This window comes from Porites lutea, chromosome 12 (assembly GCF_958299795.1).
Source record: "Porites lutea chromosome 12, jaPorLute2.1, whole genome shotgun sequence".
NCBI classification, from domain to species: Eukaryota; Metazoa; Cnidaria; class Anthozoa; order Scleractinia; family Poritidae; genus Porites; species Porites lutea.
In genome coordinates this window covers 5,384,017-5,456,105 of record NC_133212.1, presented here as the reverse complement: position 1 = coordinate 5,456,105, position 72,089 = coordinate 5,384,017, and the positions used below count along the sequence as shown (strand labels likewise).

Below are 72,089 nucleotides of genomic sequence, written 5' to 3'. Positions count from 1 at the left end.
AATCCTTATTTCTCGAAAAGATGATTTTGAAAAATTTAATTCTCGATAATTAGGACCAAAAGTATCTTCCCGTCACCAGTCAAACACTGTGCTTTTATCACCGATTTGCCAATCCTTCCGATAATTCGAAACAATTTGCTTTTCCCAAGGTGGTTCAAAAATTGGGATTTCATAGTGTCGGTCTACGGTTTCCGGCCTTTGAAGAGTCGTCGAGTTAAACCCCCAATTTTACTTGCTTCTTTCTTTCTTCCTTTTATTCTTTTACTCAGAGCCAAATGCTCCTCCATTTAATGTCCAAGGACACAACACAAGTTCAACTAGTATTTTGGTTCAGTGGGGTGATGTTCCCTCAGCTGCTCAAAATGGCATTATACTGCGCTACACAGTTACCTACACATCACTTCCTGGTGGTAGTACACGGACCAAGGTGGTGAATTCTCCAACAACTAAAGCAATTCTTACAGGACTCGATAAATACACCAACTACAGCATAACAGTGTTTGCTTCAACTTCAAAAGGAGATGGAAATGTTAGTGAGCCAATCGTTGTCGTCACGGACGAGAGCAGTAAGTTTATTTTCGTTCGTAAATACAGTGTATACCATATTTTCAACAGTTACTTGTCAGATGCTCGTAAGCAGCTTATATAAAAAATGAGGCCTACCAAAGGGGTAGAAGAGACAGACAGCATGGCCCCGAAAACTGGCTACAATCCTCTCGGAAAGCACCGAAAATCGACAAAAAAAAGGGGGACAATTGTGTTTCATAGCGACAATCCATTTTAAAATAGTGAAAACGAAATCAGTTTAAGAACAATAACAACTTATATACATAGAAAAATTTTCAAGTAATAAATTAAAGTAAACTGAAAAGGGAAAAGGAAGTATTTCACATAACCCGCAGTTAGCTTGAGCTAATCGAGGCGGGAGGGACTAGAAGAAAAAAAAAGATAAGACTGCAAAACTAGCCATAATAATATTACAAAGAGGACAAAATTTGACACACTGCACGGCTTAATTATTAACTAATAATTGTTAAACTTAATTAAATATCTTACATCTATTTTGAAAAGCCTGGACCATGTCTACGATTAAGAGAACAGCACCAATTAAGTTCACAAAAATCATACATTTTGGTACAAATCTCCTTAATCTATTTTTGGTCAAGATTAAATATAACACAATTTTACTTAGCCATTCAGCAACTTCGCGCAGTCCAGTTTATGAGAGAAGAGTAGTATCATCAGCAAAGAGAAAAAATTGTAGTTTATAGGAGGATTTATGAATATCATAATGTTCATCAAAAATAAAAGAGGTCCCAGTACAAATCTAATATAATACCCTTGATTCCATAGTGATTTAGCTTGCATAATACGATTGCATGATCAACTGTGTCAAATGCCTTTTTTGATCGATAAAAATGCCGCACTAAAACATTCCTTTGTCATTATTGTTTTGAATCCTATTTACTTTGTCAAATATTTAACGCTATGTAGAGGGTTTCTCTCTAAAGCCGTACTGTAACTTATAAAAAAGAGGGGGGGCATAGGACGATAATTGTTAGGGTCGGAATCATCACCACTTTTAAAAATAGTAACCACCTTTGTCAGCTTCAATTTTTCAGGGTAGGCATAGAAGCATTCATTATCTCCATAAGTGGTCTACTTATTAAACGTTTTGTCGGGCAAGAGTAAGCCCCATGTGACTTCCCGGTAGGCAAAATCAATATTTCGGATTCCATTTCGGCAGAAGTAACAGGAGTAAGGTAAAAGGATTTTTGACAAATATGATCAAAATTCCGAAAATGACGTTCAGAGTGAGGTAGCTTGGCAGCTAAAATAGCTCCACGTGACGCGAAATGTTTGTTCGCGACGGTTGGTAATTTCTGCGAATCGTGTATTAATGGACCATTATTTTCATCCTTTGAATTTCACTTTGCATTTTGGCTGCGTCAGCAGCGAAAGCAAACTCTCTTCCTTCTTTGGAGCGCAGTTTATTATTATGGTATTCGTGTTCTCCTTCCAAGAGAAAGGTTTCTTTACAACAGTTATACAAAGTTCTTTCCAAGCGCTATTTTGCCGTGAATTTCAAATTGATTATCGCAAAAATTTATGCTGAACCGACAGCGTCATTTTTCCTAACTTGCCAAGGGTCTTGCAGTCTCACAAGAGACCAACGACGCACGTTCCAAGCGTGATGCAAATATCGACAACATTACAAACCTCGGTTACACGATCCTACAATATAAATACATTGTCCAGCAAAAAGGGGAGATAAGAATAGGCAAATGTATCTGCCAGATAATGTTATCTTGATGAAACCTCAAATTCTCTAAACTTATTTACCGGAAAATGTAGAGCGGCCAGTAAGGAGAGCCAGAAAGGAGAATAACTTATCAGATCTACTGTTACAATAATCCTTTGTTGCAGGACCTTCCGTCGCTCCTTCACTGAGCAGTGTGACTGTATTGAATAGCACCAGTGTACTGGTGAGATGGGAACGCGTTCCTAAGGAATATAGAAATGGCATCATTACTAAGTACACCATATACTATAGGGACGAACTGAAGAAGGCAAAAGGGACAAGGGTCGTCATACCACCTAATAAAACGGTAATCATCAATGGACTGAGACAAAAGGCTGAGTATTTATTTTGGATTTTGGCTGCAACTTCGAAAGGGAATGGCCCACCCAGCAACACGGTAAAGGCAACAACGGATGGTAAGGAGTTTTCAAAATGCTACACTTCCATACTTAATCATAAACAATTGGTTTTCATGTTTTCTTCTCTTAGATTGCCAGTTTTAAAGAACTGTATATCGGATACGATGGAATCATCTTAATGGCGAACGACAAACGCCAATTTGTACCAAATGATTAACGTATCGTTCAGTTCATTATATCTGCACGGAAAAGTATATATTAAGTATCTCCATGCCCTTTTCATCCATAAGGATTACTTTGGATAGCTTTTCTGAATCTCAAGTTTTCTCTTATTCTTTCCACTTACTAGATACATTTATGGGTTATGCCTATTCTGGGGCCTGTAGAAATTTTAAAGTAAGCTCATGCTTGTTTACTATTCACAAAACGTTTCCGGAATATCCTGTTGGAAAGTAAATGTAACACGATCTTTTGGGTCGTTCCAGCGGAAAATTTCCGGCAGCAACGGAAGACCTGAAAAGGTAGTCCTGTTTTCCGGACGTAATATTCCACACGGAAATCTTTGTTCCATTTGCTCAAAGCCATGTTTGATACCAGTTTCAGGCTTTGGTGACCGTTTTTTCGGTAAATGGAAATGATTTGTACAAATGGTAAATGCGACTTCCGCGATTAAATTTACCCATTCTGAATTTTGCCCGCCATTTGCCCAAACCGTGAACCGTCCGCTTTGCCCACGTAAATGGTAAACAAACCTTATTCCTACCAAAGGCGCTAGAGTGAAATCAGTAAAAATCGTTTCTTTCAGCCGTGCCCACGATTTTGCCACCTGTTGAAGAAGCCATTGGTGAAATTCAAGCGTCCGTCAAATTTGTCAACAAGCACTCCTTGAGTACTGGAAGTCCTGTGAAGTATGTACATGTCTCTGTGATGTGCTTTTAAAGTTGCTGTTTATTTCTTTCCCTTTTTTTATTATCCTACAGCTTTAAGAAATGGTTAGTAAGTATTATTTATATTAGGTGCCAAATTCTCAAAAGAAAAGTACGAGTAAAACCTTAGCCTGAGTGGACTTAGGCCTGTCTCAATTAAGTTCGTCTGAATGAGTTTGGGTCGTCCCATACGTTCTATCCGTCGGCTTTAGATGGATAGAACGTCTGAAGATAGTCCCCGGGACAAACGTCGATTTTCACATGCGACGAACTAAACTAACAAATTAAAACCTTGCGTGAGTACATTATTATTTTAGCATCGTTGGGGAGAAAATTTATTAAAACTGCTTATGGTCTGATTCAGTTGATTGGTTTGGTGCGTCCTAAGTTAGACGTCTTACCCCAAGCAGACGATTTTGACTCAACTCAGGTGGACCCAAATTAGAGTTTGGTTCGTATCATGAAATGATATAGGTTTGGCCTAGGCCTTAGAGTTCCTTTTGACAAAGTTATCGGGAAAAAAGAGTTTTCTTTATGTAATTGAATAATTTTGTCATGTCGCTATCAGATATTTCCGAATGATTGTTATCACGCTACCGAAAGGAGCAGAGCCAGGAAATCCAGCAGACGAGAAGTACCAAAACGTTACTCGCGTGTATGATGACCAGTTGGATGGCAAGCCTTACATCACTGCTGAGTTTGAAAGAGAGGAATCAAGAACGACATTTATTGTTGGGGATGGGAAGTATTACTCACGGAGTGGTATAACTGACGCTAAGAGAAAACGTAGAACTACCTCAAGTAAGTTGGCAATAAGTACACGAATACGGGTAACTCTTCTTCTAAGCTTCTTACAACTGTTCCGAAACACCACTGACCGAAATCACAAAACAAAAAACATGAAACAACAATATTAAAACCAACAATAAGACAATATTACATGGTTTGCAGTGTAGTAGAAATCATATTAATTTCCCAATTATGATTTCCCTTCAAATCCCGTTGACAACTGTGAGGATCATTCTTCATTTGAAGGGAGTTAATGTTATACTTAAAGGAGTTTTTCATCAGATATACAACGTCGTCAATGTCGTCAGTGTTTGTACTAATTTATTGTTGAATCATTAATGCCCTTTGCCTAATTATATCTTTAAAATATATGAGCATTCGAAAATTATTCATCGACTGATAATAATGGTTTTTAGATAATACTAAGTACCTGAATGGAAAGCTAAAGGAGAAGACAGAGTACGTGGTCTTTCAGATGGCAAGATGAAAACGAGGGATTCATTCAATTTGCCACGAAAAGTAAGTTATGTTGGTTGGTTTGTTTGCTCCAGACATCGTATTCTTGCATGAGTTTCCTTTAACATACTATGAGCAAATTACTGTCTTTCGAATTCACTTCGAAAACCTCGTGTTAACCCTCGAAGGCGGACGCAAATTTAAACCCAATGGCCCCAACCTCCGTTTTTGCTGTGTTACAAGGGAGACTGAGAATTGACGTTTGCGGCAAACGGCAAACATCATATTCAACTTCACGGTTTTTAAATATATGGAAATACTGAAGCAGATTAAAATAGCCGAAAGTAAAAAACAATAATCATGGAAGAATCAATTGGCACGAAACAGCTTCTTTTTCTGGAGATATTGGTAGTAGTAAACGGCAATTGAAATGAACATTTGATCATGTTGGTCAAATTCAAGTTTTCTGTTTAATTCTACAGCTATCGTGGTCGACAGCCCGCAATGAGCTCTACGCAAAGATGTAAAAATTATATCATGCGCAGCTGATCGGGAGTTGTAACATTAGTCAATAAATAAGGCTGAAAAAGGATTTCTATAAAGACTTAAAATTATGCAGAAAAAGTTAGGCAATAAGCAGTTTATTTATGCTCAAGCTAAAATATATATAGCTCTCCGCGCGCTTCTCCACTTTTCGTACTTTCTACGCCTGAGAGACGCATTTTGCAATATCAAGATATAGTCGAAAAATAAATATCCCAATAGAGAGGAGAAGTCATTACGTCGCGTTGCCATGGTACCAAAATATCTGGATCTCAACAAATCTTGATCCTACAAATATGGCAGCAAAAAGAAAAATGTTGACTGTTCAATGCATGATTCACTCAGGAACAAAACGGTAACCCATACTACTCTTCCATCGTTCGATACTGCAAATGGCCGTCTTGGCGAAGAAAGGTTGTTGAGATCCAGAATACCATGATAATATGACGTCACACTTCTCCTCTCTAAGGCACCCAAAAAATAGTGAGGTCGACTGAAAAAAAGAAATATCCTACCAAAGAAAAAGACGTGGGAATACGAGCTTGCAAGGATACGATGTATGACCAAGTGGAGCGGACATAATTACTTCTGATCATCTTTCCCGTCATGGGAGCCTTTCAAGAGATTACTATATTTTACTATACTAGAGGAGTAACGTTTTGGTTTTAATGTACCCTTTGACGGTGGTTGCATACTGTAGCTGTCAATATGTTTGCCCAGCCGTTCTTTAGTTTTCCACCTACATCATATTAATGAGCATCGTCGTGCATTCTAGGCAACCCATAAGGGTTGAAGAGCTTTCAAGGAGTGCATGATTACGCGTAACATGACACATCTACGAACTTTGTTGAACTGGAAGTAAATGTCCCTAGAACAATAGGCATTCTGCACGATGCTTTCTCTTTTCTATCTTATTACTTTGTCCTCTTTTAGTTAGCTGTTACTTGTTTTAAATATTGGTCTGCTTGTTTGTGAATTTCAGAAGAGAATGATTCTGAATCGTCGTCCAAGCCTTCAACAGTTATCATAGTGTCCGTAGTGATAGTCTTGGTGATTCTTCTGTTAGTGGGTGTTGCCATTATTGTTTGGCGTTATCGAAGATCCTATATTGGTATGTTTGATTTAATTTTCCTGACATTTCTCTATATAAGCTGTCATATTCATGTGGGTGATATTCAAAATATACTCCGATGTAATGATGATGATGATAACAAGTTTTAAATTTCAGTGTCAAATGTATAATGGTTAGTTGTTGACACCTTGCTCAGACTTACCAGTTCCTTTTTTATGTTACGACAGAAAGTACATGTTGTCCTAAGAGAACAAAAGATAAATTAAGTCAAGAAAACATAGAAATGTCCAACAACAGCCAGCTATCGACGTCAGGAGGCTACTACAACTCTATTCAGCTACATGACGAGCTACGCTCTGGTAAAAGACCAGCAAAAACATGCCAGGACACCTATGAAGACGTACTTTCTGACGAGCCTACTTACTATACTGACGTTAATCCAGATCAAGAGCGAATTTATCAAGAAATTAAGAATGAGAATCATTATCAGCCGTTAGATTTGAATAGACCAGCAGTTTATGAAAAGAGTCAAGGGTCAAGTAAGATTTTCATGTAAAGAATTTCATACAACAAGCGTTACAAAGGAGAGGCTACGTAGGTGATGCTCTGAGATATAATTGTACATAAAACATAAGAAAGAGTGTTTCAAACGATATGCAAAAGATATAGTAATTTGGGCTCTACATATATACATCTATATACTTGTACCAGAAGTACAATGCTTTACCAACTAGAGGTTTAACTAGGCATTTTATTCCTCGCGAAGTGAGGGCCTTAAAGTTCTCGCGTAGAGAATTAAAAGGAAGCTTAAGCAACAACGACAGCGACGGCTACAAAAACGACACTTAAAAAGTGAACTCACACTGCTTCAAATTTTATCGCGTTAAATTTGACACATGTTGGCAAATTCAGCTGGAGTAGAATTCTAAAGGGCTTTGTCGAAGTTCGGGAAAAGAAAAGGAAGATCGTTGTCTTACATCCACGTCATCCCCAAAAGGTGAAAATATACACGCAGTTTCATGTCGAAGTCGTGTAACTTCGGCAAAGAAATGTACAAAGACAAATAAATTTGCATGTGCAAAGTTGTTGCAAACTTATTGCTCGTTTGACGTTCTCGTTGCCGTCGCCGTCGGCGTCTTTGCTTCAGCTTCCTAGTAATTTTATCGAAATTTGTATCGTGCGTGACTCCTGCGAGGATTGCTAAGCGAAGTTTGGTCTTGCTTTGGTCATATATATTCTATTGGTTCGGTATCCATAGTAGTCAGCCTAACAGCAAAGCAGGCCGGGGAGAAACCAAACAACAGCCACAAACCTGGCCGGCTTGTTATACCGGCCGTTTTAGACATCGATGAATTTCGAAAGCAGAAGTATCTTTAGGCAGAGTTTTTTTTTTTTTTCGCTTCCTACGACAGTGGCCCGGGAGGGGGTGGGGGCTTGGGGCCCCTCCTCTATTACCTCAAAACCGTTCATTCTACGGCCACCAAAAGTGCACACAATAATGTACTCATCATTTCTCATCATTCTCATACTGCTGAATTTATTGACAGAAACCACATTTCCCTCAAGTAGACATAAAGCGAAAAAATACGTAAGTTGCAAGGACTCTGATAAAATCAAGGAAGTTGGCTAACACATAACACAATAACAGTGATAAGTTTTTGGAAAACATGGCTGTCAAAACTCGGTTGCCATGGTAGCATCAATGTTGACGTACACTTTACGACGACGTCAAAATGTTTCCAGATAAATTTTAGAAAAATCCGCTTGAACAGCTTTGAAGTTAGTCAACTTTAGAGCAAGGAGGACCTCAAAAGCTTCCCCCCGATCCTGAAAGGCTTAAGAGAAAATGGAAGCGATTTGGACCGTTAGCTTTAAAATATGAGCAAAAATCAAGGTACGAAAACACATGTTTTCTGTCCCACTTCGTAAGACGTGTTACTGTGTCGGCTTTGTTGGGCATATGTTAATTTAAAAGGTAAAGGCTTGAAATAAAATATTAATGACAAATTTTAACCTCTCGTAGCGTATTTCTCGTATTTGTCTTGTTTTTTACTTTTTTTTGTTTTTGAGCTTTGCTTCAATTGGCTTCTTTCCCTTTATCCCAGTTTTTACCGTTAGCCCAACTAGTGCTTCTCAAGGCTCTGCAACTCACCTATTTCTAGTTTACTCCAATTAATTTACAGTTTCGTACTACACAACTGGTGCAGCACTCTTCAGATAAATAACAAGATAGTCTGCAAACAGACCTTCCGGTTGGGGTCAGTGGAGCGAGATTTGCCTCCACAACTGTCAAACATATGAGCCTTTTTATAATGTCGTTTTCTTTATTGTGTGATTTCACTGACCATTACTGGAAATACGGATAGGCCCTAAATCTCACAGATATTGGCAGGAGTAGTTGAAATATCACGAAAGAAGGGTTAGAATTACCAGGATTCATATACATAATTAATATACATGCAAGTTTGACAGGTATAATAAGATTTTTACAGTGCGACTTGCGGTAAAACCGTAGAAATAGCCGAGGTGCACACGTAAGTATACATGTTCTCTGAGACCTACATACGTATAAAGCACCAGAAAGAGAATGGCAAACGATAAGCCAACCCTTCGAAGTGGTTTGTAAAAGAGGCGCAGTAATTTTTCTTAAAGCCTATTTCAAGGTTTTTGCAGGTGTATGGTACAGTCTACTCGCATATATAAACAATAGACACCCGTATTAGGCTAACACGACGCCCTAGTCAATAGTATTTTTACAACTTATAACCCTGCTTTTAAGCTTGAATTTTACTTTGACATATTGGATGTATTTTTATTAGTACCCGCTTCTGATGATAATAAAACTTCGGTTTGTTACGTTATCGACTACTTCCGAAATGTATGAACGCTATTCCGAACCTTATTCAGACCAGTCTTGTTTGTTTTTTAGACTGAAAAGGGCAAACGCAGCTGCGAAAGCAAGATAGAACAGTGCTACCAGAGTTTCTTCTTAGCAGACATGGTCATCACTGCAAGAGCGGAGACCACTAATTGATCTTTTACTTTTTTATATTATTTTAAAGTATAATTTAGTCGCTTTGCACCTTCCTGATGAGTTATATCTCCTGTACCAGGAAGTTACCTTTACCCGCTTGTGTTATTGATGCCTACAAGTCCTCTTTTTTTGCCCCATACACACCTGTGTGGAACAGTATATTCCATCTACTGCTTTTATAGCTCGGTCTTTGTCAGTATTAAGTCTACAGCCAAAACTTATCTGTCATCACCTACTGCATAGCTTATTATGTCACCCATTACCACATTAGGCCTACCTTATTACATGAAATTTTCGCTACACTTTAATTCAGCGAATTTAGCGATTTTTCTAAAAGTCGCTGCATTAAAATGCAGCAAAATTAAGTGTCACTAAATTTAAATCGTCGATAAATTAAAGTGAGCTCAACATGAAATTCCCCATCTGGTCAGTTTCACACTTACGCCATTTGACGTATCATTAATTAACAGGTAATGAATGAGGTTGAGTATCTTATGAAGAATTATGGAGATCGAGGAGGGTGTCTCGGCCTCAACGGATAACACCTTCCGAGAATTCAATAACTGTTTTATTAATTATTCAAAATAATTCTTAGTTTAAAAACATAGCTAAAACATGCTTACCTCCATCGATCCATCGATGTTCAGTTCATCTTCGATAGTGTATGGTTAGGTTTGTCCAGCTCCGCAAATATTCTCCAAATAGCAGATGTCGCCCTCCAAGTTGTCTTCTTACTGTTTTTGCTATGTTTTTAACTATTACTTCACTTAGTTCCAGCTGTAGTTCTTACTCTTGAAACGAGCGAAGTGTCGGCCATTTTTGTTTTCACAACCAAAACAACTTAACCTCGACACCAGGTCTTCTCGGTTAAAGGTTCATTAACCTGTGGAAGGCTGCATTTTTGGCGTCATTTCCTCGTTAAACACAAAATTCTTCCAAATTTGGTCATCAGTAACTGGTTATGGTAAATTAAACGAGTGCTTTTAGCCAATCAGAATCGGGGAAATATTTTGAATGAATAATAACCTAAAGTAATCTCTTCCAATTTTCTGTAAGGGTTTGGTATCCTGTTCGATATTTTTCGTTCTAGAATTGTAATGGTATTGCACACTAATTTTTAGGGAGTTATTATAACTCCAAAAATGGCGTAAAAATTTTAGGTACAGGATAACCCCTTTTATGGGGTTACTATTTAAAATTTACTCCTAATTTAACGCTAAATTTGGGGTCATGTTTATTCCTGAAAAAGAGTTCTTTTAACTCCCAGTCTGCAGTTAAAATAACTCCGAAAATGGGGTTGTTTTTCCCCTTTTTGGAATTACCTTAACTCTGCAAGGGGAGTAAAAATTTTAGGTTCAGAATAATTCCTTTTGGGGGGTTATTTTAACTCTTCAATATCTGGGGTGACTTTTACTCCTGAAAAAGAGTTCTTTAAACTCCTTTTTGGAGTTAAAATAACTCCCCCCAAAAATAACTCCAATGCAAGGAGTTAAATTAACCCCACTAGAGGATTTATTATAACTCCTTGAAAATTACTGTGTGATGGGGCCTGGGGGTTGCCGAACATACCTTTAGCACGTGCTAATTTAGGGAAATTTGCAACGTCACTCGAGGCGTTAATTCATAATTGCATCCATAAACCACTACAACTCATGCTATTACCTAAAATAATGCCTTGGCACATTTCTTTGATTGCTATTTTTTATTACCTATAACACTGTCTGGTAAAAATGGTCTCTATCATTGCTACGTTAGAAAGTAAATTACCAGAAGCATTACTCCGATAGGCTTTTTTCCATGTTATTTGACATCATTCCAACCTGTTGTAATTGTATAAACGGGGAGCCTAAAATAACGCACACTTGTTTAATAGACAATCAGTACCGCGTCAGTGCACATGTTTGCACTCTTTTCATACCCATGCAATGACATTTTCAGCCATATCGTGCTCGATGTTCCCCCCAACATTTTACAAAATACCTGACAATTACAGCTTTTTGATGTTTCATACAGTTAATACGTAACTTGTAAAAGTGTTTCTTGCTCACGTATTACGCTGGCTTTACGCCGTTTAGAATCACGTTTTTGGCACTGGCAAACGTCATATTTAAGCTCGCGTTTATTCTCGTTTTTTTTTAGAAAATAAGCAGATAAAACTGTCCAAAATAAATATTATGGATAAAATACGGAACTGCTCGTTTTTTTGAAGTACCAACATGACCAAAAGCAGCTTTTCATGTTTGAGGTCTAAAATATAGATATATAGCTCTACGTGTACATCTCCAGTCTTTGCCTTACTACTTTTGAACTTTATATGTACAAAAAAGGAGCTTAAAAAAAGCTTGACCTAGCATTACTTACAAAGAAGCGAAGAGAAGAGTCTCTAGTTTAAAATCGCTTTTAAAACTTTTATACACCTGAGAGGTGAGCTTGCAATGTTGGTATAAAGCGGAACTAATGAAAGTCATTATGACAGCCAATGGATAGTAGAGTAGACAGAAAAAAAACAAAACAAAACAAAATTTCCCATCAAAGGAAGAGACTAGTGAAAAAGAGTTGCACGGACATGCCGTATGAGCAAGCCATAGTACGGGCATTTCGTTTATCTTCAGTTGTCTTGGCGAGTCTATAAAGACATCATTAAAAACTTAACTATGCTAGAGGAGTAACCTGGTTTGGTTTTAATGTACCTAAGAGGAAATACTTTGGTTGACAATTTATTTCCTCAACCGTGCTCCACTGACCTTTTTCCCACATCTTTCTGGCTTTTTTCCTGTTTTAGTTCAGTGTGTTCGTTTTCACTGTGTTTTGTTTGGCTTTTTTTTCTTTATTCCAGAGGAAAACGATCCTGAATCACCTTCCAAGTCCTCAACAGCTACCATAGTTGCGGTCGTGGTAGTCCTTGTAATTCTGCTGATAGTGGTTGTTTGAATTATTGTTTGGCGCCTTCGATCTCCTCGTAATAGTATGTTTTGGTTTATTCTTCATGGAGTATTTTCTAAGTGGCGTTAGCACAATTATGCATGTGACGTAAGTATATCCACACATAAATTTAACTACCTTGCAAGTAGAGGTTGCTGCTTTTTTCTCCATAAAGTCCGTCGTGCAAAATAACCGTTTTTTAGCATTCTCTTGACCAGTTTGCAAGTTGTGTCAGCTTAAAGGACGTTTTAGCCACCCTGCACGAGACCGACGCCAGCAAGAACGATATTCAAATTCACTTAATTAGAAATGGCGTCATCTTTGGCGTTGACGTCATAGTTGAAGGAGTTCGTTATTTCCAGGAGGAGGTGAAGATTCGCTGACGAACCGTATTCACCAATGAATCGTAACAGCGTGCAAGCACGATAGATGTCGTCATCAAAGGCATTATTTCGTACACTAATATACGTGCATATTTTCGAACAGTCCTTGCACGGTGCAAGAAAAAAAAAACGGCAATGGCCTTCAGCCAACAATGACAATAACAGACAAGTACGGAATCCGACAACGAACTAGGGTTTAAACCACAAACATTACGTTTTGAATCTTTGAAATTTAATAGTTTGACTTTTTGAACGTGTGAGAGGCCACTTTTACTTCAAATTCTAATACGTGAGCTTTCACACTGACCAGGTACGTTGTATTCACTATGACTACGTTCAGCTGAAATTTTTAAGAAACTGTTTCCCATACGATCGCACAACAAAATCGGTATAGGGCTGATAGACACAACACGATAATGCTAAACAACCACTACAAGATGGAATGCAATATGTACTTCGAAGAAATGATGACGATGATGATGACGATGATGATGATGATGATGATGATGATGATGATGATGATGATGGTGGTGGTGGTGGTGGTGGTGATGGTGGTGGTGGTGGTGATGGTGGTGGTGGTGATTAGATTATAATTTCAGTGTCAAAAGTATTTATCCTAACAAGTAAAAAGCTGGTTGGTAACACTTCTGTCTTTAATATGAAACACCTTGCTCAGACTAACCAGCACTTTTTTTTATATTCCGACAGACATTATACACTTAATGTCAGATCCCAAGGGAAACAGTTAGTTTTGTTTTCCCGAGAGTCCTGATGTTTCCCGAGACGAAGTCGAGGGAAACATCAGGACTCGAGGGAAAACAAAAGTAACTGGTTTCCCGAGGGACCTGACATTAAGTGTTTTGTTATATTTCTAGACTTTCACTTCAACAGTAACAAAAGAATAACCGAAGCGAACCAAAACAGTCGACTCGGTACTTATAACAACACAAATTTAATTCTCAAAACCACTGAATGAATTATTTACAAAAAAAAGTACTTTCCTCATATTATCTGCATCTTTTTCCTCCACTAGCTGCTGTTTTTCTTCTGGGAACTTCTGGGATAACTTGTAAATCGTTGCTTTTTAGCTTGAGGCTTCGTTTTTGTGTTGTTGTGTTCATTCACGAAATAGAAAACTGGCTGGACCTGGCGGTGTTTTTCCCGCCTTCTGTCACACCACTTTCCACCATGCTTTGATCACGTGCTGCAATGTATCCCGAGCGGGATACATTGTTTAATGTATCACGATCGGGATACATCTGATTTTAGTCAAGGCAACGTGACCAAGAATCAACCAATGGCAGTCCCTGTTTAGTTGAGTGAACGTCTAGGAATATAACAATGCATGTTGTTAAAGGAGGAAAAGAACAGTTTAAGGCAAGAAAACAAAGAAATGTCCGGCAACAGCCATCCATCAACGTCAGGAAGCTATAGCTATTACAACTCCATTCAGCTTCTTGACGAACTACACTCTGGTAAAAGACTTACAACCAGAGGCCAGGACACTTATGATGACGTACTTTTAGACGAGGCAACTTACTATAATGACGTTAATCCAACGCAAGAGAGTACTTATCAAGAAATCAAGAATGAAACTTGTTACCAACCATTAGATTTGAATCGACAAGTAGATTACGAAAATTTAGGTCAGTTTCCGTGGCAGGAGGAAGATCACTATCAACCTTCAAACACCACAGAGAAACGTATCTATGGGGCCCCGTCTGCTTCAATGCCAAAAATAAGGAAATCACTACATCTAGTCAAACTGGACGGGAAGAGATCTTTTTCATAACGTTTTCAAAAATGCATCTAGTTGATTATGCTAAACCAGTTGGTTAGAGGCCATTAATGACCCGAAACGGTGTTTGCTGATCCAGAATTGCACGTTTTGAAAGAGTGGCAGATTTCTTTGGAAACAAACAGCCGAATTATTGATCACGCACCCATCGAAACTTGCAGCCATTTTGGCAGTAACGTTTCCAAAAATCTTGCTAGATTGTAAAATAACTTATGGGGAGTAAAATAATTCTATTTCCCTACGGGCTCGTGCAATTTTTTCAGCCTTTGAAAAAATTTCCTTGTGCTTAATTACTCCAAGTTGCACTCGAAATCATGTGATAACCTGTACTAAACAATCAGTGTCGCTTCAGGACTCTTCAGTGTACATGGTTGCACTGAATCTTTCAGTTTTCCCATGCGATGAAATTCTCAGCCACATTGCGCTCCGTGTTCTCCCCAAATTTGCCAAAATGCTTGAAATTATAGCTTTTTGATGTTTTTATACATACAATAAATACTTACTTTGTAAAAGTGCTCGTGTTCACGTATTACGCTTGATTTGCGCTTCAGACCTTTTCTTTAGCATCATTTCAGCATGCCTACGAATGCTGTCATTATTCGAATTTGCATAGCTGCGTGCGATCGATCAATTGCCAGAAAAAGATTATCGAAGTTGACCTTAAGACATTCGGATGAGACAAGAAAGATGTGTACTCGTCTAGCGATGGCTGTTAAAATTGTGCTGCTGTTGGCTGCCATACCCTTCACTTGGACGCAAGGAGCCGGTTAGTCGATTGTGCTTTGATTATGCTCTCGTTGTGGCAAAGTAGAAATGAACGCGGTATTTCTATTTTATTCTTTTCTCGATGACCCACGCCCGGACCAGCCACAACCAAGTTCACCATTGATAGGAACTTGCATTTTTCACTGAAATTAGTAAATAAGTATTATATGTAAGTTACTGATTGCTGGTGTGTTGCATATTCTGCCTTCTCTCGCTATTTTCAAGTCGTTTCAAACGAGAATGGTCTAAGTAGCTCATTCTCTCTTGGTCGTTTTCAAGACGCTTCCGGGACAGTCATGGAACCTCAGTTTATTTCATGCATCATCATTAAAAAATGATAACACTTAGCTGGGTTCAACAAAGAGAGCCAAAAAACAACAGCAAATTAAATAAATGTGTTAACTACATCTCCCTCGTCAGCATAGTCTTCCTATGATTTCAGCTGGCTGTTTCTGATCACCATTACCATCCACGAGCGCACAAGGAAGTATTTATTTAATTCAGTGTGCTTCAATAACCTTAGAGTCGCTAATTTGTTAATGCATTATTTCTACTGCCTCGGCAATTACTTTTTCATGTCTCAAGCAACATACCTTGTCCTTAACGATAGCGGAATTTGGTTTCATCGAAATTTGAGACAGATCAGCACTTGTATTTCGTTTATAAACGCTACAATATATGTAGATTTGTTTTACAAGCTTCTCACTGTCTCAATTTGCATGTAATTATTTTTTCAAAAAACTTCCTGGTGAGTGATTCGTTCAAATAAACATATAAATGCCACGACTAACGCGGCTTCACTGTCGTGCAGATCCTTTCATTTAAGGCTTTGTATATATGTAAAAGCAGTGCATGGTCTCGAGTTCGACTTAAGAAAAATTTAGACGTCACGAAAATAATGAATAACTCGTTCAGATAGGATTACTGCCGCGTTTAGGAACACAACATTTCTCGCCAGTTCCCAGCGATGGTAGGTATTTTAGGAAATATACACTCGTCGCACGCGTGCACCCTTATCAAGACATTTATTCCCGGGATAAGTTTTTGCAGTGCTATCGTCAAAATTCTGTTATGCCGTTACTACAACAGACGAGCCTCTCTATGGGTACCTGTGGATGTCGCTTTCGTCCCACGTTTTCCATCAAATCGTCAGTTTTTTCAACGAATCTTCGCATGTGAACAATTGTTCGCTGAGCACCGCTGTAAGCGTGCTAGAAAAACCACTGAGGGGCACCCAGCACTATGAAACTGAGATTTGTGAAAATCCCATGAAAATCACTTGAAAATACCATGAACATCATTTCATGGTCAATGAATCTTGCAAAATAATTTTTCATGACCTCATCTGTGGCCATGAAATTTTCGTGGAAAAAAAGTTAAAGGTGTTTCATGGCCCATGAATTAAACTGGACTACTTTCATGGGTCATGAATTTCCAATGAAACACCAAATTATGGAAACATACCAAGAAAGTTCAATGATGGAGCCATGAAAAACGTTTAATGGGCCATGAAATAAATACTGAATTTGATTTGTGAGTCATGAAAAATGTATGAATGATTTCATGGCTCATTAATTTCCCATGAAAATGCTGATGAGGAAAGCAGTGCCACTGTGAATTAATGCCTTGAATAAATATTTAACAACTTCCAAATGCAGCAAGAACACTGCATTCCATAATATTTACAAAATGTACATGTATTGATCAATAAATGAAATAGTACGTTTTGGGTTGTACTAGAATTAGCTATACCCTAACGAAACTAGTTTTTTGGGCTGCACTATTAACAGTCAACTTTCAACAAGACAGATCCACTCTGAGACCAGCTAGCACAACATCTAAGTTTTTGTCTATTGTATCAATAGTTAGAGAAAAAGACAGACACATGTATGAACAGGCTCCAAGTACCTGTTAAAAGAAAGTTGACTGTACTGTACATGTATGTGCTACTCAACATGAATTAAACATGCAATGTACAATGCCATTCAGATGTGTATACTTATCATACACATCTGAATACACTGTACATAAAAAAATACCAGCAAAATTCTATCCATGCATGCAGAGGTATACACTATCTACTGCATGGTTCGATTATAAAATGTTTTCATCTGCTAAAGAGAAAAAAAAGGAGTTAAATATTACAACTTGGAATGAACCAACCTTTACTTCCTGTGGAGAATGCTTTTTCAAATGTTCTACTGAAGTGCCCTTAATGAGGCAGAGTGTGGTCATGTATCAAAACAGGAATTTCCCATAAAATAGTCTTGAATCGAGATACGATCACGGGGTCAGATCATCTACTTTCTATTTGTTAAACTGAATCACCAGTATAAAAACTAAATTCTTCTGATAAATCTTTAACACTCTGCAAATTATGTGACGTAATCAATTCTTGTTGAAAATGATTTGGATGATTTAAGTGTAACTTACTTGATTAAAAATACAGTGTTCAGGCCGTTTTATGTATTACACACAGCACAAAATGTAAACAATATTTTTCCTGGCTTTCATGATAATGTTAAAGCTATCAAGTCAAGAGGCAAGAGCTGGCCTGGGTTGAAAAGTGCATTCTACATTTCTAAAGTACAGAAATACAGTTACAAATAATGTTTCAATAAAGAGGCATCTTCAAAGGCCAACAATGCTATTTTATTGAAAAAAGGTAACCAAAATTTAGCAACAACTGTGACTATTGTACATTTTGAACATTATTAATAGTTTATGGTAGTACCCTGAATTTTCAATCCATTTTAACATGACCTTTTGTAGAAATACAGTCATGTACTTGTTGTAAACACACACTTAGGAGGCTAGCAAGACATTTATGAAAAAAAAAGTATATATACAATGCAGTGTTGAAAGTTTAAGTAAATCCAGTTTACATGCTAAAATGTGTAAATTCTTAGCTGCATTTGTTGCCTCCCACAGCACTGCTTAAACCTTGGTAGTAAATTTTCCTTCTGTTTGAAAACTGAACCTGTCACAGAATGATTAATATCACAATTAGCAACTGAAAATTTGCTCTAAATTAGAGGTTCTGCAAATAAGACGTAAGTTCCCTCTTTCAGTAAGACTGAGTGGAGTCCAATTTAGTCTGCAATCATACATGTACAAGTGTTTAACAAAATCAGACAACTGTGTAGCAGGAGTTCAATTTGTTTAATCACGAGTACAGCTGTACAACACTGTATGAATACTGACTGAATTAGAGGACATGAAAGTCTGTTAGACTAATGATTAGTAATAAAAAATTATTAATCCTAACTTTTGCAAAAGAAAAGGGAAAAGGTCAACACATGGACAGTTGTATATATGAGCCAGTGCTTTTGTATAAATTGTGACTAAATAAACTCGTTGCTTGTTGATATATAATAATAAAAATAATAATCAAGAAAATGCATATTGTGGTTATCTCTGTACAAAACAGTCAAGTAAATAAAAAAAATTGGAGAGTTAAATTTTGATATCAATAATACATTGCAACGGACTAATGTCATGTTGAAATGTTGTGATCAATGTCTCTTTTACATGTAGTACTGGCACGTATTAAACCAGTGCACTCATCTTCATTACCACGAGCCAAACCATTTTATAAGCCACTCTCAAATGAAGCTGTATATTTATCAACCAGAACAGAACTAAATCATAGGAATTACATTGTATACAGTGTGTAAAATGGACATGCAAGTGCAGTTTTGGCGATGCAAGCATAAGCATAAGAGATTATATGAACGTTGGTGAGTATGGCCTTAACAGAACACAAGAATAAAACGTAGGCTTACGTTTCTTCAGGTTTCTTGGATCACAAGAAAATTAAAACCGTACCTTGTGGAGAATTGTTTTTAGCTTTGCCGCTGAAGGGTCCAGTTCGATAAATTATCAAATCCTAAATCCTAATTATTAGGATTTCCGTACGGCCCCACTCATACATTATGCTTGCAGGAGCCATTTTCATACTATTTTACACAAACAGTTGATGTGAAGGGAATCGAAACATAAGACTTAAGCTTACATGTAAGCTTAAATGCGTAAAATATGATCTGAATATTGCTGTACGGAAATATTACATGTGCAGTGCGTGTATGAGTATCTTGTTAGCTTTAATCTGTTACAATGCTTCGCTACATATCGTACCTCACTGTACACTGTAAAGACTGGTCCATCTTCCGCTTTGATGTAGCTGACGATCTTTTTCCTTGTAAAACTATTACAGCACTGTAAATTCCCCAAAAACTCGCCTTGAAGTTGAAAATGATGGCTGTTGATTACTTGATCAAAGTTTTTTAGCGCTCACGCTGTAAAAATGGTCAGCAGTGATGCTCGAATTACAGGCGCGGTCGCAAGGCAAACCGGTTTGAGGGCGGTTCAAATTGAAACTAACTGCCTAGTGTTGGGTTTTGTTCGCTCTGATTGTAATTTTAGGAAGAATCTTCGGATTCAAAACATGTTTTAACCTTTAGCGCAAAAGTTAAAGAAACGTTACTTGTTGCGCGACTATGAGGAACCATAATCGATCGCTTTTTTGTGTAACATGTAACGAAAACTTCGCACCGCTGATATCAGATCATCGGCTGGATTCGGTAAACGATTGTAGGTGAGTTTTGTTTTTAATCATTCTTAAGTAGTGCTTGTTTATTGTAGATTACTTGCTACTAAAGCGAAATAATCATAGTTTTGTCGTTGTGTGCTGGGGCACAGTCAGACAGAGCCGCGATTACAGTTCAAGTTGATCATGATGTAAGAAATATAAGCTTCGTGGAACACAATGTGACAGAGGGTGTGCATGGTCTTTGTTAAGTTTGTTTTTACCGAAATGATGTTTCATGGGCATGGCGATCCTTTTTTCAAGGGACAAGTCAGTTTCTTCGACGAACGGATTCACTCGGGGAAAGCCATACAAGGGTCATGACCTTGATCAGAACAGAAATGAAAGGAGTAAATTGTTTAGACACCGGATGTGCATGTGACCAAAATGAAAGTCTTGCTTGACACAAAAAGTCTCTCTATTCTAACCTTGAAATTGTTATGTATGAGTCAATTCCAGCTGCGCCCAGAGTTATAATTTATGTTATGAATACTTTTATAAATATGAAAGGATGCTTTTCAAATAATATCAACAGAAATTTGATTCAATGACCAAAAACGCTGATTCACTTTGATAGCTCCAGATTTTGCTATGTAATTCTGGCTTGATAAGCAATGAAGAAATGCATGCATAAAATCAAGAACATGCCTTTACTTGGCCTTTGAGCCAATCTGTTTTCTTTCCCAGTAAAATCCTTTGTGTAGTTATATTCTGATAGGAAACAACGTGTGTGTCAAAAGCTCGGGATAATGGCCGAGGGGTTGGCAAATGCCCGGCCCCCAAGCAACACAAAATTTGCAAATGCCCCAGCCCTGGGACTGACAAGGCGGGCAAATGCCCTGCAGTAGCCTGGGGGGGGGGGGGGGGGCGCTGGGTGCAGCTGGAATTGACTGATCCATTACTCCGTTGTTCTGATCATTAAGCACTAGAGCATATTATTTTCCTTCAAAGTAGGGGATTCTTTTTTTAATAGGGGAAGAAGTTTCAATCTTTGTCTACACTATTGTAGCTGGCTTAGCTAGGGTAGAAAAGTTGAACTACAGTGTGCTATATATGGTTGGCTCTGCTGATGGAACTGTTCAAAATTCATTCCAACAAACCTGACAACAGTAAATTACATTTATGTATTAAAGCAGATTGTTTACAATCATGCCAGGGTAAGCAGGGATGTAGCCTGTGTACAAGCGCCCCCTCTCCTCAGTAAGAATCGGAGAAGGGGCGTCTGTGATTCACCATTAGTAATCGTGTATGGAGGCCACGTGATTTTTCCTGGAATATGTGGAAAATGATTTGATTGGCTGTTATTTGTAGATCATTACAGTGTGTACATCATGAAATTGAGGGATTTTGATTGGCTTTAGGGCCTGTCATCAAAACTCAAGCAAAACAATAATGCTAAGGTCACGTTTCACACTATCATGAGCTCATGAGTCATGTCTGACTTGTCAACGCTTTATTTCAAACTAATGACTTCCCGTATCCAGTGGGAATTAGGCTTGCATAAGAACATGGATCTTTTCCTTCAATATGGGCTTGTAAGAACATTTTTCTTGCTTGGTATAGAGTAATCCTATTTCAGAAATGTCTCACTCTCTCAGTTACTCGATGGAAATAACATGCATGCACCGACATTTTGAGAACTGGAATGACATGAAACATGAGCCATGGAAATTTTGGTCAGCGGAAACAATTTTTTTAATTTATGCAAAGTTATTCCCATTCACGATCAGCGACAGTGAATCACAGACGCCCCTTCTCTGATTTTTACTAAGGGGAGGGGGTGGTCTGTACACAGGCTAACAGGGATGTCGTTAAGAGCTGGCTGCCAGCTAGTTCAACCAGCTGAATTTGCAAACCAAACCAAAGACATAGGGGAATTTTAGAGATGCTGTAGAGCAAAAAAGCCGTCTTGACCTTTAACAAAGCCTGCTTATCCATATATTTCATTAATGAATCGATTATTTTAAAAATAATGATATCCTTTTGTGTGGTTTGCATCATCAAAACCATTGTTTTATTATTTAAGGATGGATCAAATATTCTACGAATCTTGACATGATTCTGCTGTTAATTTTGTTTAGATGTTGCTGCATTTCAATATTTATTGTATCACTGTACTTACAAGATGGATCTGATGGTTGAGGCAACAACAGTGACCAAAGATAAGATTTACATTTTTTTGTTATTGTAACACAACAACTTTAGTTTTCAGTTAAATGATTTGTCTTGTACAGCTGTTCATTTGCTATTAGCTAAAATAAACATCTGTATTGGCCTTGGAAATGAGCTTTTTTATTTCATTGAAATTTGTCCAAACTAAATAAGATGGAACCCTTGAAATTTGTTGTTCATTTTCAATCGTGAAATTTGGTACGTCATGATTGTAGCCTGGAGAGGAGATACAGTACATGTATTCCAGATGAATTTTGTATTGCAATGACACTGTTTTTGTCATTAATGGCGTTATTTACACTGTAGTACACAATACTAAAGTGCAGTCATGTTGAAATGCAGATTGCAGACTGTGCAGACTGAAGATTTTTTTTAAATAAGCCCTGAGAATAGTAATTAGGGTTAAGCACTGACTTGAAAAACGGTTAGCTTTTATTTAGGGTTAGGGTTGTTGCTACATGTATATAGCTTCAATTTAACCAGCCAACAAATCCTCAGTGATGTATTTGATTTAACAGTCAAGAGTAGTTTAAGACTAAATTTTCATGGTAGCCATGTCTTTGTCTTTCTCATGAAAAATAAGAGAGGGCCATAATTCATGGGTAATGAAAATGTCATCAAAAGCCATTTCATTTTTTCATGATCCATTAATATTCGACCGTTCACGGAAAAATCATGGTTTTTTTATGGGGCATGAATTTAACAACCCCATGAAAAACCCATAAATTCCGACACCATGAAAAAGGAGCTTTTTAATTCATGGCTTTTTCATTATCATTAAAAAGCCATGAAAAAAAATAAGTGGGCTTCATTCTATTTCATGGCATTTTCATGGGATTTTTGTTTGTTAAAGTTTTTTCATGGGCCATGAAGCGTTGAATTTTAAGGGGTTTTTTCACGCGTTTTTCATGAGATTTTCATGGCATGTTCCCCATGAAAAACCAATGAAAATTCCCCATCAAAATCTCCTGAAAAACCTGTGAAAAACATGTGAAATTACCATGAAAAATTTCACTGGATTTTCATGGGTTTTAATTTCATAGTGCAGAGAGGGTTTCCTCCCGAATTCGCTGAAAACCCTTTTTAGGCTATTCAGAGTATTTTTAGACCTCTAGAAATGTATTCTAAGCAGCGCTATAAAATTTGTATGCGTTCGATCATTCTAAGGGAAATGATTCTTTTCGAAATTACAAGGGTTTGAGTATTATTTTCCCCAAAACTTTAGACGCAATTTAGCGCCTTACAAAAAGAAAATTCATTTGATTCCTATATCCATCACATTTTTGAATCCGAAAATTTTAGGTTTCCTTTTTCCTAGGAAAAATAGTCTAATGTGGGGTGTGAAATACTTCAAAAAATCGCAGGGAATTAATATTAGATAAGCTTCGAAAATTGTACTGAATGAAACGGTCATCTAGAAGTTTTTAGCGATCCTCAAGTAATAGAAAATTCTACGCAATATTTGCTTCTCCGAACAGCCGATATTTTACAGAAAAAAGTGGTTGTTTGGTCGGACAACCACGACGACGAAGAAGAAAACGATAAACTTTAAAAGAGTCAGAGTAACAGGTTTAATAAGCAAAACAAAACCTCTGAACGTGCAGCACATAATTTGGCAGATTCTTTTCCCATCATCGCTCTACCAATGTTGTCAAACTTGAGCGGAAAGGCAATGTGATCGTCCCTTAATCAATAACAATCGTCGCGTCTCCGATTTTGTCTGAAAGAGTTTGACTAATAGTCGCGGGTCGCGGGTCGCGGGTCCAAAGTCGCGGTCGCGGGTCCAATGTCGCGGTCGCGGGTCCATTGTCGCGGTCGCGGGTCCAATGTCGCGGTAGGGGAAAATGATTTGGGGTTCGAGGTAACAGCTGAGTGAAAACGACTGATATGAATACAATATATAGGGAAAAAATCTTTTTTATGCACGATACTCTATGGTAGCCAATTTACCGGTTACGGATGTCAGAGTCAACTAAATAATGTCTTAAGAAAAGACCTAAAAGAAAAAGCTGGCCGACTTCTGTGTTCACCGCAAGTTTATTTTGTTTTTCTTTCTATCGGGCCCAGTTATGTGTAAATTAAGCTTTGAATATACTTATGCATAACAGTATCTGATAAAAAAAGTTACCATAAGTTACCATTGCTTTCTTCTTGTCGATGAATTGCTCTCAAATGCTTAGGGGTTCATTTACTGAAAAATATGTGATAAACACAGATTTAAAAACGTTACAACAGCTTAAAACCTTTTTTAAAAAAAAGCGAACTCGGGCTCAAAAAGCTCCGAGTCTGTCGGTAGAAGAAACGAGAACTCTTATATTTAACAAATGTTTTCGGCAAGACTGAAAGAAAACGTAAATAGGCGCATGAAACTTCATTCAAACGGTATTCAAGGCATGAATTTAATATGGAACAAGTAATAATCCACAGAAAGGAGTCTGTTCTTGGAAGCAAGATTTTCGCTTAATGCTTTTATTTTTACAACTGAGACGGCAACCCAGAGTGTTCAATATAACTTCTTGTTCTCTTCACCTAAATGACAACCAGGACAACCTGACAATAGGAAGCCATTCAAAGTGCGTCTCAGTCAAATCTTGAAAACATGCATCGTAAATAACTAAGTGAGTAAGTAGGTAAGGAAATAATAAAAACGGTAAGTTATCAACTCCACCAGAGCTAAGAAAAGACAATAAATTAGGTATGTAATTCCAGATTCCAGGTACTGGATTCAAGTCTTTGTCAGTAGAACCAAGAGACTATGGGCGCGATCCATTCAACCAAAATTTCAACCGGTCCTACCGGGAAAAGTGGTCCACCTCAAAAGGTGGACCCGTTTTTCGAAAATTTTCCGGTTGGACCGAACTGATCCATTGAGTTTTGGACCGAAATTTCCGGAAATTTTGGTTGAATGGATCGAGCCCTGTGATCTATTCTCTCTTGGTAGAACTTGGATTCCGTATTTCAATCGTTAGTGGGAACAAACTCCTATCTGTGGACAAGAGAGGATAAAGCTCGAGCTTTATTCCCTCTTTCTGTGGATTATTACTTGTTTCTATATTAAATTCATGCCTTGAATACCCACTTGAATGTACTTTACTGGCACTTCAAGCCCAACGTCTCTCCTCCTCTTTCCAGTTACCTGTGCAAAGAGTTTATTTTGGGAGTTTGCGACCAGGAAGTTTTTCAAGAAGCGTTTTCTTTATTTTTGACGAAAATATTTGTTAAAATTGAAACAGTTCTCGTTTCTTCTACCGACAGACTAGTAGCTTTTCGAGCCCGAGTTAGCCTTTTTTAAAAAAGGTTTTAAGTTGTTGTAACATTTATAATTTATAGTCTATGAAGTGTATCGCACATTTTTCAGTGAATGCACCCCTAAGAATTTGTGAGCAATTCATAGACAAGAAGAAAACAATGGTAACTCATGGTAACATTTTTATCAGATACTGTTATGCATAAGTACATTCAAAGCTGATTTTATACATAACTGGGCCCGATAGAAAGAAAACAAAATAACCTTGCAGTGAACACAAAAGTCGGCCAGCTTTTTCTTTTAGGTCTTTTCTTGAGACATTATTTTGTTGACTCTAACATCCTTAACCTGTAAATTGGCTACCGTAGAGTATCATGTATAAAGACGATTTTTTTGCCTTTTATATTTTTTTCATATCACTCGTTTTCACTCAAGTACCTCGAACTCCAAATCATTTTCCCCTGCCGCGACATTGGACCCGCGACCGCGACTTTGGGCCCGCGACCGCGACTTTGGACCCGCGACCGCGACATTGGACCCGCGACCGCGACTTTGGACCCGCGACCCGCGACTATTAGCCAAACTCTGTCTGAAATACCGATAGAAAGTGGAGCAATTCCATAATGAGTCTTGTACGTAGTGTCTAGTATGTTCTGAACACGAGGAGATTCAAGATTAACAGACCCTACCATTTTAAGTAAAGTTTCATAGTCAAGATTACTTTTCAGAACCACCCTTAAAGCCTGCTTAATGAGTTGTTCCAATTTGTCTTCACTACCCTTGCTACAAAAAATGCCAAACGTCACTACAGTAATTAAAAGCAGGTACATAAAGGCATTATATATAACCTCCGCTTGGTATGATTGCCGATATTACTAATCCTCCCGTGGACAGGATTCTAGTCCATCACTGGGTTCCCCCCAGCATTTCGTTAGGTTAATGTAGTACAAAGAAACTATGGGTATTACTTTTCACCCGTGGATAGGATGCTCGTCCGGCAAAGAGTTTCCCCATTTTGTTTGGCTCCTGTAGCCCAAAGCAACTTAGTCTGTGAACAAGCTCGCTGTCACACGCTATTCAGGACTTATTTTGCGATTCATCCTGTTTTATTTTCCCACTGGTTGAAATACCAAGAAAACAGGTGAAACAAAATGTTGTCTTTTGTCTTTTCTAAGTTATCACGATTGTGGAGTTCTTTTTAGCGTCTGACATCTGCGGTTGATTGCTTGAAATGGGACGTTCCCGCCACTTTGCATGCTTCCTGGAACTGCCATTTCTTTCCTTCAAAAAAAATTATGCCGAATAAAGATGAAAGTCCTGTTGTTAAGTTAATAGTTTCTTTTCTGATTACAGATGTACCTCAGATGGCAACCAGCCTCGCTCATGATACAAATGCAACTGACCCAGCAAATGACCTTTTTGCAAGAAAAGAGAGTTGATTTTTGTAGAAAGTACTCCATACAACCATTTTCATTCTCTTATATCTCTAGTTTCTTCACGTTGTGTTTTTTAATAGTTTGTTTTCTGATTATACATGTAGTTGCGCTTCAGATCACGACTCAACCTCATGGTGGACTAGTAACTGAAGGCGACAATGTGACTTTATCTTGTAATGCTAGTGGAGTTCCTGCACCGTCAATAACATGGACTAAAGATGGATCAGTACTAACTAGCAGCTTTCCTAGGATTAGTTTTGGAGCAGAAAGTAGTGAGTTGACGATAACAAGTGTAAACAGAACAGACAGTGGAGAATACCGATGTGTAGCAAACAACAGTGTTGCCAATGCTACTTCCGATGCTGCAACACTAGATGTTCAATGTGAGTGTACGTCTTAAATGTGGCTATTTGGGGCAAAACGTCAGACTGGATGAGGCTTATTCAAGGCGCTGATGCATTTGAATTTTCCGCTTAGGAGGTCATGAATAACCAATGATGTCCACTCAGTCGGCGCGACGTATATGTACTAACAGTGTGAGCAGTTCAGTTTACATGTAACACCGCTACACTGGATGTTAATTATGATGTCCGAAATACCGTTTTTGCCTTTTTATTAGCCAGACCTGCATATATTATGTTCTATTTGGCCCAAATTTTCAGAGGGAAAGGGAAATGAATGTATTGAGAAAAAAAACTTTCCCAGTGTACACCCATGCTTGGGTGCGACCTCAGCGCTTATAAATAATTTTTACATGATGTGAAGCAAGATTAGGACGTCTCGAGGCCAAATATATACCTCTTATTAGCCGAGTTTTCGGTCCGCACTGGAAATTACGGACAGAGTTTTTTTCCATCGATTTATGCGCGCTTGGGCCGCGGGCCATAAATCGATGGAAAAAAACGAGGATCCGTAATTTACAGTACGGAACAAAAAAACGAGGCTAATAAGATGTTTATTATATGGCTTCTTCCTGTTTGGGAGATCGGAAACAAGTGCAGGACGCACGGTTTGACAGTCATTTGACAGGCGTCAAAAAATGAAGTTTTTATTGGCGAACGAAAACAATAGCACATAACAAAGGCTTTCCGAGAAAGTAAAAACTAATTCGCCATGTTGAAAACGTTTATTCGGTCAAAACTAAGAGCACTGTAAGTTCTAGCTCTTTAATGTAACGCTGGAGTATTTTGGAAACCGGACTCTGAGTCTGTCTAGAAGTCGCTTCCATCTTTCCTCCGTTTGTCCTTGTAAAAAAGACACTGCAAAAGGCAAAGAAGCTTTTCACGGTAAGTTTGTTGTCATTGTCGAAGGATTCGCTCGTTATTGCTTTTGGGAAAACCTCTCTTTCTGCCAGTTTATGCTCGTCAGGCTTCAATTGTGATCTGCGTTAAAATTTTCAAAAACTGACTAAAATTCTCTTCCTCGGTAAGGTTAAGATTCAGTTTCTATATCAGCTTCGCTCACATTAAAAAAAGCTCGGTTAAAATTTAGAAAGGCAAAGTCAACATCCCAGTCCTCTGGGTTTACAGACATAATTTAAAGTTTATTCGGTCAAAACTAAGAGCACTGTAAGTATTCACTCATTAGTGTGACGCTGGAGTCTTTTGAAAACTGGACATGTCTGGCTCGAACTCGCTTCTATCTTTCTTTCGTTGGTCTTTGAAAAAACACTGCAAATGGCAAAGAAGCTTGTTACGATGATCGCGTGCAGGTATGTTTGTTATCATCTCTGCCAGTCGATTTTCGTCTTCTTAACTGTGTACTGCGATAAAGTTTTCAAACACTGACTAGAATCCTCTTCGATAAGATTACAAGTTAGTTTCTTCATCACCTTCGTTCACAAATAAACACAGTTTAAAATGTTGAAGGCCAAAGTCAACATCCAAGTCCTCAAGGATGACAGGCGTCTTATAACTTAATTTAAACCTTTTTTCCGCGGTAGAGAGATTTAGAGCTCCGAAATGAGCATTTTCTTTAAAAATTTTGGTCCGTATAGCAAGTTCCGGACGGCAAATTGACCAATCGCATGGCGAAAACAGACTCAGCCATATAATAAATATAGACATATATTGGTGGGGTATTTTGACGTGAATTTGTTCGACTATTGAAGAGTGATGATCGAGAAAAGGTTATTTATGTATCGTTGGTATTAGTAAGTTTGTTTCTTTTTATTTTTTTCTTCCAAACCAACTAATCAGACCAAGGATACCATTACTCACTTACGTAAGCAGAACTGTGCAGTGCCTCTTCGCGCCGGGTGCGGCAATAACGCGTTCCTCTTTTCTCCTTTCCCCGTCCGCCGACTTTCGTGCTTCCCCGAAAAATAAGGCCTGGTCACATGCAGGTTATGCAATATGCTCGATGCAAATATAATATTATTTACGTGGTACATACTACATGTTCTGACCTGTGTTACGTTACCTAGAGCACACATCGAGAATTCTAGTCCCTACTGTTACTTACAAGTGTTAACATACACTTACTGTTCATTAGTAAGGTATAAGGATACACAATATTATCCACTTACTTATCCTTGCTACATGAACTACGTTATGCTTCGAAGATCACTCAGCGACTAATTCTCATGCTTTGCTAACAAGAGTTATTTAAACGTATACTAACTCTTCAGTGTATGGATATTAATTTTACTGCGGCGCCCAAAAGTCATGACTACAAGATTCAGTGTAGTGTGCACTCTTTTCTCTTTACTTCGTTTCCTTTTGGCCAAGCGAGAGAAGCGCTTGAGGCGCGAGTGGTGAGCAAAAAAGTAACAGCGTGGAAAGGGGCGGGAAAATGGGGATGGGTGGAAGATTTACCCAAACCATTGTAGTTTGTCAACCCAAACCTCGAGTTGTTGCTTTTTTTTCCCACAGGAATGCGGCAATGAAAGGTTTATCATCAAACCCCGAAACAAAAATTGTGAAGATGTTTAGTGGTTCAGCTCAGAAGCGTACAACCACCCTCAAGGGATTTTGCATTAAAAGCCGACTTTCTTCACAGATTAGAAAAGGATAAAAATTGTTCAGTAACTGTTCGAAAAGTTTTTGTACCCTGGGACACTTAGCAACCTCAAAAAGAACTGCCCAAAGCTCTGTACAAAGTAACAACAACTAATCTCACTCTCACAGAATTGCTATATATCAGAAAGTAGTTCTGAACAATCTTCTTTTTAATCTCGTCCTGATTAGTAGTCTTCAACCTTTCCCCTTTCAGATGCGCCTGGGTTCACCAAACACCCTGACAATACCGTGAAAATTGAGGGAGAGACCGCCATCTTTAACTGCACAGTAGGTGGAAACCCTGAACCCAGCATTGACTGGACAAAAGATAACGTGACTCTTGACATCACAGCAGATCCAGATCTAAGCCAATCAAACTCAGGACAAGATCACTTTTTAACAATACAGAATGTTCATCGGTCAGATGAAGGGCAATACAGATGTGTGGCTAACAACAGTATTGGTTCTGCAACTTCGAAGGGGGGAACGCTCTTAGCGCATTGTAATTATTACTTTTTATTTGAAGCTCTGCAGATGTATTAAGGAGACTAGCCTGTCAGAAGCAGGAGCTAAAAAGTAATGAGGACGCAAAAAACAACGGGCACGCGAGGGTCAGACACGACCCTTTCTCGGTCCTATATTACTTTTAAGCGCCCGCTACGCAGGTTAATAGGCCGGGACGTGTTGCATCGACAAGCTACAGGGACAAAACTCCTTTAATGTTATGATGGTATGTCTGTCAGATCATGTTAGGTCTAATCGGAAAAAAGACGCTTTTCTATGCTTTATTTATTGCGCACGAGGGTTCGGTATCACCCCCAAATGTAATACTGAGGTTATAAATGCTACTGATAAATGTAATACTGAGGCTATTTATAAACGCTACCGAGTACTAAGTACTAGCCAGCTATAGATGTAATAACGTTTAAATCTAAATGTAAAACGAATATGTAACAAAAGTAAAAGTGATTTCAAATTTGGCGACGGAGATTTATAATTCCAGAAAAAATAAGCCGAATGAAAAGCAACAAGGAAATGTTAAGCAACAGTAAGGAAGGGTTTCCGGTTCATCTCTCTAGGCCAAACGTATAGTCAGTGGAAGATCACAGAAGCCGTTTGGTCCTTACGCAGGCTGTTCAATACTAAAAGAAGTAAATTATAATTTCAAAACAATGAATGATTGTAAAAACAGGCTTTGCCTTCACAACTGGAAACTGAACGGAGGGGAAAAAATTCTAGAACCTTCTCTATGAAAAGGCCCTTATCCTCGAAAGGGGTGGGGAGTTGGCAGTCGCTGTTAGCGGGAAGGTCGGGATCTATTACGCCTGTTGAATACCCTTTTGCTTCCTGCGACCGGATGGGGGCTTCTGGAGCTACCCCTAAAAAGTTTCTTAAACCGCTCATGATACGGCCACCAAAATCACACAGAAGAAAGCACTCATCATTTCCAACAACTAGGCATAACTTAATTGGCACAATGACGTAATTTGACGTCATTACAGTGACATCTTATTGTTGAATTTGTTGACAAAATCCTAATTCCACCAATTTTTCCAAAATACTTAAATAGTAAGGTGTCTGACAACATCAAGAAATTAGTTAACACATAAGAAATCCTTAGCAATAGCGGTAATGTCATGATGACGTCATGTATTATTGACCAGGGATCTGCAACTATCCGCCATTTTAAATTATTTAGATTTATTTAATTTTCGTATAAATCTAAGTAATCGTGAAGGAAAAATTGATATGTGTGTAAAAAAATGCTCGGGAAGCAAAATAATCCGCAAGTTTTGAAATTCCGAGAGAAATAAACACTGTTTAAAACTGAAACCAACATCTGCCATTTGGTCATTTTAAATTCATGCTTTTTCTCAAATCAATCACTAAAAAGCCCGGATTACACTAGGTTTTAAATTTGATAAAATTTTGCTAAATTTAGTGTAACGCTTTAATTAATTGTTCTTTCACTGACGCGTTTGTACGTCTCTCCCTCCGAGAGATTCCCAGTAATCTTCTATAACCCTTAAATTCAAACGCATAGATCTTCTTTACAGTCTTTTCATTGTATGTCCAGGACATACACTTTTCATTGTATGTCCAGACTCTGCAATTCCTGGGGCGGATCCAGGTTTTTATCATAAGGGCTTTGATGAAAGGGGGCCGCCAAAGGCGGCGATCCTGTTTGATTTTCCCACTAGTTGAAATACCAAGAAAACAGGTGAGACAAAATGTTACATTTTGTCTTTCTAAGTTATCACAGCTATGGAGTTTATTTTAGCTTTTTACATCTGCGGTTAATTCCTTGAAATGGGACGTTCCCGCCACTTTGCATGCTTCCTGGAACTGCCATTTCTTTTCTTCAAAAAAAATTATGCCGAATAACGATAAAAGTCCTGTTGTTAAGTTAACAGTTTCTTTTCTGATTACAGATGCACCTCAGATGGTAACCAGCCTCATGATACAAATGCAACTGACCCAGTAAATGACCCTTTTGCCAAAGAAAAGAGAGTTGATTTTTGTAGAAAGTACTCCACACAACCATTTCGTTCTCCTATATGTACAGTTTCTTCACGTTGTGTTATTTAATAGTTTGTTTTCTGATTATACATGTAGTTGCGCCTCAGATCATTACTCAACCTCAGGGTGGACCAGTAACTGAAGGCGACAATGTGACTTTATCTTGTAATGTTATTGGATTTCCTGCTCCGTCAATAACATGGACTAAAGATGGATCAGTATTAACTAGTTTTGGAGGATTGACGATAACAAGTGTAAACAGAACAGACAGTGGAGAATACCGATGTGTAGCAATCAACAGTGTTGCCAATGCTACTTCCGATGCTGCAACGCTAGATGTTCAATGTGAGTATACGTCTTAAATGTGGCTATTTGGGGCAAAACGTCAGCGTGGACGAGGCTTATTCAAGGCGTTGATGCATTTGATTTGCCGCTTCGGCGGTCATGAATAACTAATGATGTCCACTCATTCGGCGCGATGTATATGTACTAACAGTGTGAGCAGTTCAGTTAACATGTAACATCGCTACACTGGATGTTAATTATAATGTGCGAAATACTTTTTTTGCCTTTTTGTTAGCTGGACCTGCATATATTATGTTCTATTTGGCCCAAAATTTTCAGAGGGAAAGTAAAATTAATGGATTTTTGTTTTGTGGAGAAAAAAAATTCTCTCAGTGTTCACCCGTGCTTGGGTGCGCCCTCAGCGCTTATAATTTTTAGATGATGTGAAAAAAGATTAGGAGGTGTTGACGCCAAATATTTATAGATATATATTGGTGGGATATTTTGACGTGAATTTGTTCGACTATTGAATAGTGCTGATCGAAAAAAGGTTGTTTATGGATCGTTGGTATTAGTAAGTTTGTTTCTTATTATTATTATTTGTCTTAACCAACTAATCAGACCAAGGATACCATTACTCACTTACGTAAGCAGAACAGTTCAGTGCCTCTTCGCGCCGGGTGCGGCAATAACAAGCTCCTCTTTTCCTCTTTCTTCGTCCGCCGACTTTCGTGCTTTCCCGAAAATAAGGCCTGGCCACATGCAGGTTATGTAATATGCTCGATGCAAATATAATATTACTTACGAGTACGGTAACACAAGTCAGCACATGTATTATGTACCACGTTACCCAGAACATACATCGAGAATTCTAGTGCTTACTGTTACTTATAAGAGTTAACATACACCTACTGTGCAGTACTAAGGTATAAGGATACGCAATATTATCCAATTACTTATCCTTGCTACATGAACTACGTTATTTTGCGACGATCACTCAGCGACTAATTCTCATGCTTTGCTAACAAGAGTTATTAAGTGTGTGGATAATTTTACTGCGGCGCCCAAAAGTCATGACTACAAGATTCACTGTAGTGTGCACTCTTTTCTCTTTACTTCGTTCCCTTTTGCCCAAGAGAGGGAAGCGCTTGAGGCGCGATTCGTGAGCAAAAAAGTAACAGCGTGGAAAGGGGGGGGGGGGGGGAAATGGGGATGGGTGGAAGATTTTACACAAACCACTGTAGTTTGTCAACCCAAACCTCGAGTTGGTGTTCTTTTTCACAGGAATGCGGTAAATTAAAGCTTTATCATCAAACCCCGAAACAAAAATTGTGATGATGTTTAGTGGTTCAGCCCAGAAGCGTACAAACACCTTCAAGGAATTTTGGATTTTCTTCACAGTTTGGAACAAAAAAAAAATTCAGTAATGGTTCGTAACTGTTTTTGTACCCTGATACTCTTGGCAACCCCAAAAAGAACTGCCCAAGGCTCTGGACAAAGTAACAACAGCTAATCTCACTCTCACAGAATTGGTATCAGGTGCGGATCTAGAATAAATACTGACCGATTTCCTACTTCTAGAGAGGTCTTGGGGCATGCTCCCCCGGGAAATTTTTGAGATTTTAACTCCCCAAAGTCCCCTTTCCTAGGTTTCTGAGTCATTCAGATGGGATATTTACTGACTGTCCGAACCATTTTCCAGATATCAACTTTGAAAGTTAAAAGTTTTTTACTAAAAATATATTTATTATGAAGAATCTGACCGATTTCCGTAAAACGGTGGAAACCGGTATGGATCCGCGCCTGGGTATATATCAAAAAGTAGTTCCGAACATTCTACTTTTTAATCTCGTCCTGATTAGTAGTCATCAACTTTTCCCCTTTCAGATGCGCCTGAGTTCACCAAACACCCTGACAATACCGTGAAAATTGAGGGAGAGACCGCCATCTTTAACTGCATAGTAGATGGAAACCCTGAACCCAGCATTGACTGGACAAAAGATAACGTGACTCTTGACATCACAGCAGATCCAGATCTAAGCCAATCAAACTCAGGACAAGATCACTTTTTAACAATACAGAATGTTCATCGGTCAGATGAAGGGCAATACAGATGTGTAGTAAACAACAGCATCGGTTCTGCAACTTCGGAGGCGGGGACGCTCTTAGTGCATTGTAATTATTACTTTTTATTTGAAGCTGTGCCGATCTATTAAGGGGACTAGCCTCTAAAGCAGGAGCTAAAAAGTAATGAGGACGCAAGAAACAACGGGGCACGCGAGGGTCAGACACGCCCCTTTCTTTCTCGGGCCCATATTACTTTTAAACGCCTGCTACGCAGGCTAATAAGCGGGACGTGTTGGATCGACAAGCTGCAGGGACAAAACTCCTTTTATGTTATGATAGTATGACTGTCAGATCATGTTAGGTCTAATCGAAAAAAAGTACGCCTTTCTATGCTTTATATATTGCGCACGAGGGTTATGTATCACCGCCAAATGTAATACTGAGTTATAAATGCTACTGATAAATGTAATACTGAGGCTAATTATAAACGCTACCGAGTACTGAGTACTGGCCAGCTTTAGATGTGATAACGTTCAAATCTTAATGTAAAACGAATATGTAACAAAAGCAAAACTGATTTAAAATTGGGCGACTGAGATTTATAATTCTAGAAAAAGAATAAGCAGAATGAAAAGCAACAAGGAAATGTTAAGCAGGAGTAAGGGGGGGGCTTCCGGTTCATCCCTCTTGGCCAAACGTGTAGTCAGTGGAAGATCACAGAAACCGTTTTGATCCTTACGCAGGCTGTTCAATACCAAAAGAAGTAAATTATATTTTCCAAAAAAATTAATGATTTTGAAAACAGGCTTTGCCTTCACAACTGGAAACTGAACGAGGGGAAAAAAATTATAGAACCTTCTCTATGGAAAGGCCCTTATCCTCGAGGGGGAGGGGGGGGGGGGACACTCGCTGTCTGCGGGAAAGTCGGGATCTATTACGCCTGTTGAATACCCTTTTGCTTCCTGCGACCGGATGGGGGCGTCTAGAGCTCCCCTAAAACTTTTTTTAAACCGCTCATGATACGGCCACCAAAATTACACAGAAGAAAGCGCTCATCATTTCCAACAACTAGGCATAACTTGATTGGCACAATGACGCAATTTGACGTCATTATGATATCATATTGTTGAATTTGCTGACAAAATCCTAATTCCACCAATTTTTCCAAAATACTTAAATAGTAAGGTGTCTGACAACATCAAGAAATTAGTTAACACATAAGAAATCCTTAGCAATAGCGGTAATGTCATGATGACGTCATGTATTATTGACCAGGGATCTGCAACTATCCGCCATTTTAAATTATTTAGATTTATTTAATTTTCGTATAAATCTAAGTAATCGTGAGGGAAAAATTGATATGTGTGTAAAAGAATACTCGGGAAGCAAAATAATCCGCAAGTTTTGAAATTCCGAGAGAAATAAACACTGTTTAAAACTGAAACCAACATCTGCCATTTGGTCATTTTAAATTCATGCTTTTTCTCAAATCAATAACTAAAAAGCCCGGATTACACTAGGTTTTAAATTTGATAAAATACTGCTAAATTTAGTGTAAACCTTTAATTTAGTAAGTAAAAATAGAAATAAATCTTTTTATAGGAAAAAATCAAATTTTGTAAAACTGGCTGTCGAAACTCGGTTCCCATAGCAACGAAAGTGCTGCCTTAAACGTTACGACGACTTTAAAATGTTCTCAGTCATTTTTTTTGGAAATGTTTGGTGGTCATAACTTAAAAGGTTTTGAACTACAACTACATCCCCCCCCCCTCCCTCCCCCGACCCCTACGGTCTGAATAGGGTTGCAATTGCACAGTACAATAATTCATCGCTGTAGAAGGGATAATGGTTTTAGAGTTATACAAATAATATATCTAGTTTATATTTTTAACAATAAAATATATTTTACATCTTTATTACAGTTGCCCCAGAAGTAACAATTGATGGTGCGGCTCAACAGTTCGTTGTGATAGGAAAAGAAATACAACTGACTTGTCATTATAACTCATCACCACCAGTATCAGAAGTGAGTTGGGAAAAAGATAGAATTGTGATATCCAGGAATGGTTCTGTAGAGAATGGATCAAGAGGGGACATTACCCATTTCAATAGCAGCACAGTAGAGTTAACAATTGTCCCAAGTATATCAAGTGATACGGGGATTTATACCTGTGTTGTTATAAACAGAATTTATAACTCATCCGCTACTGCATCAGTTATAATACAAGGTTAGTTAGAATAATTTATTTACTAATTTTCAAAGAGGTTTTTGTCTGTTCTGACAATAGTAAACAAATTCCAAAACATGCGCACATTTTGAAACGTATTGTTTAAATCGCTGGAACTTCATCAGCGATGTTATGTAATTAAGGTTTCGTAGCCCTATTTGTTAAATATTCTGAAATAATGATACCAACTAAATATTTGGTGTCAACGTCATCAGCTGCAATAGCATCAACATGTTTTTACCTCCCCAATGTTGATTCAGGTATCACCCAGTAGTTAGTAGTTAGTAGTTTGTTCTATTGCATGTCTTTTTCTTTTACGCCAAAGATCTCTCGTGATCTGTACACGCACTCTGATAGTGGATTATTCTTAAGTCTATCTTCTCAGCAAGCCTCCGATGGTGTACTCCGTGTCCATTCACAGATGTCTGTTATCCATCATCTCTGTGGTCTACCCCGCCCTCTGTTTCCACAATTTGAATTAGGGGATTCTGTACTCCGGCTAAGTCTTCCATTGTTCTTTCACTGACGCGTTTGTGCGTCTCTCCCTTCGAGAGATTTCCAGTAATCTTCTATAACCCTTAAATTCAAACGCATAGATCTTCTTTACAGTCTTTTCATTGTATGTCCAGGATTAGCACCTGTAAAGTAAACAGAGAAATCACAATCGATCGTAATAATCTCCATTTCACTCCGAAGCTAATATTTTGGTCTTACTACAATTTTTCCATTTTGGCTAAAGACGACAAGCCCATTTCTGATCGTTTCTTTACTTCATTCGTCGCTCTACCTGAATCAAGCATACAACAACCCAGCTCTTATTGTTTCCCAGATAACTTAACAGGTGTTCTAATGTCTCCGGTGTTTTACCTACTACAAGGGTCTTACTTTTCTCTGCACTCATGTCCATTCCGAATCTCGTCGACTCTGTATTCAATCTACATCTTTTGATAAGGTTTTGTAGTTCATTGCTGTTATCTGTGATTAATGCAACGTCATCAGCGAATTGAAGGTTATTCCCCAGCAATCCTTGAACACAAACGCCACCTGTCACTTCAACTGTTCTGCTTACAATCTCCTCCAAAGGCATTGAAAAGACTTGGCGACAAAACACACCCTTGTCTCACCCAACACTATTTGAGAACTTCTCGCTAAATTTCGCTAATCCCTCGTCACTTTGCTTGTTGATTTCGTATAAAGTTGCTCAAGTGCTCTCATAATGTTCTCATTAATTCCATATTTCCTTAAAACAGTCCATACAGCATCATTTCAATTACCCTATCAAACGCCTTTCTGTAGTCGACGAAATTCAAGAAAACATTTGAGCCTTGTTCGATGTACTTTTCGCTCAATACTCTAAGATTGGTTACTTGCTTTGCTGTACTTCTTCCTGCTCTAAAACCTGCCTGACAATCATCCAACACAGGCTTCACAGCTAGTGTAATTCGCCTTTGTAGAATCTTTAACATCACTTTGCTTACATGACTGATAAATGCAATATTGTTCTATGGTAAGCACGCTTAAGCGACGCTTCCTTTGGAATCAATATTGACGTTGTCCAGTCTTCAGGCCAAATTCCCGTTATTAGGATCTTGTTGCAAATATCATGAAGTATCTCTATAACTTCCTTTCCACCATGCTTCAGTAACTCTCCTTGCATGTTATCTACCTCATGCCAGGGGATTTGTTGTCTTTTAGACTTCTCACAGCTTCTTCGACCCACGCTTTAGTAATCGGCGGAGCTGTTTCATTTGGTACAGCAACACTCCTGAAGTGTATTGTGTGTAGAAGCCGCAAATATAGAGATTACTTCATGGATAGGGGGCGCGTACGGGATTTTGCACGAGTTGGTGATGTATTATAATCGAACGAGCGAGCGCAGCGAGCTAGTGAGATTTCTGATACAAACGACGAGTGTGAAAATTCCGTACAAGCCCCCTGCCCATGAAGTAATTTATTTATTTCATACATTTTGAGTGAACATTTCTTCTTTTTATTTAGGAAAAATTCTCTTTATTTAGAAAAAATGACCAGCGAATTTAAGAAACAAGAGCCAGCTCAAACCAAATGCCCTAAAAAATACATCATTCGTTGGCCTCTACAAATGTTGTGAGTTAAAATATTGACAAAAAATTGATCAAAAATGAAAGCCAATTTACTGACTCAAGACTGTCTACGATGATTACATCATTAAATGACCTTTAAAACACCGAAGAGTACTATCAATAAAAAATCTTTGACAAAATTGTCACTGAAATGGTACAGCAGGCGGGCTGTCCTCATCGGACGAGTCGATCGCGAGAACTCGCTTGATGCGTTTATAGCTCCGTACTACAGTAGAAACAGTTACTATAAACAGTAACAGTAACTATAAACTCACTCAGAAAATCATTGAGTTCCTGTGATTGAATCTCTTCTATTTTTCTGCTTTCTTGCTTGGATGTCAGAAACTCGTCTAGCTTTCGACAACGTTTGTTTGTTTTTCTGTTCCAACGGATTTCTGCAAAGCGGGAAAGCGAAGGATTTCTCCTTCAGCCATTATTTAGCTTCTTCTGGCAATTTTCTTGAGATATTATCCAAACCAAAAATGTAAATGTTTTAACTTTTTGACAAAGCCGCCGGAATAAACCCTTAGTTTTAATGAAAACACAAAGCTACCGAAAACACGGTTGCTTTTGGTGTGTGCGCTGTGATTGGTCGAAACGTTCTACTCACACGTGAAAAAGCCGTTTCGCTTTCCTGATTGGTTGAATAAGGCGCGAACCATGTTTTCACCCAGGTTGACTCAAACAGAATCACCCAGTATGTATGAAATAAAAGGAGGTTCTGTTTCAAGCATTGGCCTCTAGATTTGTTTTCTTTTAGGCTTGGCATTTAAATAGGGGTTGTAGACATCATAGGAGACTCTGCAATCCCTGGGGCGGATCCAGGTTTTTAGCATAAGGGCTTTGATGAAAGGGGGCCGCCAAAGGCGGCCGCCTTGTCGAGGGTTTCGGGGGCATCCAGCCCCGGAAAATTTTGAAATTTCAAGTCCTCAGAAACGCGATTTCCACCATTCTGAGGCAAAGTCAGCGTATTTTAATATTTAATTTTTTTAAAGGAAAAATGCCATTCTTTTTGCATCAAGTCAGTGAAACCTGTATTAAGCGGACACCCTCGGGGAATGCTGTAGTGTCCGCTTAATACACGGTGTCCGCCTAATACAGGTTTCGATAGATGACGTCACATGAGGTGTCAAATGCCATTCAAATGAACAGTGGAAACGTTTAGAATACTCCCAGAGACTAGGACGATATACGTTTGCATTAATTTCTTTATTAAAGAGGACTAGTTGATCATAGAACCATAGACTGAAAATAGATTACAACTCAAATTTGAAGAACTCAGATGAGTGAAACAAGCTCTATACAAACTAAACGAAATAGGATACCATACTGTACTGTGAAACTAATCAAATAAGTTTGTCAAGTCACGTTTTTTAATGTCAAAATCGAAAAATTTGTGGTTGGCAATCTTTCGCATTTCCGGTGTCTGGCATTTTGGGTGGTGGAATTTAATTGCAAGTGTCCGTTTAACAAATGACCATTTCAGGTACTTTTTAGGTGTCTGCGTCCGCTTAATAGAGGTGTCCCCTTAATAAAGGATTCATATAAAGTAAATAAGGGAAAAAGGTTGGGGGACCTCGATCGGCTACTGTCCGGTTAATATAGGGTGCTCGCTTAATACGGTGTCCCCTTAATACAGGTTTCACTGTATAACTTAAAGCCAGGCCTGACTAAAAGCTGCGTAACAAGGACGCAAATTTGCATTCATAAAACTATGATAAAAATCTACTGCATTAATTTTATCTATTTCCAATTTTGTGTTTCGTCAAAGACGGGATCAACAAGAAACATGCTTCGGTATCTTTCCGCAAGAAACTGAACCACAGCATCGTAGTCAATGGGCTTTTCGTAACTGAATGTTCATCATAGCCAAGCCTAACAGTCTTTCCGTTGCCATGATGGTGCGTAAATATCCTTTGACAACGCTTAAAAGCTGTATACTGTGTATACTTTTTTTTCGCTCGTTGTCAGCTGAAGTGACTAGTACAGTGCAAGCAATTCGCAGCAAACGGTTAATTTTAGGGACAATGTTAGTGAACCAGAAATGTATTTGTGTTTTTTTTGTGTTTTGTTTTTTTTTTTATGGAGAAAAAGTTTTAGCTTTATTGAGCAGCAGAGGCTTAACTTGGTTATGAATACATTGAATTTAAGATTGACTGTATTTATTTTATATTTTTACAAGTTTTTGACGTCAGCTGTTTTAATTTAGGTGGTTCGATCGAAGCCCCCGAACACTCTAGATCCGCCGCAGAATTCCTAATTAAGCTGCAGTACTATTTTCTTTTTGTAGTGGCACCAGGTCAACCAGAGAATGTGAGGGTTATCTCTAAGTCCTCACGAGTTGTGAACATCACCTGGACACCTGGTTTCAAGGGGAACAGTGATATTCTAAACTACACTGTAGAGATTAGTACAGATAATCAGACATTTGGAGAGGTTTCGTGTCAAGGGCTATCAAGTAGTGGCTGTGTGGTATCAAGCTTCTTCACAAGTGCTTCTCTTGAAGGCCTCCATCCTGGAAGGACATATTACATAAAGGTGTTTGCGAGTAACAAAGTTGGTACCAGTACTGATAGCTCAGTAATCGCAACAACCACAGATGAAGAAGGTATACTTGTTACATAAATTTTTTGCTGCTTCCTTAGCCTGAAAAAAAAAAAAACAAACAAACAAACAAAACAAAACAAAACACCCACCATTCTGCGAAGCCACCACTGGTTTCCCCCATAGTGACTGCAGAAATTCTATAATGATGGCAGCTGGGTAGTAATTCTGATTGGCTGTGTCCTGAGGGATCTTGCTTCAGCTAATCACTGAAGTACATACCCAGATCTGGATTAGTAACACGTCATCAGCAGTATGGAGTTTCCATGCTCGTTCCTAATATAAGTTTTCTAAAATTGTTGCTCTTTTGTCTTAAATGTATAGTAGATTTACTTAAGGAACACACACAGGGCGCTTTCCATTAACAAAAATTCCGGTTTCAAATTTTGGAAATTCCATGTGCCCTATAGAACGGTATATTCAGCTTGCACAGACCCGATCCAAGCCACCGTGTATTTGGTTATTGTTCTTGTTAGCAGGATAGAAAAGAACGGTACCGGGAACTACATTTTTTTCAAATGGAAAGGGACATGTTGGTCCTACCAACCGAAATGAGTGGACCGGTCAAAGTAGACCACCTTCAAAGGAGGTCCTAAATATTCCGGTTGGACTGCACCAAAATGATCCGTTCTATTCAATTTCTAACCAAAGTTTCTGGAATTTTGGGCTCCTGGATGGAAAGCGTCCATAGATTATACTATGGTCACCACCTGTGAACTTTATAGTTCTTTAATTTAAAGAGACAAAGCCTGTTCAGCTAATGTTTCATTGTGATACAGTGTACAATGTACCGTCTCTCTGAAAGTTGATAAATCTGTCCAGTAATTGTCTTCAACTTTTAAGGGAATTGTGCCAAACAGGAGCTTAACTTTTATTTGGACATTGTCTAACGAACGTCCAGCTACTGTTTGCAGCTTTCATTTATACTACAGTTAAAGCTCTTGTAATATATACTCTTGACAAAACCCTGTTTAAACTCTATATTTGAAAAACATTCCAGCAGAAGGGTCCAAATAACAGACAGTTTTTCTGATTCATAACAGGGGATTTTCAAAGTAGTGTTTTCTATTTCCGTGTACTTGCTACGAATTTTTTGTGAAGTTATTTTCTTTTTTTCGTAGTTCCAAATGCTCCCCCAGCTAATGTCACAGGAAACAATGTAACCTCTACTAGCATTTTTGTACAGTGGGATGATGTTCCAGCAAACAATCAAAATGGCATCATAGTGAACTATACGGTCACCTACACAGAGTTGCCTAATGGTAGTCCAACAGCTGAGGTGGTGATTGCTCCAAAAAGAAATGCTACATTGACAGGATTGAAAGAATTTACCAACTACAGCATCACAGTGTTTGCGGCTACTGCTAAAGGAGGTGGCAATAGAAGTGATCCCATTATTGTCATTACAGACGAAGATAGTGAGTACAATTCTGGTGTTCATTAATTTGTACTGTAGCCATTTAATATTCATAATATTTTACATAATGTATCAGCACCTTTAAAAGTTATTTTCTAATTATGAGGTGGGAAGCACTTAATCGTGAGGTGGATAACTCTAGTCTACTGGAATTGGACATTGCAAGGTTGTCATTAAGTGCCAGCAACCAGCTAAAAAAACTGGTCACTTCTAATTTTGAGCCCCCTGCTCTATTGGGAAAGGTGAGAGAGCAAGAGCCTCAAAGTGCCTTCAGCGACCGACGTACCAAGCCGCCCTCTTTAACATCCTAGCTGTCTACTTCAAAACTTAATGAGAAAGTTCATTTATTCATTCATGGCGTTGAACAATGGAGTCTTTCAACTGAATGTCGGTCATTCCTGTTCACTTATGTGTTAGGTGGGTTCTCTTACATAATTCTTTCGTCTGATCTGAAAGTAAGTTAAATTATTCTTTACAACAAAAAAATATTCGTTCTGTAAAAAAAGATACCAAATGGCACCAATAAATATATTTTTATTACCAAAATCCAACTAGTGGTCTATTATCAATGCTGCGTTCTTATTGGTTGAGCTACTACTAGGCTGTATGTTATAGCCCACTAGTAGCGAAAAACCGCCGGCTTTTAAAACCAAAACAATGGCGGCTTAATCATGTTTTGGTAGTCTAAATTGTTTTGTTTTGTTTTTTCTCGATATTTTTCTACCAACTAGTTGGATTTTACTAATTAACAATTATTACGGGCTATTGACTCAGAGCCAAGTCGAGGGCTCAGAGACTCCAGGAATAACATTAAATAGATGTTCACAAAAAACTGGCCGAGAACTATATATATCACTGGTTAGGGGCTGGGTTACAGCACAACCTGAGGTCAGGCGGAATTACGCCCTTTTCCTATACTTTCAAGTGAGCGAAAATGAAGATAGAAGATAGAGGGCTCTTCAGGTCTGCAAATATACTCCAAATAACAGATTTTATCCATCGAGTTGTCTAATTCTTGCTACGTTTTAAGACAATAAATCGTCGTACAACGAGTAAAATGTTCCGCAAAATGTTCTGTCATTTTCGTTTTCACAAAAATATTAGCACTTGAGTGCTACACTGTAAATTCGAGGGTAAATAAAGTTTATTGATTGATTGATTGATTGAACAAAAACGACTCAACCGCGTCCCCAGGTCTTCTCAGTAACGGTGCCTTATTAACCTGCAAGAACGCTGCACTTTGACGTCATCGATTCATTTAACGCGAATTAATCCAAATTAGGTGATCAGTAGCTGGTAATGGTGAATTATGCGTGTGCTTTTAGCCAATCAGAATCGGGGAAATATTTTAAACAAAAAATAATATGTTATTATGTTATTATTTAATTATACGATATATCTTTAACCTATGGCTAAAGCAGTAACACTAAAATTGGTTTAATTATCAGAGCCTGACGGTGCACCACAAAATGTGACAGCACAAAACACCAGTTCAACCAGCATTTTAGTATCGTGGAAAGCAGCGCAAGCTGAGCTACGGAATGGTATCATCACTGGTTACACTATAAAGTACCAGTCACTGACGGAGAATGACAATGGAATTGTACAAGCTGGTCCTAATGATCGTCAGGCCAACCTAACAGGACTGAAGGAGTTTGTTGAATATAATATTTCGGTGGTTGCATTTACAGTGAAAGGAGATGGACCGCCTTCTGTTATAGTTGTTAGAACTGACCAAGATAGTGAGTTAAATAAGTTAAATGTATTTTCCCTCTATGTTATGTTAGCGTACAGTTATTGTTCCAGTAGATTCCTATCGCAATATAATATCGAGCTAAAATAATGACGTGATTTTATGATCATCTCCACCCATTCCTCTTCTTTGCTTCATTTCGGAATTTGAGAGAGGTCTACTCAACACTTGTGTACGCGCTAAGATCATGCCGTCGGTAGGAACAAGTTAAAGGCAACAAAAATGAACTAAATTTCTATACTAAAAACTTCAAAGCTTTTTTTTACAGCTTGCCCTTGCCCTTTTTTCTTTAAAAGCTTATTGCCTGCAAATCTCCCCATGATAAAGATGTACAGTAGAGGGATATGAGCAAAGTCTTGATCTTAAAATCCATTATCTCATAGTTTAAATTTACTGGATAGATGAATCTATATATTGAATAAATGATAACTATCAATAACTGGTCTTTAATTTGGTAACACTTGCCAACGACTTTTCCTCATAAATTAGCAAGTCTGTATTTTTAGATTGGGCATCAACTGTAATCTTTTTTGTCAGAGCCTGATGGTGCACCACAAAATGTGAGAGGACATAACACCAGTTCAACTAGTATTTCAGTATCGTGGGAAGAAGTACAAACTGAACTGCAGAATGGTATCATTACTGGTTACAATATAACGTACGAGTCACAGACAGAGAATGACAATGGCGTTGTACTAGCTGGTCCTAATGATCGTCAGGCTAACCTAACAGTACTGGAGGAGTTTGTTGAATACAATATTTCAGTGGTTGCGTTTACAGTGAAAGGAGACGGACCGCCTTCTGTTATTCTTGTTAGAACAGACCAAGATAGTAAGTTAAATTATTCTTCAAAGAAAAAAATATTGGTTCTGTTAAAAAAATAGCAAATGGCACTATTAAATGTATTTTTATTAGTAAAATCCAACTAGTGGTCTATTATCAATGCTGCGTTCTGATTGGTTGAGCCACTACTACGCTATATGTTGTAGCCCACTAGTAGCGAAAAGGGCCGGCTTTTAAACCCAAAACAATGGCGGCTAAATCATGTTTTGGTAGTCTAAAGGTTTTTTTTTTTTTTTTGATATTTTTTTCACTAACTAGTTGGATTTTACTTATTAATAATTATTATGGGCTATTGACTCAGAGCCAAGTCGAGGGCTCAGAGACTCCAGGAATAACATTAAAAAGATGTTCACAAAAAACCGGCCTAGAACTATATATCACTGGTTAGGGGCTGGCGTTACAACACAACCTGAGGTCAGGCGGAATTAAAGCCCTTTTCCTACACTTTCAAGTGAGCGAAAATAAAGATAGAAGATAGAGGGCTCTTCAGGTCTGCAAATATACTCCAAATAACAGATTTTATCCATCGAGTTGTCTAATTCTTGCTACGTTTTAAGACAATAAATCGTCGTACAACGAGTAAAATGTTCCGCAAAATGTTCTGTCATTTTCGTTTTTACAAAAATATTAGCAGTTGAGTGCTACACTGTAAATTCGAGGGTAAATATAGTTTATTGATTGATTGATTGATTGAACAAAAACGACTCAACCGCGTCCCCAGGTCTTCTCGGTAACGGTGCCTTATTAACCTGCAAGAACGCTGCACTTTGACGTCATCGATTCATTTAACGCGAATTAATCCAAATTAGGTGATCAGTAGCTGGTAATGGTGAATTATGCGTGTGCTTTTAGCTAATCAGAATCGGGGAAATATTTTACATAAAAAATAATATGTTATTATGTTATTATTTAATTATACGATATATCTTTAACCTATGGCTAAAGCAGTAACACTAAAATTGGTTTAATTATCAGAGCCTGACGGTGCACCACAAAATGTGACAGCACAAAACACCAGTTCAACCAGCATTTTAGTATCGTGGGAAGCAGTGCAAGCTGAGCTACGGAATGGTATTATCACTGGTTACACTATAAAGTACCAGTCACTGACGGAGAATGACAATGGAATTGTACAAGCTGGTCCTAATGATCGTCAGGCCAACCTAACAGGACTGAAGGAGTTTGTTGAATACAATATTTCGGTGGTTGCATTTACAGAGAAAGGAGATGGACCGCCTTCTGTTATTGTTGTTAGAACTGACCAAGATAGTGAGTTAAATAAGTTAAATGTATTTTCCCTCTATGTTATGTTAGCATACAGTTATTATTCCAGTAGATTCCTATCGCAATATAATATCGAGCTAAAATAATGACGTGATTTTATGAACATCTCCACCCATTCCTCTGCTTTGCTTCATTTCGGAATTTGAGACAGGTCTACTCAACACTTGTGTACGTTCTAAGACCATGCCGAGGAACAAGTTAAAGGCGACGAAAATAAACGAAGCTCCTATACTAAAAACTTCAAAGCTTTTTTTTACAGCTTGTCCTCGCACTTTTTTCTTTAAAAGCTTATTGCCTGCAAATCTTCCCATGATAAAGATGTACAGTAGAGGGATATGAGCAAAGTCTTGATCTTAAAATCCATTATCTCATAGTTTAAATTTACTGGATAGATGAATCTATATATTGAATAAATGATAACTATCAATAACTGGTCTTTAATTTGGTAACACTTGCCAACGACTTTTCCTCATAAATTAGCAAGTCTGTATTTTTAGATTGGGCATCAACTGTAATCTTTTTTGTCAGAGCCTGATGGTGCACCACAAAATGTGAGAGTACATAACACCAGTTCAACTAGTATTTCAGTATCGTGGGAAGAAGTACAAACTGATCTACAGAATGGTATCATTACTGGTTACAATATAACGTACGAGTCACAGACAGAGAATGACAATGGCGTTGTACTAGCTGGTCCTAATGATCGTCAGGCCAACCTAACAGGGCTGAAGGAGTTTGTCGAGTACAATATTTCAGTGGTTGCATTTACAGTAAAAGGAGACGGACCGCCTTCTGTTATTGTTGTTAGAACAGACCAAGATAGTAAGTTAAACTATTCTTTAAAGAAAAAAATATTCGTTCTCTAAAAAAAGTACCAATTGGCACTAATAAATGTATTTTTATTAGTAAAATCCAACTAGTGGTCTATTATCAATGCTGCGTTCAGATTGGTTGAGCTACTACTAGGCTATATGTTATAGCCCACTAGTAGAGAAAACCGCCGGCTTTTAAAACCAAACCAATGGCGGTTGAATCATGTTTTGGTAGTTGCGTTCGAGGTACGAGAACGCAACTCCTAATTTGTGTTGGGTGTTCTGTGCGTTATTGGGTGACCTGTGCAATAAATAAGGGAGGTTTTATTGAGATTGCATTTTCGTTCGTCGTTGTCGACACACATTTGCCTCGCTTTGAGGCGCTTGCTTAAGTTTTGCCTCACTTTGACGCGCTAACTCATGTGGTGATTCTTGTGTCCTCGGCGTTCATCTTTCAAAATTAGCTACGGTCTGATATTCTTCTTAAAGCGTTCATCTTTTAAAAAGTTTGCTGAATCTTCGTAAAGCGTACATCGATCTGTGATTGTTGAAACGTCCAAAGCGTTCATCTTTTAGGAGTTTGCTGTTAAATTTTACTTTGGATTAAGCCTTCATTTTTCAGGATGGTTCGTCACTGTCTTTGGAAAATGTCTGCGACTACTGGTCCATGCATCAAACCGGGTTTAGTTCGGCGGCCGTTATGCCACAAAGTAAATTTACCGAGTTGTGTAGCTCGGCGGCCGTTTTGTCACAAAGTAAATTTACGAGTTGTGTAGCTCGGCAGCCGTTGTGCCACAACGTAAATCTACCGAGATGTGAAGCTCGGCGGCGCCATTTGACCATGACTTGTGGTATTTTCGGCACCGGACAAACGAACACTTTAACTCTATGTTATTTATTAGGAAAAACTTATAAATCAGCCCACAGTAGCGCCACTCTCGAGTCACTGAAATCAACACGCTCGGCCAAATTACTGGAAAAGTTATTGACGTGAGCCGCACACACGTTCCATTGAAGGCTTTGATAGGGTTAGTGCGAAGTTTGAATTCAGATTTGAAAGCTTTTAAACCAGTAAATTCAATGTAATTCATTCTGTCAACAAGTTGATGATTGGATGCTGTTAAAAATAACCGAGAAAATTATCCGAAGAAATGTTTTTGAAGAAAGAAAAAGAATCCCGGGTTAAGAATTGAACTAATCGGCCTTTAAGAAACTGCGCCCTGTAACTCGCGCCAGTAAAACAAAATGTTCCATTTACATGTCCGACGCTGGCCAATGTCTCCTCCGATTAAAAGCACTTGACACTGAACCATACGATATCTTTTGAAAACGTTCTTAAAATGATACACAGTTTAAATAGAGGTTTCGCTGTGCGCAACCCTTACGTTCAAAATATGCCATAATCATATTTATCTACATCGCAACCACCCTTCCGCCTCAACAAATATATCGAACGCACTCTCCTAAGCTCCGATTACTCCTAGTCTAAATTGTTTTGTTTTGTTTTTTTTTTTTTGATATTTTTTTTACCAACTAGTTGGATATTACTAATTACAATTATCATGGGCTATTGACTCAGAGCCAACTCGAAGGCTCAGAGACTAGAGGAATAACATTAAATAGATGTTCACAAAAAACTGGCCAAAAACTATATATCACTTATCAGGGGATGGGTTACAACACAACGTGAGGTCAGGCGGAATTAAAGCCCTTTTCGTACACTTTCAAGTGAGCGAAACACACTACTAGCTACTATTCGCCTCATAGCTTCTCCGTGAAGTTTGAAAATACCACAAATAGGGATGTCGTATCCGATTTCTCTATTCTTCACACTAATATAAGAAGCTTAAGTAAGAAATATTGAACATTTTCAGTGTCACGTACTCAGTGAGGTAAAACATAATTTCACGGTATTAGGTGTTACAGAAACGCGATTATGCGAAGGCGAATCTATTGATTTTATACCACAGCTACCTGGCTATTGCTTTGAATTTGTTAAAACCCCGTTGTCTGCCGGTGGTGTTGGTCTTTTTATTAATGAAAACTATAAATATCGAGTCTTAGAACGCTCTACTAATTCCTCTTATCAAGCCTTGTGGGTTGAAATTTTACTACCAAATCGCAAGAAAAATATCTGTGGCATTGTTTACCGACAACATAATAATGCAGATCAATTTCTTGACTATCTTTCGGATTCCCTCGAGTATTTCAGTAATCATAATAATAATAATATATATCTCATGGGAGATTTCAATAAAGACTTGCTAAAATATGAAAACTGTAAATACAGCCAGACACTGCTTCAGTGTATGCAAAGTTTTTCTATGCTTCCTACAATTAATCAACCAACACGAGTGTATGGGCCCTCAGCGACTTTAATTGACAATATCTTCACAAATAACCTGACGAATAATATTTCTAGTGGCAATATCGTCACCGACACAACCGATCATTTTTCGCAAGTCTGTATTGTAAACGTAAACAAGCAAAAATTACCACATACAAAAAAGACTAAATTTAGGGATTATTCCAGCTTTAATGCTAATGAATTCATGAATGACCTAAGTGCAATTAATTGGGAAGAGGTTTCTGGTAATTGCGACGTAAACAAGTCGTTCTCTCACCTTTATAAAACCATAAATCATGTAGTTAATAGCTGGTTTTCACGTTACGTCATCGCCGCCATGCTGGTGGACGGTAAACAAAAGATCGCTCATTAGCTCGCTTTGTTTGTCCACCAGCATTTGTTCATTTCACCATTGTTATTTGTGTCTCCCGAGATTGCATGAAAACCACCTATAAACATGCACCGCTCAGGGATGCTTCAGTGAGAAAACTAAAAATGCTGACTAAACCTTGGCTAACTGCTGGACTAAGGAAATCTATAAAGGTGAAGAATAAATTGTTCTTTGAATCAAACTGGCCGAAATATAAAATATATAGAAATAAGTTAACAACCCTTATTCGATTGAGTAAACAACGTCACTATCAAAGGTTTTTCGACTCTAACGTAAAAAATACACGATCGACATGGAAAGGTATTAACGAAATATTAGGAGATGCGAAGAAAAGGAAAAAATCGAAAAGAATTAACTTCATTCGTTCTAACGAGCATAGCGTTTTATCAGATGATCCTAAAACGATTGGTAACACACTCAACAAATACTTCTCGTCAATAGGGCATCAACTTGCAACCGATATTCCTGAAGTTAACACTACTTTTTCTGATTATCTTGATCCACCTTTGCAGAACAGTTTTTATTTTGATCCAATTATACCGCAAGAAATTGAAACAGAAATTAGCTTGTTGCCATACAATAAAGCCCTGGGGCTTTATTCTACCCCTGTTAAACTGTTAAAACTTGCTAAATCAGTCATATCCATACCATTAACCAAAATTTTTAACCAGTCTGTACTAACTGGGGTTTACCCTGCAAAACTGAAATATGCAAAAGTAATTCCAGTGTATAAGGGTGAAGACGAGACGTTACCTGAAAACTATCGGCCAATTTCCTTGTTATCAATTTATAATCGTTTATTTGAGAAAATTTTATATCGTAGACTGATAAAGTTTATAGACAAGAATGATATTCTTTATGATTTACAATATGGCTTTCGCAATAAACATATATATAGTACCCAGCACGCGATTCTTGATATTGTGAACACCATACATTCTAATATGGACAATAGAAAGTACTCATGTAGAATTTTTATAGATCTTAAGAAAGCATTTGATACTGTTAACCATGAGATTCTTTTGACAAAACTTGAACACTATGGAATAAGAGGAGTTATAAATTCTTGGTTTAGATCATATCTTTCAGATCGCCGACAGTCGATTGAAATAGACAAATGCATATCTGAAACTGAAACGATCGTATGTGGAGTGCCTCAAGGCTCTGTACTTGGACCCTTGTTATTTTTGTTATATATTAATGACATCCATAAATCTTCCAAGGAATTTACTTTTTATCTATTCGCAGATGATACGGCTCTACCTTATGCAAATGACAACTTACGTACTCTTAAACTAACTGTCAATAATGAACTTGAGAAAGTAAGTGAATGGCTTAATGTTAACAAACTAACGCTCAACTTCAAAAAGTCTAATGTCATTTTTCGTCCGCGCCAAAAAAGAATACCTTTCATTCCTCAAATTAAGATTTTTAATCCAACTTTAAATACTCGAGTAACTCTAGAGATGAAGGACTTTGTTAAATATTTGGGTTTAATGATTGATTCTGAACTATCATGGAAGCATCATATTGACTTTATCTGTCACAAAATTAGTAGATCGGTTGGAATAATTGCTAAAATGAGGCATTACATTCCACGGCGTCTTCTTTTGAATTTATATCATGCACTTATTTCTCGTTATTTAAATTATGGTATCTGTGCATGGGGCAACTGTCCACAGACCTACCTCAATAAGATACTTCTTCTGCAAAAACGTGCTCTGAGTTTGATTTATTTTTCTAAACCCAGAGACCATGCAATCCCTTTTTTTATTGAATCAAACTGCCTTCCTTTGCAGTCTTTGTTCTTTCAACAGTTAAGCTATTTAATGTATAACGTTCATGCTAAGACAGCTCCTAAAAGTATTCTCAATAAGTTTGCGAAAATTAATACAAAAGATCATTATAATACGCGATTATCTGCAAAAGAATGCTTCTCTGTCAAATTCTCTAGAACTGAAAAAATGAAAAAATCTCTTACTAGAATTGGTGTGTCTATTTGGAATTCTATTCCACTTTCTGTTAAGACTCTCAACGTTTCTAATTTTCGTAAAAAAAATTAAATCACTACTCCTTAATGTTCTAGGTAATGAAGATAATTATTTGAATGTTAATTATTTAATAGAATATTTTGTAAAGTTAACCTGATATGTTGTATATACCTCCAGTTGTAATTTTAGTCTTTTTCAAATAACAAAATCCCTTGTACTTGAATTTATATGTAAGGTGTTTCTTTCTGTATGTTTTTGTATTTCTTCTTTTCTTTTTTTCTTACGTAATTTAATAACGCCTTTAGTTAAAGTCCTGTCCTGCCTAGATTAGCATTATAGCTATTTGCAGGACATGAAGTATTGTAAACTTTATATTTCTTTAAATAAATACATTAGTGTTGTTGTTGTTGTTGTTGTAGCGAAAATAAAGGTAGAAGATAAAGGGCTTACATCTTCAGGTCTACAAAAATACTCCAAATACCAGATTTTATCCATCGAGTTGTCCAACTCTTGCTATGTTTTAAGACAATAAATCGTCGTGAAAGAAGTAAAATGTTCCGCAAAATGTTCCGCCATTTTTGTTTTCACAACCAAAACGACTCAACCGCGTCCCCAGGTCTTCACGGTAACGGTGCCTTATTAACCTGCAAGAACGCTGCACTTTGACGTCATCGGTTCATTCAACGCAAATTACTCCAAATTAGGTGATCAGTAGCTGGTAATAGTCAATTATGCGTGTGCTTTTAGCCAATCAGAATCGGGAAAATATTTTGAATGAATAATAATACGTCATTATGTTATCATTTAATTATACAATATATCTTTAACCTACGGCTAACGCAGTAACACTAAAATTGGTTTAATTATCAGAGCCCGACGATGCACCTCAAAATGTGACAGGACAAAACACCAGTTCAACCAGCATTTTAGTATCGTGGGAAGAAGTGCAAGCTGAGCTACGGAATGGTATCATTACTGGTTACAATATAACCTACGAGTCACAGACAGAGAATGACAATGGCGTTGTACTAGCTGGTCCTAATGATCATCAGGCCAACCTGACAGGACTGAAGAAGTTTGTTGAATATAATATTTCAGTGGTTGCATTTACAGTGAAAGGAGATGGACCGCCTTCTGTTATTGTTGTTAGAACTGACCAAGATAGTGAGTCAAATAATTTAAATGTATTTTCCCTCTATGTTATGTTAGCGTACAGTTATTATTCTAGTATATTCCTATCGCAATATAATATCGAGCTAAAATAATGACGTGATTTTATGAACATCTCCACCCATTCCTCTGCTTTGCTTCATTTCGGAATTTGAGACAGGTCTACTCAACACTTGTGTACGCGCTAAGATCATGCCGAGGAACAAGTTAAAGGCGACTAAAGAAAACTAAATCCCTATACTGAAAACTTCGAAGCATTTTGCACAGCTTATCCTCGCACTTTTTTCTTTAAAAGCTTATTGCCTGCAAATCTCCCCATGATAATTAAAGATGTACAGTAGAGGGATATGAGCAAAGTCTTCAACTTACAATCCATTATCTCATAGTTTAAATTTACTGGATAGATGAATCTATTTATTGAATAAATGATAACTATCAATAACGGGTCTTTAATTTGGCAAACCTTGCCAATGAATTTTCCTCATAAATTAGCAAGTCTGTATTCTTAAATTGGGCATCAACTGTAATCTTCTTTGTCAGAGCCTGATGGTGCACCACAAAATGTGAGAGGACATAACACCAGTTCAACTAGTATTTCAGTATCGTGGGAAGAAGTACAAACTGATCTACAGAATGGTATTATTACTGGTTACAATATAACGTACGAGTCACAGACAGAGAATGACAATGGCGTTGTTCTAGCTGGTCCAAATGATCGTCAGGCCAACCTAACAGGACTGAAGGAGTTTGTTAAATACAATATTTCAGTGGTTGCATTTACAGTGAAAGGAGATGGACCGCCTTCTGTTATTGTTGTTAGAACTGACCAAGATAGTGAGTCAAATAATTTAAATGTATTTTCCCTCTATGTTATGTTAGCGTACAGTTATTATTCTAGTATATTCCTATCGCAATATAATATCGAGCTAAAATAATGACGTGATTTTATGAACATCTCCACCCATTCCTCTGCTTTGCTTCATTTCGGAATTTGAGACAGGTCTACTCAACACTTGTGTACGCGCTAAGATCATGCCGAGGAACAAGTTAAAGGCGACTAAAGAAAACTAAATCCCTATACTGAAAACTTCGAAGCATTTTTCACAGCTTATCCTCGCACTTATTTCTTTAAAAGCTTATTGTCTGCAAATCTCCCCATGATGATTAAAGATGTACAGTAGAGGGATATGAGCAAAGTCTTCAACTTACAATCCATTATCTCATAGTTTAAATTTACTGGATAGATGAATCTATTTATTGAATAAATGATAACTATCAATAACGGGTCTTTAATTTGGCAAAACTTTCCAATGAATTTTCCTCATAAATTAGCAAGTCTGTATTCTTAAATTGGGCATCAACTGTAATCTTCTTTGTCAGAGCCTGATGGTGCACCACAAAATGTGAGAGGACATAACACCAGTTCAACTAGTATTTCAGTATCGTGGGAAGAAGTACAAACTGATCTACAGAATGGTATTATTACTGGTTACAATATAACGTACGAGTCACAGACAGAGAATGACAATGGCGTTGTTCTAGCTGGTCCAAATGATCGTCAGGCCAACCTAACAGGACTGAAGGAGTTTGTTAAATACAATATTTCAGTGGTTGCATTTACAGTGAAAGGAGATGGACCGCTTTCTGTTATGGTTGTTAGAACTGACCAAGATAGTGAGTCAAATAATTTAAATGTATTTTCCCTCTATGTTATGTTAGCGTACAGTTATTATTCCAGTGGATTCCTATTGCAATATAATATCGAGCTGAAATAATGACGTGATTTTATGAATATCTCCACCCATTCCTCTTCCTTGCTTCATTTCAGAATTTGAGATAGGTCTACTCAACACTTGTAGACGCGCTAAGATCATGCCGAAGAACAAGTTAAAGGCGACAAAAATAGGATAAATTTCTACTGAAAACTTCAAAGCATTTTTCACAGCTTGTCCTCGCACTTTTTTCTTTAAAAGCTTATTGCCTACAAATCTCCTCATGAAAAAGATGTACAGTAAAGGGATATGCACAAAATCTTGAACTTAAAATCCATTATCTCGTAGTTTAAATTTACTGGATAGAAGTGAACCTACATGTTCAATAATTGATAACTATCAATAACTGGTCTTTAATTTGGTAACACTTGCCAATGAATTTTCCTCATAAATTAGCATTTTAAATTGGGCATCAACTGTAATCTTTTTTGTCAGAGCCTGATGGTGCACCACAAAATGTGAGAGGACATTACACCAGTTCAACTAGTATTTCAGTATCGTGGGAAGAAGTACAAACTGATCTACAGAATGGTATCATTATTGGTTACACTATAAAGTACTGGTCACAGACAGAGAATGACAATGGCGTTGTACTAGCTGGTCCTAATGATCGTCAGGCCAACCTAACAGGGCTGAAGGAGTTTGTTGAGTACAATATTTCAGTGATTGCATTTACAGTGAAAGGACATGGACCGTCTCCTGTTATTGTTGTTAGAACAGACCAAGAGAGTAAGTTATTTTTTCTTTGAAGAAAAAATATTCGTTCGGTAAAAAAAGATACCAAATGGCACTAATAAACATTTTTTTATTAGTAAAATCCAACTAGTGGTCTATTATCAATGCTGCGTTCTGATTGGTTGAGCTACTACTAGGCTATATGTTATAGCCCACTAGTAGCGAAAAGGGCCGGCTTTTAAAACCAAAACAATTTTTTCTCGATACTTTTTTACCAACTAGTTGGGTTTTTCTAATTAACAATTATCATGGGCTATTGACTCAGAGCCAACTCGAGGGCTCAGAGACTCGAGGAATAATTCTTAAATAGATGTTCACAAAAAACCGGCCAAAAGCTATATATCACTGGTTAGGGGCTGGGTTAAAACACAACCTGAGGTCAGGCGGAATTAAAGCCGTTTTCGTACACTTTCAAGTGAGCGAAAATAAAGATAGAAGATAAAGGGCTCTTTAGGTCTGCAAATACATACCTCTTATTAGCCGAGTTTTCGGTCCGTACTGTGAATTACGGATCGAGTTTTTTTTCCATCGATTTATTTTCGCGCTTGGGCCATAAATCGATGGAAAAAAAACGAGGATCCGTAATTTACAGTACGGACCGAAAAAACGAGGCTAATATAAGATGTTTATTATATATCTTCTTCCTGTTTGGGAGACCGGAAACAAGTGCAGGACGCACGATTTGACAGTCATTTGACAGCTGTTAGAAAAGAAAGTTTTTATTGGCGCACGAAAACAATAGCACATAACAAAGGCTTTCTGAGAAAGTAAAAACAGATTCGCCATGTTAAAAAAGTTTATTCGGTGAGAACTAATAGCACTGTAAGTTTTAGCTCATTAATGTAACGCAGCAGTATTGCTGAAGGAATTACTCATTTTCTCTTAGGCAAAACATCTCGAATCTCTGCCAGTCGATTTTTGTCTGTCTTAACTGTGTATTACGATAAAATTTTCAAACACTGACTAGAATCCTCTTCAATAAGATTACGAGTTAGTTTCTTCATCGCCTACGTTCACAAATAAACACAGTTAAAATGTTGAAGGCCAAAGTCAACATCCAAGTCCTCAAGGTTGACAGGTGTCTTATAACTTTATTTAAACATTTTTTTCCGAGGTAAAGAGATTTAGAGCTCCAAAATGAGCATTTTCTTCAAAAATTTTGGTCCGTATAGCAAGTTACGGACCGCAAATTGACCAATCGCATGGCGAAAATAGACTCAGCCATATAATAACAGATTTTATCGATCGAGTTGTCTTCTTGCTATGTTTTTAGACAATAAATCGTCGTGAAACGAGTAGAATGTTCCGCAAAATGTTCCGCCATTTTTGTTTTCACAACCAAAACGACTCAACCGCGTCCCCAAGTCTTCACGGTAACGCTGCCTTATTAATCTGCAAGAACGCTGCACTTTGACGTCATCGGTTCATTAAACGCAAATTCTTCCAAATTAGGTGATCGGTAGCTGGTAGTGGTCAATTATGCGAGTGCTTTTAGCCAATCAGAATCGGGGAAATATATTGAATGAATAATAATATGTCATTATGTTATCATTTAATTATACAACGTATCTTTAACCCACGGCTAAAGCAGTAACACTAAAATTGGTTTAATTATCAGAGCCTGAAGGTGTACCACAAAATGTAAGAGGACAAAACACCAGTTCAACCAGCATTTTAGTATCATGGGAAGAAGTGCAAGCTGAGCTACGGAATGGTATCATTACTGGTTACAATATAACCTACGAGTCACAGACAGAGAATGACAATGGCGTTGTACTAGCTGGTCCTAATGATCGTCAGGTCAACCTAACAGGACTGAAAGAGTTTGTTAAATACAATATTTCGGTGTTTGCATTTACAGTGAAAGGACATGGACCGCCATCTCTTATTTTTGTTACAACAGACCAAGATAGTAAGTCTTACAAGACCGTTTTTTCCTTTACTGTTTTATTAATTTATTTTCCTTTTTCTTTTGTTTGTTTGTTCCCCTTTTTTTACGGGCGAAGATGCCCCGGCACCTAAACTTAAAGAATGTTGACAATAAGCGCTGAACAAATTCTGGCACTTGGTAGGAAAAAGAATTTTTACCAAATGGCGAACGTAAACGTTACTAAAACTTCCATATGCTTTTGAATAACAGCTGTTATTTCCAAATACTTTGATGGATTTTGTTATTTGCCAAGTTTCACAATCACCACTTTTAATTTTGTTTGTTTATTTGTTTTGCACCTTTTGCCAATGTTTGTTGGTCTTTGTCTGTAGTAAGTAAGTAAGTAAGTAAGCAAGTAAGTAAGTAAGTAAGCAAGTAAATAAGAAAGTAAGTAAGTAAGTAAGTAAGTAAGCAAGTAAGTAACTTTTCCTGCTACTTTCCATCCATTGTACAACTCTATTTAACTCATCCTGTACTACACCAGCTATCTCCGAGGTGCAAAGATTCGTAAAATACACTACAGTATCATCGGCATACAAATTAATAGAATAGTTTTCTAAACACTGCAGCTGGTCATCAATGTATACAACAAAAAGCAGCGACCCAAAATTGAACTCTGAGGGACACCAAAACGGATGGCTTGTGTTGAGGCCATGTCATTTCCAAATTGCACTCCTTGAGTTCGTGTGGTAAGATAGTTCCGGAACCAGTCCAGACTACTTCCTATGACGTCGTAGTGTCATACCTTAAAATTAGACATTCATGGTCGACCAAGTCGAAAGCTTTTTTCAAGTCAATAAACACAGTTCCTGTAATCATTTGCCTGTCCATATTTTCCAAAATATAATCAGTGACTCAGTGAGGTAAACTACCGCAGTTTCAGTAGAGTTCTTCTTTCGAAAACCCGATTGGTAGTCTGACAGTAAGTCATGTTCTGTTAAAAAAGCCAAGAATTGTACTTGAATAGCGCGCTCCATAATCTTTGACACCAGGAAGAGAACTGAGATTGGTCGGTAATTATTCACATCGTTCCTTGCTCTTGATTTAAAAATAGGTGTTACTCTTGCATCTTTCCACTCAGATGGAATAAGTCCTGTTAAAATACCAAGGTTAACCAGATACCTGATCGGCTTAGCTATAACAGGAGCTGTATCCGTCAAAAGTCTCGGAGTGATACCATAAGGACCCGAGGCTTAAGTCACTTTGAGTTAAGACAGCTCCTTCAAAACAAAGTTAGTTGACACCTTTTGAAGAATAAAGTTTTGCACAACTCTAGGAGTTAAAATAATTTATTAGGCAACCTGGTCTTACTTTTGTAATGACCACATAGTTTCTCAGCAACAGACGTGAAAAACTCATTAAAGTTAGTAGCCGTTAAATTTTCAGAGACTGGGGCATTCGCAGTTTTGTGTTGCTTCTTGTTTGGTGAGAGCTCGTTCAGAGTTTTCCACAATTTACGCGAGTCCTGTTTTTCACATAGCTGATTTGAATAATAACTGGCTTTCCCCTTACAAAGTTTCATCGACAAAGCGTTACGCAAGCTTTTGTAACTGCTCCAGTGAAGCTCTTTGTTAGTTTTAATGGCTTTTTTGTGATGACAATCGCGCTTTTTCATCAGGTCCTATTTTAGTAGGTGTGATCCACGGCAAAGATCTCCCGCGCACGCGACGATTGACTACTTGTGCATTACAATCAGCTAAAGTAGGTAGTAAGCTTAACTCTTCATCATTGAGAGAAAAAATTCAACGTTTGAACTTCTTTATCAGAGCCAAATGGTGCACCACAAAATGTGAGAGGGAAAAACACCAGTTCAACCAGCATTTCAATATCGTGGGAAGAAGTTCAAGCTGAGTTACAGAATGGTGTCATTTCTGGTTACAATATAACGTATCAGTCACAGACAGGGAATGACATTGGATTTGTACCAGCTGGTCCTAATGATCGTCAGGCCAACCTAACAGGGCTGAAGGAGTTTATTAAATACAATATTTCAGTGGTTGCTTTCACAGTGAAAGGAGATGGACCGCCTTCTGTTATTGTTGTCAGTACGGATCAAGATAGTAAGTAAAATATTTTACCAATCTCACCCTTATGTTAAAATGTACAATTATTCTTCTCTTTAAGTAGACCTCTATCGCATTCGATTTAACAAGATTTTATATCGAGTCTTGGGTTGACATAAAGTAGGCGTTTGACTGTATGACCTTTTCCTTGTTTGGTCATTAAATAAGTACCAAGACTAACTTTAAACTTGTTTATCAGAGCCAGACGGTGCACCGCAAAATGTGACAGGACAAAACACCAGTTCCACCATCATTTCAGTATCTTGGGAATCAATACAACCAGAGTTACAGAATGGTGTCATCACTGGTTACAATATAACGTACCTGTCACAGACAGAGAATGACAATGGATTTGTACCAGCTGGTCCTAATGATCGTCAGGCCAACCTAACAGGACTGAAGGAGTTTGTTAAATACAATATTTCAGTGGTTGCTTTCACAGTGAAAGGAGATGGACCGCCTTCTGTTATTATTGTTAGAACAGATGAAGATAGTAAGTGACGTTTAAGTATTAAATTTTTACATGTGTAAATTCCATGTAAATTTGGTAGTGCGCAAAGAAAAACCATTGACACGTGTTTCAATAATTCCTCAGCTATAAATACTTCTGCTCTTCTTTAGAAATTGTTGAACAGTGTATCATGTCATTTCGCTTGTTAAACTAGCCCATTCAATATGTTGATCGTTGTGCTAAGGAACTAAGTTCTCGTTGATCAATTCCAAGCTTTTATTCATCTCTATATCAATCAAAAACTGCCTTAAGATGTGTTCAATCGATTTTTCATTGTGCAACTACACGTTTTTTTTTTTTGTTTTTTTTTTAGTCATTCGTCTAATTTTGCTTTTCAGGACCAAACGCTCCTCCATCTAATGTCCGAGGATATAACACGAGTTCTACCAGTATTGTGGTTCAATGGGGTGATGTTCCCGTGGCAGATCAAAATGGAATCATACTGAGTTACACAGTTACCTACATAGCACTTCCTTTTGGCAGTCTACAAACCGAGGTAGTAAATGCTCCAGCAAGGCATGCAATGCCGACAGGGCTCCATAAATACACTATCTACAGGATCACAGTGTTTGCTTCTACTGCTAAAGGAGATGGAAATGTTAGTACACCTATAATGGTCGTCACAGATGAAGATAGTAAGTTTTCGCTGATTATTCAATTCCAAGCTTTTATTCCTCTCTATATCGATCAAAAAAGTGTGTTCAATCAGTTTTCTATTGTCCAATTATACCTTTTTTAAATCCATCTATCTAATCTTGCTTCTCAGGACCAAACGCTCCTCCATCTAATGTCCGAGGATATAACACGAGTTCTACCAGTATTTTGGTTCAGTGGGGAGATGTTCCCGTATTTGATCAAAACGGAATTATATTGAGTTACACAGTTACCTACACAGCTCTTTCTGATGGTAGTCCAAAAACCAAGGTAGTGATTGCTCCCACAATGCAAGCAACACTGACAGGGCTCCATGAATACACTAACTACAGCATCACAGTGTTTGGTTCTACTGCTAAAGGGGGTGGAAATGTTAGTACACCTATAATGGTCGTCACAGATGAAGATAGTAAGAGTATGTAATAATATTTGACACTTAATTTGACTCATTAATACCGGGTTGTTACACTAACATTTTTTTTTCATGATAATTTCTTCTACTGATAAAGTATTGCCTTACCAAGTACTGTTACAATCTTCAAAACATTCCAATTAATACATCTCATCATAAGTCCATGCAAATGTATTGTTATTTTCAAAACCTTTGTTGTTGTTGTTGTTGTTTTCTAGAGCTAATACATGCATTTCTATTTTCCTTTATGTAGTGGTGCCTAGCCCACCAGCGAAATTGAGAGTTTCATCTATGACCTCACGAGTGGTAAATATCATCTGGACATCTGGCTTCAATGGCAACAGTGATATTCTTAACTACACTATTCAGATCAGTACAGATAATCAGACATTTTCAAATGCTACATGTCAAGGGTTGTCAAGCAGTGGCTGTGTGGTGTCAAGCTCCTTTGCAAGTGCTTCTCTTGTAGGCCTCCATCCTGGAAGGACATATTATATTAGGATGTTTGCAACTAACATAGTTGGTTCCAGTGCTGCTAGCTCAGTAGTCATGACAACCACAGATGAAGAAGGTACCTGCGCGTGTTATACAAAATTTTTGCACAATTTTAGTTTCGCAGAGAAATTGGATCCGGAGAAAATTTCATGCCAAGTACTATTAATTGGTAAATAAAACTCCAAGAATGGTTTCTTAAGTTATCAAATTCTTAGATGTGGTTACCTTTTAACATCCAACATATAACGTTATGACGCATGCTGAATGGCTGCCTCCAAATCATGAGGCAAGTTTTCTGTTCCAATAAACATTTCTTGTGTAAATAGTTTAGAATGGTAGACATTTATTTAGAAGGCGCTCTAGATCTCTAGCTATTTTCTAAGATAATTATTTATCAACTTTCCATATGATTTGTACATACATGTAGGATTTTGAGGCGGGAATAATCAAGTAGAGATCATTTAATTAGGTAGTTGTTATTGTTTTTAGTATTTGTGCAAATAGAATTTGCACTAGAAATGTATTTTAAGCTTTTTGAGTGTTCAACTGGGATAAGGTAAATGGGACTTTTAGGAATAATTTGATACACCTCAAATTTAATCAGGTAGTTGTCATTGTTTTTAAAATATATAGGTGTAAGATTTGTACTACAAATGTGTCAGTAAGTGCAGCTATCATTGTCATCACGGACGAGGGTAGTCTGTTTTGTTGTTGGTTTTTCATGTGTTTAACGTGATATCAAATTCGATTTGGGCTCCCAAATACCAGAGAAAAGGAACAGAAATTTTTCCACCACACATATTACCTTCACAAGCGTAGTGTCTTTAACCATATAACAAGAATCAATGACGAAAACTCGGTACTTTCAGTGCAAATACCGAAGCTGTATTTGATCTTACCATCTTACCATGAGTCGTGACCTTAAGCCATTGACTGGATTGTACAATATTCACTCTGGTGGTTACATGTTGTAATTGAAATGACACTTGTGTAACCGATCAAATAATTCAGTCGAAAAAGCGAACAACTAGCATCAGCATAAAAATTACTGAAAAGGTTCCAAAGTATTACATTTCAGCAGATCTGTAGAAACAGTTAAGAAAAAAGGGAGAATAAAAGGCCAGAGCAAATGGCACATTTACATTGCTAATATTATCACTAAAGTGCATGTACAATGAGGTGGTTGTTCACGCAAGTTTCCCTTTTTTTCCAGCACCCCAAGCTCCTCCGTCTGCTATTCAGGGAAACAGCACAAGTTCAACCAGTATTTTTGTCCAGTGGGAAAGAGTCCCGTCAGCTCATCAAAATGGTCAGATACTGTCTTATACCGTTTCCTACAAGGCGTTACCTCTTAAAAGTTCGCGCTCCGAGGTAGTGAGTGCTCCAATCATGAACACCACACTGACAGGGCTTAATGAATACACAACATACAGCATCACAGTAGCTGCCTCGACTATAAAGGGAAGTGGACCTTTTAGTGTACCTGTTGTTTTTACCACCGAAGAGGACAGTAAGTTCTACATTGAAAAGCAGTTTTGTACTAACGCTTGCTTCTTGTAGAGATGAAATATAAAGAGAAGTAGTTTTCAGTTTACTTACTATGTAGTAAAGGCCGCTCAGATGCACATTTGGTAAGTGCGGGATATGCGAAATCATGCTCGCCTGGCCCCAGTTGTTCAAAAGCTGGATAGCGCTATCCATCGGATAAATCTCTCTTAGTGGATAAGTATTAGGAAAACCAATTGACTATCCACTGGATAGAGATTTATCCGGTGCATAGCGCTATCCACCGTTTTAACAACTGGGGCCTGATCACTAACTTAAACCATTGAAAAGAAGGATCGTGAGTTCATGCTGCATATGATAAATACCTAAAATATGGATCATTGAAGGAGCTGTTCTGCGGTGAAACAAAAAGAAATCTGCAAACGCAAAGTAACGAATTCATTCCCTTATTATTTGAGTTAGTAATATATAGATTAAAACAGGGCTAAAAAAGAAGTTTTAATAAGTTAATATTGATAGTCAAGTGAAACAAACTATAAAATCGTGTAATGCCGGGACGGCAACGAAAACGGCAAAAAACTAATTAAAGCAAATTTTACCCTGTACATTACATTAAGGTGTGGAGGAACGGACGATTTGTCAGAATCAAAATTTCTAAGATGTATAGATAACTAAATTGTCTTACAATAGCCTAAAAAGAGGTGGTAGTACATTTTTTGTTCTTTTTCCCCCTCTCAACGCGGTGAGAATGATGGTAGTTGTACGTTCATAACGATAACTATCGAGCAGCGTTTGTTGTTGTTTTTGTGTTTTGTTCCCTTCTTTTACCAAATGCAGTTCGGAATGAAAACTTGTGAGTTACACATATAAATCTGCGAAAGGGAGACTGCAGATGTCTAGAACGAAGTATGTTTGGGTAACGCATAACGAAGCATCGCGCAGAGCAAACTAAGGTGTTCCTGATTTCTTTGTTTAACTTACAGTACCAAACGCTCCTCCGAGTAGTATTCAAGGATACGTTTTAAATGCTACTAATATTTTGGTGCAATGGGGAAGTGTTCCTTTCCCTGATCAAAATGGCATTATACTGAGGTACACAGTTACCTATCAAGAGCTTCCTGACGGCAGCCCACGGACAAGGGTAGTGAATTCTCCAACAACTGAAGCAAGACTGACAGGACTCAATCCAAACACCACCTACAGCATCACAGTGTTTGCGTCTACTGTTAAAGGAGATGGGAATATTAGTGCGCCTATCGTCGTTTTAACAGATCTAAATCGTAAGTTTACGCAAACACTCTCTTTCTGCTCCAATTTACTTTCAAAGTCATTTCCAGTTAAGCTGTCTGTCTTCTTCTCTCGCAAACATCTTCGATATCAACCATAAAAATGGACCTTCGCTGCAAAACTTTACAACTGATAATTGTGATCGTTTTGCAAAGATTGTCATGTGACCATAAAATTAGACTTTGGGTGCAAATAAGGTTCACGGACACTTCATTTGTTACCATAAACTATCACGATACGATTAGAACTTCGCTGCAAAACATCTCGAATGATTTTGGGCTCCGTTTGCAGTGAGTTCTTTTTTATCATAAAGTATAAAAGACAGTCGCTACAAAACGTGAGAATTTAACGTTTTGAAGCGACTGGTTGCTATGGAGACAAATCTGCAAATCTGATCCTCAAATGAATATTGAGGATCTTTGCAGTGAGACAAATCCGGACTTTGCTACGAAACTGCAATTGCAGTGATCGTCTGCTGTCATGGGGTTATAATTTTACTGCAAAACTCCAGTATTTAGAGACTGTTGCAGTAACTTCCTGTTATAGTAAACTTAGGAAATTAATGCTGCAAAACTTTGCCATAAAAATTGCAAACCTTTGCAGTCATTGTTTGTCAGCACAGCTTGGACTTTCTCTGTAAAATTTCTAAGTTTTTTGTGCTGTGATTTTTTTGTTCAACGTTTTGAGTAATTACCTAACTGTTTTTTTATAAAGAGCTTTTAGCCACAGGGTTTCCTAAGTGGACGGAGCTGTAGTTTTCTATAAAGCGTTTTCGGTTCGACATTGGGTCCAGAGTCTGACAAAGCGAAAAGGTAAGAAATATGATGAAAAGGTATGTATGTCTATTAATTACACAAAAAAACGAGAAGGCCTAATTTCTTGACGTCCGGTAGGTGGTAAACGTTTATAAACAACATCGGCGGTAGTGATTTGTTGACAAATCAGAAAGCCTGCTGTTTTATTGGAAGAGATATTAGGGCCATTTATACGAGGAAAAATAAGGCGCGTCTTTCATTAGACGCGTCCTAAATAAGACGCAAACTTTCCCGTATAAACGGCACATTAAGGCGCGAGGGGGCTGTTCTGAGATAAGACGTGTGTTAGCTAAATTTCATACGAAATGTGCCGCGTATACTATACGGGATAGTTTGAGTCTTATTTGGGAAGCGTCCCATGTAAGACGCGTCTTATTTTTCCTCGTTTAAACGGCCCTATTGTGTTTTATAATTCAACTTCACTCAAAGAAGTAAAAAGAAAGCGAAAAACGAGTACAAATATCTCACGGTATTTGTACTCCAGAAGACCGGTTTGACCGGTTTTAATCTACAAACGTTGCATGGCAGAAAATATATCGTTTTCCGAAGAAAATAACAGAAAAAAGCCAAACTGTAAACTTAAATATTACAAACCGAGCTTCTAGAGTAAATTTGCTTGATCAACAATTAGATGTCGACATTTATTATATATAGATCGAACACGCAAACTTTGCAAGGTCAAGATACAACAGGGAAGACGAAAACAAACCTTAAGTTGTGTGATAGAGATGGTGCTGGCAAAAACCCGTGAAAGAAACAACGTCCATTAAATACAATCCCCGTCGAGAAAATGATCAGTCTTCACCTATGGTTCTTCTAAATTGTGAAGAAACTCGACATGGTAGACTATAGACGTTCTCTTTTTTCTATTGTAACCCGCGAAGATGAGGTTTCAAGTCCTTTGCCTACGATTCGCTCTGCTCAGTTTTCCAGCTTGCAATTCGTTTAAAGTAACCGAGAGACCATCATAAGCCACACTATTATTTGTTATTCCATCTCTGTCTTCCTAGCAAATGTTTAAAAGATAGAACCTCGAGGCGCCGACGAAAAACCTGAAAAAAAAAAAAACTGATTTACTGAGTAACCAGTTTCACAAGTTTTCATTTCTGACCAATTAGCAACAGTGTTAATGAAAGTGCGCGAAAACTCAACTCAAGTTAGTAGTGTGTCATGCATTCTCGTTAGAAGTGGGCAAGCGTGCACATTTATACTTAGTTCTATTTCATAATCCTCGAGTTGAATAGTAAATCTCTTTTTGGACGGTTTAGTGGGTAGACAAATCGTGGGATTTACGCGTCTCTTCCATTTTGACTCGCCCTACGGGCCATAATCAATTACTGCTGCCATGTCGGTGGTTTCGAAAAAAATAATTAATTGTATTGACCATTAACATGGCCACCTTGTCAACCAAGAATTGATCACACTGACAAAAATTACACAAAGGTCGGCAATTTAAGAACAAGTTGCGCTTTTTTTTTTGATCACGTGATGTGGCTAAGATGGACGGACGTGTGTTTGAGTGCTCCGCGTAACATTTCGTAAATTTCTGAGGTTTAAGTGTTGAGACCTTCTGCTTTCTTCTATTTGTTCCATTATCTTGTTTCGTGTGTTATATTATGCCTGAGTCTATTGCCAACTTAAGAAGAGAAAATAACGATCTCAAATCTAAAGTTTCAACATTAACGTCTTATTAAGTTATTTAATACTTTAGGTTAGCCTCTCTTCGTAATCGTTATGTAGCTGCCTTGTTTTACGTTAGTTTAAATTCCATTTACTGTATACTAGTGTCTTCACTGTTAGTTAGTCCATCTATACATAAATCTTCTTTTGTAATATGTCTTCAGTTTCTCCCGCCTCGATTAGTTTATAAGCTATTTGCGGGTGGAAAAGTAATGTAATAACTTATTTACCAGTTTTCAATAAACTTTGTTGTTGTTGTTGTTGTTGTTGTTGTTTTTCAGTTAATTACATAAGTTTCAGTTTCTTTTTTTTTTTCTTTCTTCTTTTCCGCAGAAGATGCAACATTTCTCAGCCTTGACTTAATATATCAAATATGAGAAACGGTGTTTCATCCGATATCCAACCACCGAGAAGTAATATGGAGGTAATATGTCACCCACGAAGAAGAGGTGTTTCTGACATCAAACATCCATTTTTTTTCTTTTCTTTTCTCTTTTCTTCTTTACACCGACTTCTAAGGGGTGCAAACATCATATAAAACACTGAGAGGAGATAATAATCAGCCTTGAAGAAGTTCAAAGGCAAGTTTGCAGAACTTTTATAAGGTAATTATGATCCGAAATCTGATTTCCTCTGTTTGTCTTCATCAATTGTTTATAAGTTTGAGAAAACTTTTACAATCCATTTCAGGCTAGTCAACATGTTACTCAGTGTTAGTATCTCCAAGCAGTCAAGAACAAACAGGAATGCTATTCGCAATCAGGTTTGTGAATGCACCTTTAACCTGAAACAACTTTCTCTCCAGAGCTGCAGACTTTTATAACCCATCTTGTAATTTTCATGTCAAACAGCTATTTTCGTCTCGATTGATGAATATATATGAGGGAAGGTATAGGCGCAGAGGTGTCAGCACCACCCTCTTTTGGCACCTCAGTTCCTTTTGATAAGTCCCCCTACAGCCGCCCTTTCATCTCTCACGTCCCTTTCATCGCTGTCCTTCCCCAACCCTCCATTCGTCGCAGTATATGAACTGTTGTACACTGGTTATTCTGACTGAGTTTGTTGTACGTCGTCTATGAGTATTTCCATTTGTCAAACTTGTGGTATATACACGGCAGGCTGAGAGCTAACGGATGATGTGGCATTATTAGGTGGATACAAATACGATTGTTGTATGTTCCTGTCAAATAGCGACCATCAAGTTCTTATTCAAGATCTCGAGATAGTCTGTCCGTGAATACTGCAGAAACACTCTCCAATTTGTCCCGACGCAAACAAGAACTAAAAATATGTTTCAGTATGGATAATCCCACACCAGACTGATTTGTGTAAATATTGACTACAGTCCACTCTCTCTTAATGGCCACCTCTATAAGACGGACACCTCTGTAAAACGGACACCTAGAGTTGGTCCCTGCCTTTCTTAACTCTCTGTATTTGACTATCTATAAGACGGACATCTCTCTCTAAGACGGACACTTACTGCCGGTCCCAAATGTGTCCGTCTTAGAGGGAGTTGACTGTACTTCCTTTTTCTAGGAATTAATTCATTTTTAAATCACTAAGAACCAAAATCATGTAATACCCAAAACGAGTTAAGAAGACTCTGTGCCGACGTTGTGATTGCTTGCACGTGTTTGAAACCGATGGCAGGATTACACTTAGGTTGTCCTCAAAGTTCTTCTGTTTAAGGGAATAGCCATTAACGCTGGGCCTTGGTCACAATATTCAACAAAGAAGCTCTCCAGAACCTTAAATCGTGAAAAAATATTTATAATATTTATTAAGTAACAATAGCTGAACTAGCCGAAGCCAAAGGTTACTCTTGAAGGTCAAAAGAATCGTAAAATCGTGGTTCGAAGACGTGGTAAAAAAGGGTAATACGTCATAAGCGAGGAGTCACATTTTCGTGGAACGAAAAGAGCAACAATATTTTAGTTTTTTAGTTAGAGCATTGTTGAAGTCGTTTCAACAGAACTTGTAAGTTGAATTTCAAATTATTCAAAGTAGATTCATAGCAAAATTTGCCAAACGAAAGGCAACAGGCTATAAAGTGACCGTCTAGTCAACGAGAAAAAACTATCGGTAGGGGTTCAATAATGTTTTTAAAATAACATTTGGGTTTTCGAAGATAGCAGTGGCCTGTCACATCAGTATGAACTCATTTAACCTGGTTCAAAACCCGGACAGCTGCCAGCGTTAATTCCACCGAATAAATCACTGTCCTGGGGATACGTATTAAGGAAACCAGTTGCACTATCCGCTGGATAGAGACTTATCCAGTGGGTAGCGTTATAAACCTTTTGAGGAACTGAGCGCTGATCGCGCCGGGTAAAAGAGTATCTTATCTCTCCACTCTTGGGTCATCTGGCTTAGGAAGTTCGAAATTCGTACTGAATGTTAAAGAACACGTAAACGAGAGATGAATTCGTTCAGTTCCGCTCAAACAGATTTATCGCATGAAAACCGATTAGGCGTCGTTTTAGCATTAAAACGTGAAGTATAATGAAATGATCAGTCCTTGGGGACCGTGTAATCACTTTTTATCGCTTTGCAAGGCGTTAGCATGCGAGAAGAATCGAAACAAGCTAAACTGTAAGTGCACTTGAATGAGTAGCTTAGAACTTGGCTAAGGTACTGGCCATACAGCGGAGTTAATTTGTGAATGTTTCCTTGGTGTTTTGGTTTGGTTTAGTTTGGATAGTTTGTTTTTGTTTACATTTTTTTTTCTTTACATAGCTACCGTAACTCTCCATAACAATAACTGAAGACGTTTTGACAGTAAGATATCCGAAAAAACGTATAACCACGGATGGATAATCCAATCTAGTAATAGTCTAGACGCCTCCCACACAGACGCTTTCAGAGGAGCTCATCTTTCATCCCTCCCCTAAAAAATTTATGTCAAGGTATGGTAATCGCATGATAACTCGCTAGCTCAGGCTGTACCAGGTACTGCAAATCTAGCCAATGAGGTTATAGGGCGGTGTCATACTTAAGTAAGTATATTGAGCTATCATTTTACTAGTGCAGTCCAGTCCAGTCCAGTCTGTGAAATACAGTGTGCCTTCTCTCCCTCGTCATCAACCTTGTTGGATCTCGAACAAAATCTTTTCAGGCAAGTGCTTCCTTTTGATTATATTCTCTTTTATTTTTTCTTCTTGCCAGCAATCTGTGTTTTTATTCTGGGCCACTCTTTCATTCGCCGTGTGCACGATTTTCTTCGCCGTAATTTTAATACGCACATTGCAGAAAATTTAAGTTTAGATGGCGATCTGCTCATAAGATGGCATGGGATTGGGGGTAGGACGGTTTCTAACACTAGGGAGAGTAGTTATAAAATGATGCTTTCCAGACCAACTCAAACTACTTTTTCCCGATTATTCCCGTTATTTCCCTTGTCATCCGTCATAAAAAATTTTCCTGTTTAGTTTCTGTTATTATTTTTGTACTAAAATCCCAATTTTCATTTTTTGTTAAAAAAACTTCAAACAGAAATTAATCAGAAAAGTTATGCCCTACTAAAATATTAAACTAATTAGTGGAACAATAATTTTGACGATTAATTTCTGTTTTAAAAAAAATATTTTAAAATTAAAATTTCAATTTCATCACGAAAACAATGAAAAAATTACGAAAAAAATTGATATAACACATAACAGAAAAATAACAAAAATAATCGGGAAATAGTAGTAAAAGTTTATCTGGAAAGTATCATTTTATAACTACTCCTACAAATATACGATAATTTACATAACAGTTTAAAAAGCTGTCTGTTTTGACAGAGTTGTGAATATTTTAATCAGTTACAGAACTATTTCAACCATTTCACTTTTCTTTACACAAACACAAGCACAAATGTGTAAACAGAAAAATTACACAAATGAGTATACTTCTAAAGTGAGGATTGTGATTGGCTGTCATAGTTTCTTAATATTTACTTGGTTCGGAAAAAGTAAAATTAATTTTTAAAATTAAAAGCTTAAAGAAAAGAAATCATTCAACAAAGTGAGTTTATCACGGACATTTTCATCAGCATCATCCGACAGTGATTACGAAGACCATTGTTTTTATCTGATTCGAAAATCACAAGGAGATTATAGAGATGCACCATTCTATTACGATGGTATTTCTGATGAAGAACTTCATCATCGTTTAAACATAGAGTTTGAGGAAAAGGTTAATTGGGAAAGATATGATGTTGGTTTTTGCGAGGAAGACATTAATTTTGTTGCAAAGAAATATATCAAACTTAAACCATGGAGTGTGCTCGACTCAATGATTAAAATTTTTGAAAGGCAAAAATCGTTTGATAAAAAGCATAAATAGTTGCTAACACCAAATCAACATAAATTCAGTTGTGTTCTTCATGATTAACCATACAGTAAATATTTTCATGAAAGAGATTATTACTAGCCCTTCGGGGCTGTTTTTATGTCGCTCCAAACAGTTTTTTATCATTATGATACAAAACTTTTTATTCTTTTCTAATAAATTAGGGTCGATATAAAACTTTTCTCATTTTAAGAGTTAAATTTGGATTGGAATAGGACAATGCAAAAGATTATTACATACATAGGTTTGTATTTGAAGCAATAAAAGGTGTTATCCCCGATGGTTTTGA

At 37.7% G+C, this 72,089-nt stretch overlaps 2 protein-coding genes across 2 annotated transcripts in view; both read left to right on the top strand.

Moving 5' to 3' along the window:
- The window catches only part of LOC140953608 (uncharacterized), a 19,659-nt gene extending 7,247 nt beyond the window's left edge, over positions 1 to 12,412 (top strand). Inside the window, exons 7-13 of the mRNA XM_073403026.1 lie at positions 270 to 566; positions 2,428 to 2,718; positions 3,467 to 3,569; positions 4,156 to 4,388; positions 6,358 to 6,486; positions 6,675 to 6,986; positions 12,318 to 12,412. Coding sequence (XP_073259127.1) covers positions 270 to 566; positions 2,428 to 2,718; positions 3,467 to 3,569; positions 4,156 to 4,388; positions 6,358 to 6,486; positions 6,675 to 6,986; positions 12,318 to 12,412 — 1,460 coding nt within the window. The remainder of the gene's footprint in view (positions 1 to 269; positions 567 to 2,427; positions 2,719 to 3,466; positions 3,570 to 4,155; positions 4,389 to 6,357; positions 6,487 to 6,674; positions 6,987 to 12,317) is intronic.
- A 16,056-nt stretch (positions 12,413 to 28,468) lies between these two features.
- LOC140953607 (protein sidekick-2-like) lies at positions 28,469 to 65,703 on the top strand. Its single transcript, XM_073403025.1, has 24 exons — positions 28,469 to 28,503; positions 29,666 to 29,742; positions 30,006 to 30,248; positions 32,408 to 32,656; positions 34,484 to 34,771; positions 36,586 to 36,891; positions 41,284 to 41,601; positions 42,719 to 43,015; positions 44,463 to 44,756; positions 45,305 to 45,598; positions 46,586 to 46,879; positions 47,423 to 47,716; positions 53,306 to 53,599; positions 54,146 to 54,439; positions 54,986 to 55,279; positions 55,813 to 56,106; positions 57,731 to 58,126; positions 59,809 to 60,102; positions 60,305 to 60,598; positions 60,955 to 61,251; positions 61,383 to 61,685; positions 61,936 to 62,253; positions 63,391 to 63,687; positions 64,667 to 65,703. The coding sequence occupies exons 1-24, from the start codon at positions 28,469 to 28,471 to the stop codon at positions 65,068 to 65,070; spliced, it is 6,768 nt and encodes a 2,255-aa protein (XP_073259126.1). The 3' UTR covers positions 65,071 to 65,703.
- The last annotated feature ends 6,386 nt before the right edge of the window (positions 65,704 to 72,089 follow it).

Coding starts and splice junctions, on each gene's coding strand:
- LOC140953607 (XM_073403025.1), top strand. CDS start 28,469: ATGGCAAAGAAGCTTGTTACGATGATCGCGTGCAG. Junction 41,602..42,718: donor AACAACCACAGATGAAGAAG/GTATACTTGTTA, acceptor TTTTTTTCGTAG/TTCCAAATGCTCCCCCAGCT. Junction 63,688..64,666: donor TTTTACCACCGAAGAGGACA/GTAAGTTCTACA, acceptor TTTAACTTACAG/TACCAAACGCTCCTCCGAGT.